The 72,089-nt window shown below is 38.7% G+C and overlaps 1 protein-coding gene across 2 annotated transcripts; it reads left to right on the top strand.

Moving 5' to 3' along the window:
* Window positions 1-36,067: 36,067 nt before the first annotated feature.
* On the top strand, window positions 36,068-65,007 carry KRT23 (keratin 23). Of its 2 annotated transcripts, XM_020997716.2 has the most exons (9): window positions 36,068-36,564; window positions 54,823-54,905; window positions 56,132-56,288; window positions 58,423-58,584; window positions 58,678-58,803; window positions 61,552-61,772; window positions 63,044-63,075; window positions 64,042-64,105; window positions 64,639-64,702. In XM_020997716.2, exons 1-8 carry the CDS (start codon window positions 36,151-36,153, stop codon window positions 64,071-64,073), a joined length of 1,227 nt encoding a protein of 408 aa, XP_020853375.1. In that variant the 5' UTR covers window positions 36,068-36,150; the 3' UTR covers window positions 64,074-64,105; window positions 64,639-64,702. The 2 variants fall into 2 exon arrangements, with proteins under 2 accessions (XP_020853375.1, XP_020853374.1); XM_020997715.2 differs by lacking the exon at window positions 64,042-64,105 and having other exon boundaries at window positions 36,069-36,564; window positions 64,639-65,007.
* The last annotated feature ends 7,082 nt before the right edge of the window (window positions 65,008-72,089 follow it).

Raw genomic sequence — 72,089 nt, 5'->3', positions numbered from 1 at the left:
CTTGGTAGTCCATGGCCAAAGGTTAAGAATGCCCACTCTGCACTGTGCCACCTGGAGCAGGAATCAGAATGTCTTTTGCTAACTTGGATCTCTCTTTAGGTAGCTTTCTGGAAACCTTTTGAGAGCCTACAAAATAGAAGCATACAGTACTTCTCTGCAGAAAGGAGAGCTCTTGGGACATGTTTTTCCTTACTCTTTTGTAATTCAGCTTGTTGCTGATTATGTAGGAAAGGGTCCAAAACCATTCATCCCTTTCTTTACATACTCAGAAATTGGACTGAGCTGTGCTCCTCTATTTTCCTATCCTACCACATTCAAAGTCCCCTAACATTCACCCCAGATCCATTTCCTCAAAATACCAGCCTCTTGGAGTACAGCTAATCCATGAAGAAGATTCAATTCAAATAAAACATCTGGAGTTTAAATTTGGATGCCTGGATTCTGAGGCCTCCAAAGTTTTGTGTGTACGTATGTGTATTTGTTTCCTCCTAGATTTAAATTATGTAAGATGATGTAATGAAAAGGCACATACCTTCTTCAAAGTTCCTTCTGACTCATGTGACAAAAAAGGGTAATGAGCCATATTATTTAGTTTTAAACACTTTGATCCCAACAGGTTGAAACTGTCACTTGATCTGTTGTAATTGTCTTCTAGAAGAAAGAGAATTGGCAAAAATAACAAATAGTGTCTCATCTTCTCAGAGCCCCATTATGTAAAGCACCTCTCCATAGGTTTTCCTGCAACTCCTTCTGATGAGAAAGGGCTAAGAAGTTTAGCATATCACTAACATCAGGCATCCTACTTGTCTAATTAGATCAGTGGCCAAGAGCGATTCACAAAATGATCCTTGGAAAGAACAAGGCACTTTAGAAGGTGGAATTTTAGATCACAGCAGAGGATTTTGAAGTCAGAAGGGACCTTGGAGATTATCTAACACAATTTGACTACAAAAATAAACAAACTGAGGCACAGAGATGTTGTGATTTGACCAAGAGTACACAGCTAGCTAGTGATTCTTGCCTTTCGATCCACACAGTGCAGTGTAGGTAGAAATGTCATTGTCACCTCTTCAGTATGCCCAACTGCCTCCACTTGTCAGAAGGGAATTCTACCATTACTAAAACCTACCAACTTCCTCATTCTTAGTGATTTCTTTTAAGGTTATTAGATGAGGACAGTAAAGTGCTTTGAGGTCCTTAGAATAAGGTATTAATTGATTAAGAATTGTTATTACTTTTTACATAAGTAGCCTTACTTAGACTAGCAGTAGATTCACTCCTGTGATGGTCAGGAATGATTTCATGACCCTGGAAGTTTCCTCTTATCTCTGCCCCTTTGGTCTATAATTCAAGTCTGAATAATCAGAAGTTAAACTTTTCAGAAAAGCATCCACATGGAGGGATATAAAAAGAGAGAAGGAGAGAGAGATTACGATTCAGGAGAGAAAGGAATATGCCAAAAGGAAGAGGAATAACTTTGTCTACTATAAAAACAGCAATAATAATGATAACATTTATATAATGCTATATAAGATTTTCAAAGAGATTTACAAATATTGCCTCATTTGAGATTCACAATGACCTTAAGAAGTAAGTGCTATTATCATTCCACTTTACTAATGAGGAAACTAAAGCAGGCAGCTGTTAAGTGATTTACTCAGGGTCACATAGCTAGCAAATGTTTGAAGCTAGATTTGAACTCAGATCTACCTGTCTCCAGGTCCAGAGCTCTATCTACCACTGCTTAGCTGCTAGAATTTATGAGCAAAGACAATCAAATAAATTCCAAAGTCTGAGGTTAGTAATGTTATAAGCAAGCTTGAAATATAAGGTTTTCACCCTGATATCAAACAATTTCAATCCAAAAAATAATTATTAAATAGTTATTGTATGCAGAGCACTGTGCTAAAATTTACAGAAGATATAAAATTTAGAGAAGATGCAGTCCTATTCTCTAGGAGTCTAAAAGCCATTATATGAGATACAAATGCAAATGAGTAGAATACAAAATGATACAGTATTAAGAACTTGAGAGGTACAAAGAACGGATTCTATTAGGGTGGAATGGAAAAGGACATTTTGAATGGGAAAAGGAGAAATCATGGAGGGCTTCCAGGAAGAGGAGGCATTTGCATTAGACTTCAAAGAATGAACAAAAATTCAACAGAGGGAGAGCAGTCTGGTTATAAGGAACAGCAAATGGATTTATTGTTATTCAATCATTCAATCTTGTCTGACTCTTTGTGACCCCATGGAACGCAAGGGCACACCAGACCCTTCTATCCTTGACTATTTCTCAAAGTCTGTCCAAGTTCATGTTCCTTGTTTCCATGATACTATATATCCATCTCATCTTCTGATGTCCCCTTTTCCTTTTACCTTCCATCTTTCACAACTTTAAGATTTTTCTAATGAGTCCTGTTTTCTCATTGTTTGGACAAAATATTTAAGTTTCAGCTTCAGTATTTGACCTGAATTAATTTCTTTAAGTATTGACTTATTTGACCTCTTTGATGTCTAAGGGACTCTCAAAAGTCTTCTCCAGAACCACAGTTCAAAAGCACAGATTCTGTGGAGCTCACCTTTCCTTATAGTCCAAATCTCACAGCTATACATTGCCACTGGAAAAACCATAGCTTTGACTACATGACCTAAAAAAAACATGAGGAATGTATGGAGGAAAATTAGTAGCTTGGCTTTGCTGAAGTAAAGAAAATGACCTAAGTCTAGAAAGGTAGGATGGAGTGGATTATAGAGAACCTCGAATGTCAAACTACGTGATTTGAACTTCAGTTACAGCAGGTAATAGGGGGTCATAGAAGGGTTTTGAGCAGAGTAGGGACATGACCAGCAACCTCATTATTTTTATAGAAACTTAACACTTTGGCTTATGTGACTGATTGAAAATTCCTGCTCTGTCTATAGCACTATGAATCATAAGTTTTACAGGAACAGCCCACGCATCAAGTTGAAATGGGAGCAGTCCTGTTTAACAGCTCTGGGCAGGTTTCTTTGGATGTGACTTACACTTTCAAGTTGATTATCAATCATCAGGGGCTTATCATTTCCTGATTAATGGTTTTAGACCATAAGCCACCCACTTTGTATTGAATACACACTCAGAAAAATAGAACAAAATTTCTTTGCAACTTAATATGTGCAAGGAATGGTTAAAGTTGGGTTCCTGCTGCTGTTTACCTCCTGGTAGCTTTGATTACCTAATATTTGGTGCATATGATAAAGTTATTAATTCAATCACAAAGTTAAGTGAACAGCTGTCTGTCACTGAGTTTGACTGAAATCGTCAGTGATTGAAAGAAGGTAAGACAGCCTGTTAGCCCACCCAGAAAAAAACCCCGTCTTCTAGAAGAGAAGATGGTCTTAGGAGGCCATGGCCCAGAACTTCAAGGAAGAATCACAGAAAGCTCAGAGACTGTGTAGTCTCTCTAAAATAAACAGATGTCCTTAGTCTTTTGTGTGTGATAGACCCCTTCGGTTGCCTATGGACCCCTCCTCAGAATAATGTTTTAAAATGCATAAAATGAAATATATAGGACTACAAAGGAAACCAATTTTATTTAAATAAAATTATCAATTTTTTTAAAGTTCATGTATTCCTTGAAATTTATCCATTGACCTCTTGTGGGTCTGTGGACCCTAAGTTAAGGATCCCTGCTCTAGAGTGTCTGCAACAAATGATCATTAAAGCTTCATTCGAACCTGTCCATTGGGAGAAAACCCCTGACCTCCCCAGGCAGCCCATCCCACCTTTAGGTAGCTCTCCTTGTTAGGGTGTCTTCATTCCCACCCATTGCTCCTTGTTCATAGTTCTGATTTCTAGGACAATTGTGAAACTCTCTGGTAATGTCCCACCTTGGCAAAGCACTGGGGATACAAACAAAAGCAAAAGATAGTCCTTGCCCCTGAGGAACTCATAATCTAATGGAGGAGAACACATGCAAAAAAGAAGTGCAAACATGCCATGTACAAGATAAACAGGAAATAATTAACAGCAGAAACACTAGAATTGAGAAGGATTCTGAAAAGCTTCCTGTACAAGGTGGGGCTTTAACTGGAATTATTTTATTATGCCTACGTCAATGTGTTGGGGATGATAGTGTGTGTATATCAATAGTGGAAGGTCAGGTAGCTGGATGAAAGGTTAACATGGTCTGGTGTCTGGAATTAGCTAAATATAATGGGCTAGATAGATTTGCATTCAGTCTGTCACCAAGCAAAATGATAACCCTGGGGTGGGAATTTCAAAATCAAGCAGATTAAATTCCATAGGGACCAGGGGATGTGGGTGCTAGAAGTAAGAAGGGTGCTGGTCCATTTGGGGAGAAGCAGGACAGCACCACAACAATGATGATGGCTGCATGGGATGTGAAAATTAAATAATCTCTAGAGACACTTTCAACTCCACAATCAAATGGTTAGCTCTGGTTTTCCCTATTGCCACAGTGCAATCCCTCCCAGCTGCCTCTTCAAGAGAGATTTCAAGATTTCAAGACAGCCTCTTGTCTCAGGGATCACAAATGACTGCATTCTGGCCACAGAAAGGGACTCCAGGTCATGTTACTTCAAATAGGCAACACGGTGACCTAGAGGATAGAGTGCTGCATTTGGAATCAAGAAGATCAAAGTTTGAATCCTGCTTCAGACACTTACTAACTATGTGACCCTGGGCAAGTAAACTTTCTTGCCTCAGTTTCCTTGTCTGTAAAATAAAAGAACTGGGATGCATAGGTTCTAAGATCTCTTGCAGCTCTAAATATGCGAGCTTTTCTATGATCCACTGACTCTAGACAACACTCTTTCCATTAATTTCAAAACCTACATTGTGCTGACTAAAAATCATGCCTGGATCTCTCACATGGATGGCATAAATTCTGCTACTGAACCACCAACACTTCATCAGAAATATTTTAGTGCTGATTCCTCATTTATTAGATTAAAAATAACCTCTGAGGCCCCTTCCATCTCTGAGATTCTGTAATCCTAGAAGCCATTTAAGGTTATGTGTTTACTGCCAAGTAATTTGGGGATGAAAACATCTTCTGTAATCTTCTGTGATACTTTGGTGGATGTGATCATAACAATATAGGTAGTCCCCTCTTTGATGCAGATTGCCAATCACCTATGCCCTCACACCCTGTGCAAGTCTTGTCTATGCATGGACCTGCCCTTACTACCAAAATACTTGGCATAATTAGCAAAAACGAAAGCACTTCTTAGATTATTAGCAAAGGGTGTACTACAGCTCCTACAAGCTAGCAGGAGGAACAGATCAAGGCTGGACTCATTGTTTGGTTGATTGTCCAGATTAAAGACAGTGATGGAGAAAGTCTTAATAACACATATTAAACTTAAAAGTGTGTCCTATGTAGAGCATTTCGAGCTCATATTGGTCTGATCGGCCATGGGGGGGCACACTGAAACTTGACTCTAGCATAGTGATGTCATTTTGGTCCTCTTCAAGAACAAAGGACAACAACTAACCATTTTTTCATTGAGCCGGTTGCTAAATGTTTACAAGACAGTTGTTAGCTTCTTCATTTGATGTTGGGAAACAAGGAACTCTATCTCTCTCCAAATAACCCTGACCAGCTGTCTCTTCCCCCCAGTTCCCTCTAGACTTCTAGAAGAGGAACACAGAAGTAAAAGAAAGGGGCAAAAGGAGGGAAATAGAGGGAAAAGGAGGAAAGGTGAAGAAGAGAGTGGAGAAGAAAGGGAAGAATTAATACAGTTATGAAAAAGCATAGATTTCCAGCTAGAAGATATTTTAGGTGCCAGCTAACCCAAACCCTTCTCATTTAGCAAATGAGGAAATTGAGTACCAGAGAAGTAAGATGGGCTAAGGTCACACAGTTAATGAATGACAGAGCTGGGATTTGAATCCAATTCTTATGATTCAGAATCCAGTATCCCTTCTTGTGAAGCCAGGGATGATACCTGGGATCAGGGGTAATGAAATGGTGGCCTCAGGGCCACATGTGGTCCTCTAGGTCGTTTTGCAGTACTTTGACTGAATCTAAACTTGTTCTGTGAAGTTTGTATTCAATCAAAGGACTGCACTTGGGTACCTAGAGGGCCACGTGTGGCCTCAAGGCCGTAGGTTCCTCACCCCTGTGATCTGGACTGATTCCCATGCAATCCAAGGAAGTGGAGTTATATTAAACAATGCCAAACCAAAAACAGGAAAATTTTTACACACAAACTCCACACAATCTGAAGTCCTAGTTATGGTATAACTGGGTTCTCATAGTGACCAACATTATCTTTGGGATGATAGCAGCACTGGGATCGTGCTGAATTATTAATATATTTCTTGGATCAGTCCCAGGTAATTTGAATAACCCTACCTAGCTTTAAGGGAAAAGTGTAGGGGGTAGAGGGGCAATGTGAAAGGTAGTGGTGGAGGAAGAATCCCTTTCTCAAGGCTCTAGTCAAAGCAGGAAATGCTGACCCAAGTAGAAGATATACCTCCAGGTTTTAGGAAGACACCATGAACCTACATGGAAAAGGCAAGTCAGAAAACAGATGGTCAAAAAAAAAAAGGAAACTAAGGAAAATACATGCATGGCAGTATAAAAAGACATGAAGACATTGCCAATGTGATGATGAAATGTACATCCAGTCATTAATGGATGAGGCCAAGCTCCAAGCCTGATAGAAATGAAGGACCAAGGACAACGAAAGCATCTGGAGCATGATTTGGAGGCAGAAAGAGATTCCAAAACAGAAATCCCTGTGGGAATAATTCTAAGTTTTATTGGCTTAAAATAGTTTAATGACCCCAAACTCCTTTGAACAAAGACTCGACTGTTAAACATCAATACTCTTCAATTCTTATTATATGGCTGTGAGACATGCCTCTCAAGTCTATAAAGAAGTGAAAATGAGTCTCACCCAGAGAGCAATGGAAGGACATTTGGTGGGTTTAAATAAGTCATTGTAGTGGATAGAAGACAGATCTAGGAGTCCAGACAACCTGGGTTTGAGTTCAACCTTTGATATATAGAGGATATGTGACCTTGGGGAAGTCACTTAACTTTTTAAGGCTCCAAATAACTTTTAATGCTATAAATGTAGAACAGTCACTGAGCTGCTTTGGTAAAGGGAATGTCCTCATTTGAAAGCTTCCTTAACAGATGAGATCACAGGTCCAGAAGAAAGGGAAGAAAAAAACTTATAGCCTGTTTGTTTTTCTGGTCAATATTTCTAGTTCTTTAAAAAATAATAAATTAAAATTTTTATTTTACATCACCTACATATCCCAATATATCCTCCCCCTTCCTTCTCTCAGAGTCATCTCTTAAAGCAAAGAAAATTTTTAAACAAGATTGTTTTAATCCTGAGGTATCACCTCACACCCATCAGACTGACTAATATGAGAAAAAAAGAGAAATGATAAATATTGGAGGGGATGTAGGAAAATTGGGACACTAATGCACTGTTAGTGGAGTCGTGAACTGATCCAACCATTCTGGAAAGCAATTTGGAATTGTGCCCAAAAAATTATAAAACTCTTAATACCCATTGATCCAGCAATAATACCTCTACTAGCTCTGTATCCCAAAGAGATTTTCTCTTACAAAAGGGAAAAGAACCTATTTGTATAAAAGATTTTATAACAGTTCTTTTTGTGGTGACTAAGAATTGAAAACTGAGGGGATGCCCGCCAATTGGGGAATGACTAAGCAAGTTGTGGTATATGATTGTAATGGAATATTATTGTGCTAAGAGAAATGATAAGCAGGCAGACTTCAGAAAAACCTGGAAAGATTTACATGAACTGATATAAAGTGAAATGAACAAAACCAAGAGAACACTGTTCACTGTAACAGCAATACCATATGATGATCAATTGTGAATGACTTAGTTTTTCACAGCAATATAATAATCCAAAACAACTTCAAGGACTCAGGATGAAAAACACCACGCATCTCCAGAGAAAGAACTGATGGCATCGGAATACAGTCCAAAGCATACTATTTTTCTCTTCCTTCCTTCATTCCTTCCTTTCTTTCTTTTTCTTTCTTCTTTTTTGAATTTTCCTGAACAAAATGACATATGGAAATGTTTTACATGACTACACATGTATAACCTATATCAGATTGCTTACCTTTTCAGGGAGGAAGGAGGGAGGGAAGAAGGGATAGAACTTGAAACTCAAAATTTTAAAAAATTGAATGTTAAATTTCATTTTTACATGTGATTAAGGGAAAAATAAAATATAATTTAAACAAATTTTAAAACAAAAAGAAAAACCAAAGGACGTGCAAAAAATAAGCTTTGTAAAGAAATGATATTTGTATTTTTAAAGGGTTATTTTAAGGTTCAGGAAAACTAAACAACACATTGAAGAAGTCTGCTATTACATGCAATGTTTCACATCAACCCTGGCAAAGAGGAAGAGCGATGCCTTCTTCTGTCTCTTCATTGAGGCCAAGCTTGGTCATTGTCATTTCACAGCATTCAGTTTCAATTGTTTTGTTATTGCTGTTCTTTCTATTTCCACTGTTGTAATCTCTGTGTATAGTGCTCTACTGGTTCTGCTTATGTCACTTCAGTTTACAACACTTCCAGGTTTTGCATGTCTGGGACTCAAGACACAATGATGCCACCTGCCAGGAGGCCAAGTTTCCTTATGCCCCCAGAACAGACAGAGACATTGAACTACTTATCACCTGTTTTCATCAATGGAGCTCCTCCCATCCACTGATACACTTCCTGGACTCGTACCCCAGCGGTTGGCATACTCTCATCTGCTCTTATTCTCTCCAACCCAGTGATACTGAACTCCTAATTAGCCCTTGCTGTCTGTGTTCCCTCATTCCGATACATCTAAACCCTGCCCTCTCAACGAAGTTCTACTCCACTGTACCCTATGAAACTACTTCGCATTAATCAACAAACTTCCTTTCATTTTAGACCTCTTTCTGCCTTGCTCCTTTCATCTCCTGGCACTTACTGAAACCTGGCTCTCCCTAAAATGACATTGCAACCCTGGCCATTCTTTCTAATACTAACTACACCTTTTTTATACCCTCTTATTGGTCCCCATGGGGAAGTTAAGAATACCCATTGCTCCCCATTGCCAATTCCAGTCTATCCCTTTACTGTCATCACTCAGCAACCTCTCCTCCTTTGAGGTTCACTCTAACAAAGTTTAGCACCTCACAGAGATCCTTCTGTCCATTATATACTGACCCCAAGAACACTTTTCCTCCTTTCTTAATGAATTTAATGCCTGACTTACTGTCTCCTTCTCCATCCCAATTCCTGCCCTCATACTAAGGGACTTCAACATAAATGTTAATGTGTAATTCTCATTTCCTCCCTCACTCAATTCCCATGACCTACTCCTACAATCAGCTACTCACAGGGATGGAACTAGTCTTGCTGGTATCCATAATAGTTCCAACTTCTGCATTCAAGAACCATGAAATTCCACTAATGATCATAATCTTTTTTATCATTCACTCTCTCCCTAAGCTTTATTGTTCTTCATCCCCATTGTGACCCCTAATTTTTTCAGTTTTTAGTACTTTTCCAGTCCATCACCCCTGCACTGTTTATACTATCCTCCCTTCCTACTCTTGATCCATTTGAGGGTGAAGTTTGACTCTACACTCTTCTTCTATCCCTTGGTCGTTAGCTTTATCAGCAGTGGAACCTTTCTAACCCCTAGCTTTGAACTACTCCTACCAGCAACTTCCTTCTCTCCAACTCACATGTGATTTCTACACACATGTTATTGAACAGAGATGAAATCTCAGAGCTAAGCTGATTGAGTCATCACAAATGTATGTAGTCTAATATCAACTGGGCCTTTATTGCTACAAAGCAATCTTTCTACTCTTGCCTAATTGATCTTCTGTCCCACTCACTGCAGCTGCTTTACCAAACCTCTTCGGTCCTCAAGCCTCCCACAGTATCATTTCCCCCCAAACCTCTCAGATGAAGACCTTATATCATACCCCCAAAATTGAGCAGAGGTCCATCTTCTCCCTTCCTCCTTATCTCATGTTCCTATTATATCATCCCCCATTTCCTCCTTTAATTCAGTTGCTGATGAAAAGGTGGCCCTCCACCTTCCATCCTCTCCTGTCTTCTCCAGCAGTGCCCACTGTTACTTCTCCTCCTTCTAATATTCAATATCTCTTGATCGACCAGCTTTCCTCTTATACCTAGAAATGTGCCAATGTTTCCTCCATCTTTTAAAAACAAAAACAACCTGCACTAGAACCTACTACTCTTAATAGCTTTATTGTTCCATATCTCTCCTGCCCTTCTCAAACTCTTTGAGAAAGCCATCTACACAATGTGCCTCCCCTTGTCCTATCCCTACTAGCTTCTTGTTTTCTTTATTTTCTTTTTTTAAACTATTATTGTGATAGACATTAATTCAAATGATCATTTCCATTTGCAAACGACAGAAAGAATTATATTTAAATCCTTGAATCTCAATTATGTATACTTTGAGATTATTAGAAAGTATATTATAAAATTATAATAATTCCAATTCCAAGGCAGCTAGGTGGAACAGTGGCTAGAGCCCTGAGCCTGGAGTCAGGAAGACTCATCTTCCTGAGTTCAAATCCAGCTTCAGACACTTGCTACCTGTGTGACCGTAGGCAAGTCACTTTACCCCATTTGCCTCAGTTTCCTCATCTGTAAAATGAGTTGGAGAAGAAAGGGGCAAATCACTCTAGTATTTTTGCCAAGAAAACCCCAAATAAAGTCACAAAGAGTCAGACAAAACTGAAACCACTGATCAACAACAATTCCAATACTGTCCTGTTTGTCATTTTCTAATTTTCCTTCTGCCCTATTCTGTTTTATAAATATTTTGTTAAAGCCCTTTTGTTTCTTCTTTTATTATATTACTATTACTCCTTCCTCCCTCTATAACTACCTCCCAAACAAAAAACAAATTTATTTGAAAATAACCCTCCCTTGTGAAAAATAAGTATAGTCAAGCAAAATAAATCCATATATTGTTCATGTCTGAAAAAAGCGTGCCTCATTCTGCATCCCCGGCCAACAGTTCTCAAACTCTCTGGTCTCAGAACCACTTTACACTCTAAAAATTATTAAGAACCTCAAACCTAACCCCAAAATCCAAAATTATTAAGGACCCCTAACTCTAAGCCAAAGAAATTTTGTTCATGTGGGTCATATCTTTTGATCTTTACAGTATTAGAAATTAAAATATACTTTTAAAGTATTTATTAATTCATTTAAAAATAATAATAAACCCATGTTTATGAAAGGGTCTCAGGACCCCGAGAGGTCTGCAGATCACATTTTGAGAACTCTAGACCATTACTTTGTCAAGACATGGGAAACATGATTTATCAGCATTCTTTTGGAGTCATAGGTGTGTTCATTTCATTGGTCAGAGTTCATAAGCCTTCCAAAGAACGTTTAAGTGAAGCCAGCTGGCACAACAACTGAATCCAAAAGTGCATTTAAAATCCATAGTCTCCCATCACTCTCCTGAAGGGACAAGGATGTATTATTGCCCTATCAGTTCTCTGCTACCTGGGTTGCTCATTACAATTAGTTCTTCAGGGTTGCTTGGCCTTCATAATATGAAATCATCTGGTGTATTGCTCTCCTCTCATACAAGTCTTCTAAAATCCTCATTTTCATTGCTTCTTTTCATTTAGACTTTCCCCCTTTTTTGGCTATGAACTTGACAAACATGAATATTTCTGTATACAAAGAATAGAAAAGTTGGTATATGGTATATGGAACCATGAATTTCTATTACATACCACTTGTTCTTTTTTAAAGAATGTACTCAATATAATACAGTAGTCTCAAAATTGCCTTGCTTGTCTGTATCATCTTCTTAACTTATTTCTTCCCTCTGCTGTATATATTTTCTTTTTTTTTTGTCTTTTTTTTTTTGAGGCAATTGGCGTTAAGTGACTTACCCAGGATCACACAGCTAGTAAGTGTCTAAGGTCGTATTTGAACTCAGGTCCTCCTGACTCCAGAGTCAGTTCTCTATCCACTACACCACCTAGCTACCCCTGTATTATTTTCAAAATGTTTCAACAATACCCTTTTTTTTCTGTTTTTGGTATCACTACAAATACCTCTTCAATCATTCCACAACTCTTAATCCCCTCCCCCCAAAAGACTTCCCTATAGCAAATAAGTGCAGTCCAGCTTTATGCACCCACCCATTGGTCACACATGTTTGAAAATGTATGCCTTGTCCTGTGCCACTAGACCATCACTTTTCTGCCAAAAAGAAGAAAGCGTGATTCATCATAAGTCTTCTTGGCATCATTACAAAGTCCTTAAGCCTTTCACAGATATTTTACTTACATGTTTACTTTATAGGTAGTCATTGTATAAATTGTGCTTCTGGCTCTGCTCACCTTGTCATTGCATTAGCTCATATGTGTCTTCCTAAGTTTGCCTGAATTTACCCCTTTTGTCACTTTGTTCAGTAAAACAATATTACATTACATTCATATGCTATAATTTGTTCACCCATGTCCTAGTGAATACTCACCATGTTTCCAGTTCTTTGCTAAACACAAATGCTGGTGTAAGTATTTTTTTTGTTCATATGGAAACTTTCACTCTTTCTTTGATCTCTATAAGGTATATGCCTAATAATAGTGTTACTGGATTTAGTGCTTTGGGGAGTAAAGTTCTGGATTGCTTTCCAGAATAATGGGACTAATTCACAGCTCCACCAAGCATGCATTAGAGTGCTTGTCCTCCAACAACCCCTCCAACAATTGTCATTTTTTTTAATTTCTGCTTTGCCAAACAAGTGGAGTTAAAAAGGAACCTCAGAGATGCTTTAATTTGCATTTCTCTTCTTATTAGTGATTCAGAGTATTTTGATGGGATTATTGATTGCATTTCTTCCATGGATACTTCTGTCCATATCTTTTTGTTGTTATTGTTTGGGCATTCTCAGTCATATTTATTCTTTGTGACCCCATTTGGGGTTTTCTTGACAAAGATACTGGAGCTGTTTGCTATTTCCTTCTCCAGCTCATTTTACAGGTGAGGAAACTGAGGCCAACAGGGTTAAGTGACTTGCCCAGGATCACACAGTTAATAAGCATCTGAGGCCATATTTGAACTCAGGAAAATAAGTCTTCCTGACTCCAGGACCAGCACTCTATCCACTGTACCACCTAGCTGTCTCTACATTTTTATCTACTGGAGAATGGTTCTTGTTTACATATGTGTATAATACACATACACACACACACACACACACACATGTATGTATCACTTCTCTGCATAAATCGGATATGGGAACTTTATCAGAGAAATATGTTATAAAGAGTATTTCCAAATTTACTGATTCCTTTAATTCTAATTGTATTGATTTTGCAAAGCAAGTTTCCATTTATGTAATCAGAATTGCTCATTTTATCTTCTATAAGCATCTCTGTCCCTTGTTTTGTCAAAAATTCTTCCCCATCTATGTCCATGAAAGAAAAATCCTTCCCTTTTCTCTCTGATTTGTTTGTATCACATTTATATCTGATCATCTATCCATTCGGATTTATTGGGGTTATAGTGTTAGACACCAGCATATAATTAACTTCTTCCATACTACTTTAAAGTATTCTCAGCACTTTTTTGTCAACTAGTGAATCCTTTTTTTCCGATGTTTGGTCCACCTCTTTTTTAAAAATTAAATTTGTTACTGGTTTGACCATTTTATTACCTTTTTGAAGTAACCAATTTCTAGTCCTACCAATTCAATTTTTTTTAGTTTTCAATTTCATCTCTTTATTTTCAAATTTTTAATTTTTAACTGTAGTTGGATACTTATGATTTGTTGCTTATGTAGTGTTTTTTTTTCCAAGAAATAATTTGTTTTCCTAAGGACTATTTTGACTGTGCAGATTTCCAATTTCTAATATTTCTATATGTGTTATCTTATTGTTGTAATTTTTATGACTATTGTTTTTATTTGTTCTTTGGTTTACATATTATTTAAAATTAAATTAGTCTCCATTGAATTTTGAATCCTTTCCTTTAGTGCTTCTTATTGATTATAATTTTATTATATATAATAAATATAATGTAATGAATATATAAATGCAATAAACAAATATATATAATATAATAAATGTCAATAAAGAATGTGCTTAATATACGTGCCTTTCCCCATTATTCTATCAGTTTATTGTGCATAAAAAATTTTTTCTAAAAGTGCCATGGATAACTGAGAAATATATATACTCCTTTCTAGTAACATTTAGTAATGGCCAGAGTTTTATCATATCTAAGATTCCTAAAATAATATTCTGGTTCTTAACTTATTTTTTCTTCTTTTTGTTAGTTCTCTAAGTCTGAAAGGGGCATGTTGAGGTCCCCTTAGTTTTTTATTTTAATCTATTTCTCCCTGCTGGAAATAGTTTTGCTATATTTCTCCCTGTAATTGGATTTGCTTTAAAGTACTTAGATGTCATGTCATTCATATATATTAAGCATTGATATTATGTCATTAGCTATATTGCCTTTGAGTATAATATAATTTTCCTTATTATCTCCTTCAACCTGTATATTTTTACTGCTGCTTCATCTAATATCGTAACTGCCTACTCTGCTTCTTTGCATTCTCCTGAGTCATAATAAATTCTGCTCTAGCCCCTCATTCTAACTCTTTTTGGACCTTAAATTTCATATCTACTTCTTGTAGTCAAATCAAGTCTACAAAAATTTATTAAGCCTCTACTATGTACTGGGCACTGTCCTAAGTACTGGGGATACAAGGAAAGGCAAAAGACAGTTCCTTCCTCAAGAACTCATTTTGTAATGGGGGAGAAAACATGCAAACAAAAATGTACCATACATATAGTACATGCATGTATGTGCGTGTGCATGTGCGTGCGTGTGTGTGTGTGTGTGTGTGTGTGTGTGTGTGTGTAGTATATTAGAGGTCATTTTAAAGGATGTCACTAGTATTAAAAAAGATCAAGATTGGTTTCTAGAAGGTAAAATTTTACTGCGACTTGAAGGAAGCCAGAGAATCCAGGAAGCAGAGATGAGGAGGCAGAACATTTCAAAAATGGGAGAATAGCCAGTGGAATTCCCAGTCAAGAAATGGAATATTCTGCATGAGGAACAAGAAGTAAGCCAATGTCACTTTCATAGAATACCTGCAGAGAATATTGTTTAAATATTCTTTCTAACCTATTCAGTTGCCCTCTTCCATTTTCTGAATGAATCCATCTTATTCACATCCATGGTTATGATTATTGGCTATGTGTTTCCCCCCGTCTTATCTTTCTTTAACTTTATTCCTCATTTTGTCTATCTCCTTCTTTACAAAGAAGATGATGGTGAAAGAAAGAAATATGGTGGTAATCGACACTAGTAATCTGTCATTGAAGTGATCTAATCCCATTTCTCTGCTCTTCTTCTACTCAAGTGAAGGACCTACTCACTAGTTCTGGCACTCTCTTTTTTTAATTGTCTTCTCCCTTTATGATTTACCTTCAAAAGCTGAAGTTCATTTTATTTGTAACTATTCTCTCCCTGACTCTCCCTTCTTTCTTAAGTATTTTTCTCCCATTTCTCTGTACCTATTTATTTTTCTATTAAATTTAATGTATTTCTACTTTTCCCCGCTGTTCCCTATGTAGGTCACCATTCAGAATGTACACATTTCAGGTCACCTTCTTGTACAGTTCTAGATTAGGTGGAAGAGCTTCCTACTTTCTCTTTGATCATCTAAATCATTGTTGTGTCCAGTATCCTTTTAAACTCTTTGCTGGGAAAGACTGGCTCTTCTCTGATGTTTTACATCTTATGAAAAGTAATATCCATTGTTGCTTACAGGACAACAATGTTTTATTGCATTTAAATACAGTGATTTAGTCAGCCATTCCTTAATCAATTGGCATATTTTGCTTTGCTTTTTCCCAGTTTTTATTTTTCCTTCCTCAAAAAGTAATAATGCCTACAAATGTTTTCTTATATATAGAAATAATTTTTCTTTTTGTTTGACCTCTTTTTGTAATTTAGGGGAAGGGGGAAGGGAGGGAGGTAGTATCTGTTAAGCCAAAAGAACGTCTTCTTTCTTTATTTTTGTTGCATTTTAAGTTCCACATTGTCTCTGTCCCTCTGTCTCCACCCCATAATAGAGAAGGCCACCATCTGAAGCAGATTTATAAATATATGTGAAATCATGCTAGGCATATTTTTATTTCAGTTTTTTTCTCTGGAGGTGGATACCGTCTTCCTTAGTGGGTCCTTTATAGTTGATCTAAGTATTTATAGTACTCAGAATAAGTTGGTTGTTCACAATTATTCTTCAAACAATATTGCCGTTACTGCATACAGTGTTCTCTTGGTTCTGCTCACTTCACTTTTCATTATTTCGTATGTCTTTCCATGTTTTTCTAAAATCAACCTACTCATCATTTCTTACAGTGCAGTAGTATTCCATCACAATCACATACCACAGCTTGTTTAGTCATTACCCAATTGACAGATATTCCCTCAATTTCTAGTTCTTTGCTACCACAGAGAGTTGTTATAAATATTTATTTTTAAAAAATTATATAATTTAAATGAATTATATCAATATAAAATATTATAAATAAATATTTTAGAGCATATAGGTTCTTTTCCTTTTTCCCTGACCACCTTGGGTATTGGTATTGGTATTTCTGGGTCAAAGGATATACACAGTTTTATAACTCTTTGGGGATAATTTCAGATTGCTTTCCAAAATGGTTAAATCAATTCACAATTCCATCAATGTATTCCAGTGTATTAATGTCCCAACTTTTCCACATCTCCTCCAACATTTGTCATTTTCCCCTTCTATCATTTTAGCCAATCTAAAAGGTGTGAGATAATATCTCAAAAGGGTTTTAATGTGCATTTTGCTAATCAATAATGATTTAAAGCATTTTTATATATAATTTTGATTTCGTAATTGAAAAACTGTCTGTTCATACTCCTTGACCATTTATCAATCAGGGAATGACTCATTCTTTTTTTTTTCTTTTTTAAATTTTTTCTGTTTTATTTATTCATGTTATTCTTTTTTATTTTAAAATTAATTTATTTATTTTTAGTTTTCAACATTCACTTCCACAAGATTTTGAGTTCCAAAATTTCTCCCCATCTCATCCCTCCCCCTGCCCCAAGTTGGCATGCATTCTGAATGCCCTTTCTCCTAATCTGCCCTCCCTTCTATCTCCCCCCACCTTCTTTTATTCCCTTCCCCTTCTATTTTCCTATATGGCAAGATAGATTTCTATACGCCATTGCCTGTATATCTTATTTCCCAGTTGCATGTGAAAACAATTTTTAACATTTGTTTTTAAAACTTTGGGTTTCAAATTTTCTCCCTCCCTCTCTCCCCACTCACCCTCATTGAGAAGACAAGCAACGCAATACAGGTTATACATGTAGTTATGCAAAACACTTCCATAGTTGTCATGTTGTGAAAAACATATTTCCCTTCATCCTATCCTGCCCCCCCATTTTGAATGACTCATTCTTATAAATTTGACAATGTTCTCTCTATATATTTGCTATATGAGACCTTTATCTGAAAAACTGTCTATAAATTTTCCCTCAATTTCCTACTTTCCTTCTAATCTTGGCCATATTGATTTTATTTATATAAACCCTTTTTAATTTAATTTAATCAAAATTAGCCATTTTACATCTCACAATGGTCTCTATCTCTTATTTATTCATAAATTTGTCTCCTAGCCATAAGACTAACAGGTAATGTGTTCCATGTTCTAGTTTTCTTATGATGTCACCCCTCATATCTAAGTCATGTATCCATTTTGACCTTATCTTGATAAATGGTGTAAGATAGATAGATGGATAGATAGATACCCAGTTTCTGCCAGACTGCTTTTCCCAATAATTTTTACCAAATAGTATATTCTTATCCCAAAAGCTTAAATCTTTACTTTTATCAAACACAAGGTTATTATAATCATTTGCTACTGTGCACTGTAGCTCTGCTCTGTTCCACTGATCTACCTTTCTATTTTTAGCCATTAATCAGATAGTTTTGATAATTGCTGTCTCATAAATACAGTTTAAGATGTATACTGCTAAACTTCCTTCCTTTACATGTTTTCATTAATTTCTTTTATATTCTTGACCTTTTGTTTTTCCAAACGAATTTTATTATTATTTTTTCTAGCTCAGTAAAAAAGTTTTTTGGTGGTTTAATTGGGATGGCACTGAATAAGTAGATTAGTTTAGGTAGAATTGTCATTTTTATTATATTGGCTCTGCCCATCCATAAACATTTAATATTTCACCAATTATTTATATATGACTTTATTTGTATAAAAAGTGATTATAATTGTGTTAATATAGTTCCTACGTTTGTCTTGGCAGGTATATTCCCAGGTATTTCATACAGTTTACAGGTATTTTAAATGGTGTATCTCTTATTATCTCTTCTTACAAGATTTTGTTGCTGATATAAATGATGATGATTTATGTAGGCTTATTTTTTATCCTGCTACTTTGCTAAAATTATGCATCGTTTCCACTGTATTTAAATTGTTTTTATTTTCTATCTGCATGTAGTATTTTCTCCTTGACCTGGGAGCTAGAATAAATCTTTAATAGTAAAATTTCAGACACCAGGTAGAAGAGGAAGTGTTTTTAAAAAAACTATTGAAAGTTTTCTCATACTCTTCATGAGACATGGCCTACTTACTATGAAAAAAATCCCATGCAAGAGATCAGTCTGATGGACAAAATCTCCACAGATTGACATGAGAAGGTAAGTCTGCAAAATGATACTGCTGAAAATATCTGAAATATTTTCTTATAAGATAAAAGAGAGCTAAACCCAATAAATACTAAAGATCACAGAGATGTATAGTGCCACACCTTACATAAATTCTGGGATTATTGAATTAATAATTTTAAAAATCTTTTTATAAAGTGATTCCTAAACCTATTAATTAGAATGAGGTCATACATACATGGGTAGCTCTTTCCCTGGTCACATTTCTTATACAGCCATAAAAAGCAAAGACTGTTGGACAAGACTGGCGTCAGGCTAAACCAAGGTGAAAGAACTTAAGTCTATTTTCAAAGCTTCCTCAGTGCCAATTTTCCTTGGCACTGCATTCAAAAGAGGGTTATCTGGATGAAATCTCTCTTGCCTTCTGAGAGGCTCAGTGTCAGCACAAACAGAAATCTGGCAAGAGGAAGGCAATGGATATACCTCATGGAGTAGATACTAGCATGAGAATGTACTTTCAGGTTAAAAGGATTAGATAATCCATTCTTCCAGTGACTTATACCTAAGATCTTAAGGCATCAAAGATCAGCCTTTTCACTATATATTTGCAATGATGTCATACCCACGCATGCTGAAAAGACCTTAGCAATCTCTTTTCATTCATTTGTTTCTTCATTTATTTATCCAACAAACTCACTAAGTTTTTTCAGCATTGTACCAGGACCTGCAGATACAAAAATGAAATCCTACCCTCAAGGAATTTGACTTCTTTTGGGGGAAAAAAAAAAAACCATGAACATACATCCAAAGATTTTATCCACCTCTGGTCTTTTCATCAGGAATACTTAAAAGCTTTTTATTCTATTTTATAAGCTCCATTTTCCCCCTAAGAATTATATTTGGTTTTCCAGTATGTTATTCTTAGCTGTAATCCTTTCTCTTTTGCCTTTTGGAATATCACATTAAGACAACTGGGTAACATAGTAGATAAAGCATTGAACTTGAAGTCAAGAAGGCCTGAGTTCAACTCTTACCTCACACACTTATTAACTATGTGACCTAGGTAAGTCACTTAACCTCTCAGCCTCAGTTTCTTCATTTATAAAAAGGGAGGTAATGATAACATTTATCTCACAGGGTAGTACTGAGGATCAAATAAGACAAGATATGTAGTACACTTTACAAACCTTAAAGCATTATATAAATGTTAGCTATTATTACTATAAGAAAATACAAAGTAAAACAAAGTAGTAGTGGATTTCCCAGGGGAGAAAATGCTAACAAATGAAACCTCTTTATTACAAGATATCCCTCCCTGCATCGTCGCATGACACAGGGATAGTCCAACTTTTAATTCAGAGTTGGAAGAGTGGGAAGAAAAACAGAATAAGGGCCTTTCTATGACCTTAGCCACTGTCCCCCTCCCCATACACCCATGGGCTAGGTTGCCTTCTCCAGGATCATACGCTAGAGAACTGGGCTTGTCCTTAAATAAACAAGAGAGAATGTTACTTGAAATTACTCTTCTATAAAATATGACTCAGTCCTTTAGAGGAATTATAGTAACTTATTTTTCTCCAACACAAACGTTCATCTTATACTTTTCACGGGGCTGGGGTCATGGAAAGAACAAGGAGAAGAGATATAAAAGAGGGGAAGAAAAAGGTTCCAAATAGAATTTATATTGTTTAAAACAAGTTTCAGTACATAGGACCATATTTGTAGAGAAAGAATATAGAGAGAGCATTTAGCCCAATTTCTCATTTTACCAAGGAGGAAACTGAGGCCCAGAGAAGTTAATTGACTAGCCTAGGGGTGGGGAACCTTGAATGTGAAGTTTGGATTCAGTCAAAGGGCCACACTTGAGGACCTAGAAGGCCATATGTGGCCTTGAGGCTGCAGGTTTCCTACCCCTGGACTAGCCTAAGGTCATCCAGGTAGTAAGTAATGAACCAAGATTTGAACCCACTGATTCCAAATCTACTGCTCTTTCCTCTGCACCAAGCCATGCCTGAACTGTGTATGCACATATGCATTCACACAGTTACAAAGACAATTTTTTAAAACAAACCTTAAAAACTTCACTATGTGGCTCTGCAATGAAGCCTTGTTCACCCTGACATGTGAAGAAAATCAGAAGCTTTGGTGGGGCCCAATTGTGAAGAGAGGGAAGGGCTCCCCTGAACCATTAAGAAACTCCTCTTATTTAATTGGGAGGAACTGAATGCTATACATTTGCCAAGTTATTTGGAAGCTGAGGTCAAAAAGGTCAATTCCTTGACTTTAGGGAATGTGAGCTGCAGCACTGATGTTAAACTAAGGCTAAAGTTGGCCGACTTAGAAAGATTCTCTGGGTTATTGATAACTTTAGAAAAAAAAAAAGAGCAGACACACTGTGAATGATGTCAGCTGGGGGGGGGAAAGGGGGCAGGATCAGGGGCGGGGAGTGGCAATAATGCTGCTCAGTAGCCTGATAACAGAGATGAGCAACCCAGAGTTGCTGGCTCCCAGGACAGTGCAAAGGGGGCCCTGTTGTTTCAATTAGGCCAATGTTCTGGAGACATTTTTGAAATTGTAAAATGCTTACTATTTACAAAGTAGCTAGCTAGCATGGTATGGTGAAAAGAACATTGGCTCTGGAGTCAGATGTGGGTTGAAATCTCAGATCCCACGCTTATGGCCAATGTGACTTTGGGCAAGTCAACTTATCCTTTCTGGACCTCATTTACTTTGTCTGAAAAATGAGGGGGTATTATTAAGATGGTCCCTTCACACCTGGGATCTATAATCCTATGGATTTCATGGATTTATTTTTAGTTCTATATGTTATATTAAGTTTGAGATTTTGTTTAGTTAAGCAGTCAAAATGGTTCTGAAAAGCACTATGAAATTATACTGAGAAAATTACTAAAATGGTTGACTTGACATAAAATGTTCTTACCTTTTGCCCCAGAGAGCCTATTGTTAAACATATATCAGGAGATCAAAGATAGAAAGACTTCATACATACCAAAATATTTATTGTAGCATTATTTGTGGTAACAAAGAACTGGAAACAACTTACATGCCCAGTAATTAGGGAATACAGAAGTATTATGAGACATGAGATCATGGGTGTAAAGCACTTCGTAAACTTTAAAGCATTAATGCCAATAATCAATGCTTGTAGTAACATCCAGTCTGGTGATAATTTCATTCTCCAGGCCTTCTACTGCACTCCCACTGAGCTCAAGCGTTGTTTTTAGAGCTATACAGGAATGCGCTAGTAGATGTTTAACAAGGAAAACAATTGTTTGCACATATACTTGTAACTTTAATGTGTATTATTAATACTTTCTTTAGTCTAGATCATAGGTTCCCAAAATGGATAGTACTCATCCCTGGGGGGCACTGGAACAATCTAGTGGGGTGGTAGTAGCCTTGGGTACAATTGGGGGGCATTGAATAGAAAATGAGGGGGCAGTGGAAGCATAAGAAGAGAAGAAAATTTTGAAAAACCCTTCATACATGTTTCATCTGTTGTGTAACAGAGTTAAAGTCATAGTGATTATATTATTTTCCAAATAAACACACAAAATGCAAGTTATAACCAATCAGCAGTCAAATCCACTGACAGGCGAGCATGTCACACACTGCTGGGAAGTCCAGCATGCATTGGCAGGAATACACACATATAAAAACTTGTTTATAATATGATATTATGATGCAATATTGCATCATCAAAATTTCAAGGCAGGAAAAAACCCACAAATTTAAAATAAATTATTAAATTTAAAATGTGTTGTTTTAAAATATATACTTTTTTATTTTTTAAATGATGTTAAAGGGTTAAAGAAAATAGATTTCTAGGGGTGCATTGAGTAATTTTTTTAAAAGGGGGCAGTAGGTCAAACAAGTTTGGGAACCTCTGGTCTAGATAATCAATAAAATCACGCATCAAGCCCAGATTTGTAGCAACTGATATTTCTGAGGTGTAAATGCTCACACTGAAAATTTAACAATTTTTTTAAATTTTTATTTGTTTTTTTTTAATTTATGGAATAAAACAAGCATTTCTATGACATAGTATAATTAAAAGATGATTGCACATGAAACTGAAAGTCTATTATGTACAATTTGCTATTCCTTTTAAATACGTAATGAAGTTATCATGTGAATTTTTTTTTCTTCCCTCCTTCTCAATAATTTTTTCTTCAGCAGGCTCTGGCATATCCTGGGAGAACAGCTAAGCAACCTTTACTTCAGGAACATAATCTAATATTACTGTGCCTTAAGAAATAATGGACAGGAAGAATTCAGAAAAGCATGGGAAGACTTATGTGAACTGATACAACATGGAACATGATGACATGCTGAATAATAGCTGACTTCAAGGAAACAACTGGGTGATACAACAAGAACACAGATCAGATAAGGATAGAAAGAGGCCCTAGACCTGTGATTTCATTGGTATAGGGAAATCCTGCATCGGGAAATTCCTGTACCAGCACAGGTCAGTTCAGCACCTTCTCTGCAATTTAGAGTCAGAAAGAGTTACCTAGAGCCAAAGGAGGTTGACTTGTTCAAGGTCATAAAGCCAATATGTGATAGTCATAGACTCAGATTTAGAAGGACACTTAGGGGCCACAAATGATAAATGACTTGCCCAGGGTCACATAGCTAGTAGGTGTCTGAGATTAAATTCAAACTCAGGTCTTCCTGACTATACCACCTTGAGGTGAGTTCTGTACTCATATCTTCCCCACCTCTGCTTTCCATCTACTAGGCCACACAGTTTTTCAGATAAATACAAGATAACTGAGATGTAGGGAGTGGTTCACATAATCCAAAAGTTTACAGTAAAGCTGGAGAAAGAAAGCACAGCAACATTAAAATGCAAGATGATACATAATTTCTGGGTAATAATTGGGCATGTGTGTCCTTTGGAACACCACAGAAGCCCAGGTTACTGCTATTGCTTAGTTATTTTTCCGTCATGTCCAACTCTTCATGACCCCATTTGGGGTTTTCTTGGCAAAGATACCAGAGTGGTTCGCCATTTCATTTTCCAGCTCATTTTACAGAAGAGGAAACTGAGACAAACAGGGTTAAGTGAGAGTGACTTGTCCAGGATCACACAGCTAATAAGTGTCTGAGGTTGGATTTGAACTCAGTAAACTGAGTATTCCTGACTCCAGGGAGGGCACTTTAACTATATATCGGCCATAGTTAACGAAGGTAACAGTCAACAAAAAGAAAGTTTGAATAAGCAGAGGAAAAACATTCAGAGGGAAGGGATATTCAGATATTCAGAGGCACATGCAGCCCTGATTAAGTTAAATAAAGCTTCTCTGATAATGTGTTGCCCATGGCAATCCACTGTTCACGCCTCAAAGAGCTGCTGGAGTTCCATGTGATTTTTTTTGTACTTAGGTGACCAGAAAGGCATGTCAACAGCCTGGGCCTTATTCCCCTGAGCCATTCAAGTATCAAGGATAGTTTCAACAACTTTTTGCCTAGTTCACATACGATGAGAGTCGTTATGAGTAAATATTTATTCTACCATAAGAGGACTTCAAAGTCTTAATAAATGTTGAATTGAATTAAGTTGATATGAACTGAACTGTTTTTGAGATCAGTCAGAGGCAGCTGGGGGTACAGTGGATAGAGCACCAGGACTGGTGTCAGAAAGACATCTTCCTGAGTTCAAATCTACCCTCAGACACTTACAGACATAAATTACAAGAACTTTCAATGCTAGACTATATCATCTAGGTAAAGGGGAGTCGCAGAAGTTTTAGAGTAGGGAAGGAACATTGTTTCATGAATTTATTTGGTAAATATTCATTTGAAATTGAAGTGTAGATTGGACTGATGTAGGTAGACTGATGAGCCTCCTGTAGTTGCCTCAGCTAAAATTTCAATTTCTCATCCTAGTATTTGTAGTCTTCCATCACACTGATCTACCTGACCACTGACAAATCAAGGTGCCATTCACACCTCTCCCCTGAGATACTCTTTAACCATAAAGCTGCTTCTTCAGGTTCCCAAGAATCCCCACCCAACCTCCTTACAAAATCACTGATTGCTGTATAACTTTCTACTGCCACCACCCAGAGATTAAAAAGGGAGACATCTCTTCTCCAGAGTCAGAATTTCCTTATTCTTTGTATTTAATCTACCTCCCTTTGTCTGGAGATTAAACCTGATGCACTGGAAATGAGGGCTCTGCCCATAGGACATCTCTGACAATGGCTTTCTCCTGATGAAATATATTCAGGGTCCCTGAGTTGAGCCACCCACCTCTCTTCAATAAATCCTGTTTTCCTTTCTCTTCAACACCTTATGCTTCCTGTCTAACTCTTCTCCCTGCTACTCACTCTTATGGTTCTCCAGCAGGGTGTTTCTCCATCCTCACCACTCTAAATCAACTTATAATACTGATGCTAATTTCTTTCTCAACCCAGAGTTTTCACTGAAAAGTTCCCTCATGTTTCTCACTCCTGCCACAGCTTCTCACAAATTCATCCCCACATCATCACCAATCCAACTGGAATACTCTGGAGATCCCTTTCCCTCCCTACTTAGTAGGAGGTCACCATTCCCCTGCCTCAACATTCCATGAAGCTCAAACAAACATTAGCATGTTATGCACAGTCAGTACTTTGTTCTGGGAAATCCCTCATTACTCTCCTTTCTTTGGAATAAACATTTACATTTTATCACATCTACCTTTGCCCTTAACCGATCTCATTATCATGATCATCTCAGGAAGTATTTTTCCACATACCTTTCCTACTCCTCTCTGTCAATTCAAACCTTGCACTTTCTCCAAAGTTCAGCCTAAGAAGCCTCCTTCACTACCCTTAGCTACAATCATCTTTCTCATCTCTGAATTCCTATAGCGCTTACCTGAAAAACACTTCATTATGTATCGTCTTATGCTCACAGGATCACAGGATTTCAGAGTGGACAAAGACCTCAAGGATCATCCAATCCAATTGTTCTCAAAAAGCGGTATGAGCACTCCTCAGGATCCCTATGGCCCTTTCAGGGACCTGTGGAGTCAAAACCATATTCACAATAATGCTAAGATGTTTTAATTTCTAATATGGTAAATATCAATAGATGTAAGCCACATAAGTGAAAACTCTTGGGGGAGAGATCCTCAATAATCTTTAAGAGTGTAAAGAGGTCTGGAGACCACAAAATCCAAAAAACCTCTGCTCTAACAGATCTAATAAAAAAAAAATCTCTTCTACAGTATTACTTAGAAGAGCATAACTAGCCCCTGTTAGAAAAAGGGTATGGATGGTTTTATAGCCCTTTGGGCATAATTCCAAATTGCTCTACAGAATGGTTGAATCAGTTCACAGCTCCACCAACAGTGTATTAATGCTCCATTGTTCCCATATCCCCTCCACCATTTGTCATTTTCCTTTTCTGTCTTATTAGCCAATCTAATAGAGTGTACCTCAGAATTGTTTTAATTTGCATTTCTCCAATCAATAGTGAGTTAGAGTATTTTTTTTCATATGGCTATAGATAGCTTTCATCATTTCATCTGAAAATTGTTCATATCTTTTGATCATTTATCAGCTGAGGAATGGCTCTTATTTTTACAAACTTGAATCAGTTTCTCTATATGTTTGAGAAATGAGGCCTTTATCAGAGAAACTTGATTCAAAATTTTTTTCACAGTTACTATTGCTAATTGTATTTCCCTCCATCCTATTTCCTCCCCCACACCATTTATTCTATTCTCTCTCTCCTTTCACTCTGTACCTCTTCAAAAGTTTTGCTTCTGACTACCCCCTCCCCCAATCTGCCCTCCCTTCTATCACACCCCCTTCTCTTATCCCCTTCTCCTCTTACTTTCCTGGAGGGTAAGATGGATTTTTATACTCAACTGGGTGTGTATATATTCCCTCTCTGAGCCAGTTCTGATGAGAGAAAGGTTCACTCACTCCCCTTACCTCCACCGTGTTCCCCTTCACTGTAAAAACCTTTTCTTGTCTCTTTTATGTGAGATAATTTATGCCATTCTACCCCTCCCTCTCCCTTTCTCCCAGTACTTTTCTCTCTTACACCTGAATTTAATTTTTTAAGATATCATCCGTTCATATTCAACTCACACATGTGTCCTCTGTCTATATGTACTGCTTCTATCTTCCCTAATAATGAGAAAGTTCTTATGAGTTACAATTATCATCTTCCCATGAAGGTATGGAAACAGTTTAAATTTATTAAGTCCCTTATGGTTTCCCTTTTCTGTTTACCTTTCTGTGTTTCTTTTAAGTCTTATATTTGGAAGTCAAATTTTCTATTCAGCTCTAGTCTTTTCATCAAGAATGCTTGAAAGCCCTTTATTTCATTGAATACCCATTTTTTTTCCCCTGAAGGATTATACTCAGTTTTGTTGGGCAGGTGATTCTTTGTTGTAATCCTAACTCGTTTGCTCTCTGGAATATCATATTCTAAGCCCTCCAATCCTTTAATGTAGAAGCTGCTAAATCTTGTGTTATCCTTACTGTCGCTCTACCGTACTTGAATTGTTTCTTTCTGACTACTTGCAATATTATCTCCTTGACCTGGGAGCTCTGGAATTTGGCTATAATATTCCTTGGAGTTTTCATTTTGGGATCTCTTTCAAGGGGTGATAGGTGGATTCTTTCAATTTTTATTTTACCTTCTGGTTCTAGAATATCAGAGCAGTTTTCCTTGATAATTTCTTGAAAGATGATATCTGGGCTCTTTTCTTTGTCATGACTTTCAGGCAGTCCAATAATTTTAAAATCGTCTCCCCTGGATCTATTTTCCAGGTCAGTTGTTTTTCCAATGAGATATTTCACATTGTCTTCTTTTTTTTTCATTCTTTTGCTTTTGTTTTATTGTTTCTTAATTTCTCATAAAGTCATTACCTTCCATTTGCTTGATTCTAATTTTTAAGGAATTATTTTCTTCAGTGAGCTTTTGAACCTCCTTTTTCATTTGGCCAATTCTACTTTTTAAGAATTTTTTTTTCATCTATGAACTTTTGTGCCTCTTTTTCCATTTGGCCAATTCTGCTTTTTAAGGCATTCTTCTCCTCATTGGCCTATTGTACCTCTTTTTCCATGCAGCATAGTCTGTTTTTTAAGGCATTATTTTCTTCAATATTTTTTGTGTCTCCTTTACCAAGCTGCTGACTCATTTTTCATGATTTTCTTGCATCACTCTGATTTTTCTTCCCAATTTTTCCTCTACCTCTCTTGCTTTATTTTCAAATATTTTTGAGCTATTCCATGGCCTAAGACCAATTCATATTTTTCTTGGAGCCTTTGGATATAGGAGCTTTGACTTTGTTATCTTCTGAGTGTGTGTTCTGATCTTCCTTGTTACCATAGCAACTTTCTATGGTCTGAATTTTTTCTGTTATTTGCTCATTTTCCCAGCCTATTACTTGACTTTTAACTCTGTGTTAAAGTAGGGCCTTACTTCTAGGGTGTAAGGTGGTCTGTAAACCTTCAGTTCTTCCACCCAAGGTGGTATGATCTAGGGAGAGGTATTTTTACTACTCTCTTGGCCTATACTACGGTCTGTGAGTGACCAGTTGTTCAACCCCCTTACTGTCTATGGGCTAAGAGCTCCAAAAACAGCTGCTTCCACTGCTGATTCAATGGCTCCCAAGGCCTCCTCCTAGTTTCTGGGGCCAAGGGCTATGCTGGCGCAGCCTGCACTAGACTCTACTCAACTCTTACACTCTGCAACAGACCTTTCCTGCCGACCTTCTAAGTTGTCTTTACCATCTGCGAGCTGAGAAGTCTGAAAACTGCCCCTGCTGCCACTGATTCCCTCACCCTGAGTGAAAAATGCTCCTGGTTTGCTGGGGCCAGGTCTGCTGGCACACCCTGGGCTGGACTACATGCTTCTTCCACCATGGTTCAACAGACCTTTCCTGCCAACCTTCTAAGTTGTCTTGGGCTGGAAAATTGTTTCACTCCATCTTTTTGTGGGTTCTGCCACTCTAGAACTTGTTTAGAGTCATTATTTAAAGGTATTTGAAGAGGTTAAGGGAGAGCTCAGGTGAGTCCCTGCCTTTACTCTGCCATCTTGGCTCCAGCTCCTCCCCATCCCATTTTCGAATAATTCTAATTGTTGAGAAGATTTTCCTAACAATCTTACTGTTATTAAACCTAAATTAACCTCTCTGAAGTTTCCACCCCTCACTCTAAATTCTGTCTTTTGGGATCAAACAGAGCCAGACCAATCCTTCTTCCTTTAAATATTTGAAAGCAGTATGCTTTGTACTTTCTTTAAATACTTTAAGTACTAGAAGCAGCTAAGAGACTGGGTGGATAGAGTGCCGGACCTGGAGACAAGAGAACTAAGTTCACATGCAGCCTCAGACATATGCTAGCTTTATCTGGGCAAATCACTTAACCTCTGCTGCCTCAGTTTCCTCATCTGTAAAAAGGAAATAATAATAATATCTACCTCTCAGAATGGTGAGGATCAAATGAGATAACATTTGTAAAGCACTTTCCTATTTGGGATGTTAGATGATCCTTTTACGTGGCATTTTTTTCTTATTGAGAGTACGTATCCTGATAATTGACAACAGAAAAATTTGTTGATCTGATCCTTACACTTCCCCCAAAGCTCAGCCTAAGAAGCCTCTCTCTCCGCCCTAAGTTAAAATGGTCCTTCTTATCTCTAACTTCCTATAGCCCTATCTAAAAAGCACTTCATTATGTATTATTTTATGTTCACAGAATCAAAGGATTTCAGAATGGACAGAGACCATAGGGATCATCTAATCCAGTGGTTCTCAAAGTGTGGTCTGTATATCCATCTGGCTGCCCGGGACAACATAAGGAAGGAACCCATGTCTCCACATTGGCCTAGGAATCGTTGCATGTGCCAGAGACAGAGCTAAAATGAAATCAGCATGAGAGGCTGCTGCTCAGGATAGGAGCCCCTTGGAAACTGAGCAGTCATTACTGCCCCCAAGTGATATAAACTAGCTGATGGTGCTCCTTTGGATACTATAATAGGAAAACAAAGAAAAATGGACCAGCTCAGTGCTGAGATAATGATCTGCTTGCCACACATTAGATATTAGTGGGATAAATGAATGAATGAATCATTTATTGAGCACTCACTATGTGCAAAAGCACTGTGCTAAATACTGGGGACATAAATAGAAAATTAAAACAGTTCCTACTCTCAAGGAGCTCACATTTCAGTGGGAGACACAACCCTATGGATGGTTTCAGCAGCAAACCAGACAGAAACAAATGTCCCATGGTCCTTAGGGTACACGGACACAATAGATGGTAATGACTCTTCTTTACTGTTATTTCCACTCATAAAATCATGTCAATTTCTGATATTGAGCCATCTGACAATGCCAAGAATTTTGGTGGCAAGAATTTTCTTTTCTAGATCTTCAGTAGCTGTGGCCATAGCCCTTACAGAAGTAGCTACCATGCTTGGTCTCCACAGGGATTGTTTCCTAGGATGATTTTTATGGGTCCCAGCCTGGAATCAGTTTCCAAGGCTCTTGGGTTCAGCGTCCTGGGCTGCCTCCATCAGGGTTTGAGGGGAAATGGGGGTCAAAGTGGTGGTGATCATACTACTTGCCCGGCACATGCTCCCTTCCATCTTTGCCCCCCATTGCTCCCTCAGGATACCTTGCTACTTCAGCAAGACAAGGATGCCTGCTATGAGTGGAAATTAGTTGACAGTTGGTGGGATGACTGGCCCCCTCTACACAGGAGCTGCTTCCCCTGCAGTGAAGGAGGACGGGTCTGAAAGCAGGACCTTTAGTCTGGGGTGGTGGGGAGCTGGGATGAAGGGATTCATAGCTGACTTCAGAATCCAAGAAGCTAACGCCTAGAGCCTTCTAGGCCAAACAAGACTAGTTAGTAAAAATGGACCACGGGGCTACTGATTTCAACTTGATTTAATGGATCTTCCTATAAACATCTCTAACCTTACAAATCTCTCTCTTGTAGGCATTTCCAGCACTTGTGATTTAGATCTCAGCACTTTTCACACACCAACACAAATCCAGATTCTGATTAGATGTCATTTTGCTACATTATCTGAAGAAGACTCATGTTGTTTTCTCCTCCTACTTTGAAAAACTATAACAAATGCCTTCTTAATTCACCTTAATCTAGATCTTTAATCCGTTGACTTCTTTCTAAAAGAACTGAAAATATAGGAAGGAATCTTTGCTGGACTTCTTGGGTCTCTATGCAGCTAGGTGGATAAAGTGGCAGCCCTGCAGTCAGGAGGACCTGAGTTCAAATCCAGCCTCAGATACTTACTAGCTGTGTGTTCCTCAGCAAGTCATTTAACCCTGACTGCCTCAGTTTCCTCATCTGTAAATGAGCTGGAGAAGGAAATAGCAAACTACTCCAGCATCTTTGCCAAGAAAACCCCAAATGGGGTCACAAAGAGTCAGACACAACTGCTTAACTAAACAACAACAAATGACCATGCTATCTTGCAAAATCTCTAACCCAGTGTCACTGCAGGAGCTAGGTTTGCTTCTGTAAGTATCTCATCTTTTCATTGTAATCCCAAGAATCACAGAATAGTAATAGAGCAATAACACCCAACGATCCATTAATCATCTGTCCTGAAATGTCATTTGCTGCAAAAGTCCTTCTGTCATCTGCAGCAATCCTGTCTAGGGAAACATTCGGTGATAGAATGATTGCTTTTTTAAAATGCAGACAAGCTCTGGTACCAATTAATGATTGTTGACAAGGTATCCTTCTGATTCCTGATACACCCACACAACCCCAGCTTACTCATTCCTCACCTCTCCCATAAGATTCACCAGATACTGACCTCTTTTAATGATGACATTGAAATGGGTGGAAGAGGGAATGCAGGCTCCAGGTCAGTTTTTAATCTAACAAACACTTATTAAAGAAGCAGCGTATGGAAGATGTCATGCCATACATACACACACACACACACAAAATCTATGTTGTTAAGTAGCCTATGTTGTCCTAGATATTCAAAATGATAACCCAAACTATGATTTTTTTCCGTGTTAATCCATCCAAAGAGTATCACTTATGCATTCAGATTTGTTCCACACAAAGTATTCAATTCATGAATCTATAAAAGTCAAGGATTTCTTGGCTGAAAGGATATGTAAATGCTAGAAGTTTGCCATTCCTGGAGACTTTTGAAAACAGGATGCAGAAATAATTCCTGACCTGGCAGGCATCAGGAAGCTGCACTAGATGACTTATTGAACTTCCTCTCAATTTTAGGAGTCCTTGAAATAAGACAGGTTTCAAGTCAATTCATGGGCCATTTGACTTTCCTTGAAAATGAAAAGTTTCAGAGTCTGAAACTTCTGATATATCTTTTGACAGAACTGCACAAGTTTAGAGTTCTGAGAAAACTACCCTCCCACTTCTTCAAAACCTGGCAGAAGTAGGTACATTCTTGGGGGCAAAACAATTTTTTTCTTTTACCAACATTTGATTTATTACTGGACATGATAGAATAACATTAAGTCTGCCAGCTAGAATTGTCTGAGGGTAATTTTCCCAATAGTTATGGTTCTAAATTACTGCCACTCAAGCAGACCATAAAGGTGCAGGGAATTAATCCTTTCCATGATGGACTTTGATTAAAGGGTCTAGGGCACATGAGTGCAACTTGGGATGTAGCCTACCAATACGAAAGGTCCCTGTTCATTTCCTTTTAAGGCTGGCTTTATGTACCAGAGCAAAAATTGTCCTGCCTGTCATTTTCCATCATAACAGTCTCCCAAGAAATGTTCAAAGCAGCAAAACCAGTTCTTGCCCCCACATGTCAGATGAAGTCTTGGCATTTCCTTTGTTTGCTTTTCTCTCTATCATCTCTCTCTTTTCTCATATTCTTGGTTTCAGATGCAAGAAAGAGGAGGATATTTGTTTACCCTCCTTTCCTTTGTGGCCACCTTTAATATTTATTGTATCTTTCAGTCTGTTCAGAAGAAGAGCCCCCTAAATCAGAAATGACACTCTCCAAACAGCTTCCAACCAAATAAAGACCTGGGTGGAAGGCTGCATTTTTAGACCTTTTGACATCTAACTGGCAAATGTATTTCTACATTTACCTGATGTGTTTCTACTAGCTTGCCCTATTCTCTACTTCTCATAGTTCACATTCAGCAGCAGTAGCACTTATTAAGTGCTTACTGTATGCCTGGAAACTGTGCTAAGCTCTAGAAAGAAAAGGCAAAGTGCCTGCCCTCAAGGGGCTCACAAACAAATATGTACATATAAGGTATATACAGAGCAGATGGATCTCAGATGGAAGGCATTGACAATAGAGGGACTGTGAAGGGGAATCTGGCACTGGGACAAATCATGAAACACCTGAGAAAGATAGAGAAAGAATTAGGAAGAATAACATTCTAGAGGGAAAAGAGCTCTGGCTGTAGAGTCATAGGACCTGGTTTCAAATCTTGCCTCTGACACTACCTTTGTGACCTGGGGTAAGTCACTTTGAGGACATAATCCCTATGCCTTAATTTTGCCGTATGTAAAATGGGAGGGTGAAGAAAATTACCTCAGACAGCTGTATATTTATGGTTCTGTGCTCAGCAAAAGACTGATCTACATATTTAAATTCTTTGTGTTTATACGTGTGCTTTCCCTATTTAAGGCTCCTTCAAGTTCAAGTGTCAACAGCCTGGGAGTGGCTCCATCCCATTTTATCCATCTTATTCTCATCCTTAAAAATCTTCAACGTCTCCTCATCGACTATGAATAAAATACAAACTCCTTAAACTAGTGTTTAAGGTCCTCTGTGCTGTGGCTCCCAATCACCTTTGCAGCTTCTATGCCGTATTACATCCAAACTTGACTAGCTATTCCCCATTCCTGGAACACATCTCTTCCTCACGTCTTCCACCTCTCAGAATCTTCATCTTCCTTCAAAAATCTGCTCAGCTACCACTTCCTTCAGAAAGTCTTCCCTAATCTCTACCTGCTCCTATAATAGCCTGTCCTCCCTTTTCCTTCTTCTAAAGTTATGTGCATATATACTATATCCCCCAGTAGAATGGAAAGTCTTTGAGGAAAACCACTACTCCTTTTTGTCTTTGTATCCCCAGCTCCTAATATGGTCTCTTATATATAGTACGTATTTGATACACATTTGTTGACTTGGATTTAATTTAATTGTCTAACCTTAAACTGGGTGGCCCAATGGATAGAGTTCCAGGCCTGGAGTCAGGAAGATTCATTTCCCTGAATTCAAATGCTGCCTCAGACACTTACTAGCTGTATGACCCTGGACAAGTCATTTAACCCTGTTTGCCTCAGTGTCCTCATCTGTAAAATGAACTAACGAAGGAAATGGCAAACCATTTCAGTATCTTTGTCAAGAAGACTCTAAATGGGGTCACGAAGAGTCAGCCATGACGAAAATGACTGAGCAACAACTACCTTAAACTAAGCAGAAGAAAAGTTGTTATGGCTGTTGTGTCATTTCAGTCATGATGCCATTTGAGGTTTTCTTGGTAAAGGCACTAGAGTGGTTTGCCATTTCCTTCTCCAGGTTATTTCATAAATGAGGAAGTGAGGCAAACAGGATTAAGTGACTTGCCCAAGGTCACATAGCTAGGAAGTATCTGAGGCCAGATTTGAACTCAGAAAGATAAGTTTTCCTGATTCCAAGCCCAGTGCTTTATCCACTGTGGCACCTAAATACAATAAATGATATTAAAAATTTTGTGCCAAAGAATTGGGAATGAAGTAAATGTCTAATGATTGGAGAATGGCTGAATGAGTTGTAGTACATGAGTATAATGTGATATAAGAATATGATGACAATAGAGAAGCATGTGAAGAATTATATGAACTGATCCAAAGTAAAATAAGCAGAATTTAGAAAATAATGGCAGCAACAGTGTTAATGAAAAGACAGATAACAACAAACCAAGAGAAACTGGATGCTAGGAAATTAAAATGACTAGGCTTGGTCCTAAAGATGAGATATGAAAAGGTACTTCTCTCACCTTCCCTTCTTGGCAGAGGCAATCAGTCAACTGGCATTTATTCAATACCTGTCCTGTGCTAGGTTCTGTGCTAAACTCAAGATTTTGGGTATAGAATCATGCTTATAATGTCAGACTTTTTTATATGTTGGTTAGTTTTGCTAAACTATTTTTTCAGTTTTCCTATATTTTTGTTAGAAGGTATGGCTCTCCGAGAAGGGGTAAGAAGTATATTAGGTGATACAAAATATCTATATAAATGTATGAAATGTCATATCTATAATTGATATATAAAATATTTGCTACATGTAACATGTAAACATGATATAAAATATCAATTTCTTTCCATATATAATATATTATAAGTATAGATGTAATAAATAATAATAAAGTAATGATACATGATATGATAAAAATGGAAAAATAATATGGGTGTTAAAAAACAAAAGATTAATAAAATTTATTTTTTCAAAGAAAATGCTGCAGAGCATTCCCCAAGCAAATATTTCCTCCAATTCCCCAAATTGTCTGTTGGCTTCAGACAATGAGACATCTTTCCCACTTTCTGACCTCAACTGCTTTGCCAAGTTGTCAAGAGATCGTTAAGTAACTGCAGCATTCCTCCCAGGGGCTATGTACAGCACTCAGCTAGGAGTTTGTTTAGTTTTGAGGTATCCTGGGATGAAAGGCACACTGGAAATGAGGGATACAATTATTCATTAATTAATCCTAATTTAGGGTTTGCACGTTAAAAGCTATCCCTTTGAAACTACTTTCCATTAATGTTCTTTACTCCATGCTGACCAAGTTCAGGACGGTGAGTGGTGGACCAGTGTTACTATTTCCTTGACATAAAAAGATATCCTTAAAAGTTTTTGAGCCAGTTCTGAACTGGTTGAGTTTAACTGTTTAGAAATTTTTTGTTCCCCTTTTAAAATGTGGGTGGCTTGTTTTTGTTTTTGATTTTGTTTTAATTCTGTAACTTTTACAAGGAAATTCCCACCACCACACCCAGTCAACTTTTCTGGATTTTAATCTGTTCTTTTGTCAGATTCTTTTAATCTCAAAGGGAAACATATAAAGCATCTACTCAAAGATTAACAACCTACTTGAACCTAACACACACCCAGGGCCCTGGGACACACCTCATGGTCAAGAAAGGAGGACAGGAAAAAAAAAAGTATGTTGTTGTTTCAAATGACAATGACAACAGCCTGTAAAGGCTCCAGAATTGACCAAGAGGAAACACAGATTGCACAAGATGAGATCTTATTGCTCCCGTGGCCCAGGGAGGGAAGGGAACTCCCACAGAGAAGGAAGGGCATAAAAGAATGAGGGCCCAGGCAGCTGGAGGCAGTTCAGTTAAGCAGGTGCCAGTGGGAAGCAAGAGCCCAGCACTGCATCCCTGACTGATGGGATCATGAGCTTCAGCCAAAGTCCCTTCCAGTCCCCTTCGGGTGCCTTCAAGGGCTCAGGCTATGGCTGGGCCAGGCCTGGGATCTTCCCCAGGGCACCCAGTGTCCATGGAGGAGCAGGAGGTGTTCAACTCTCTATTTCCTCCACAACATCATTCTGTTTATCCCCCAAACCTGGGGGCTATGGAGCTGGCTTTGGTGGAAACCAAGGAGGCAGAATCCTCACTGGTGGGAATGGGAAGCAGATGATGCAGAATCTGAATGACCGCCTGGCCTCTTACTTGGAGAAGGTACGCTCCCTGGAGGCAGCCAATATAAAACTTGAAAGCTGCATTCTGGAGTGGCATAAGAAGAGGGACCTGGACAAGATGCAAGATTACTCTCAGTATGAGGAAAGTATCAGCCACTTGCAAGAACAGGTAAGTGGTAGCTGCCCTAAGGCGAACGCACTGTTCCCTCTTTTCTGGGGAGCAATCATCCTAGATAATTATGGGAATGTTAAATCAATACAAATCAGGAAACAGAGAACATACATTTAAACCTCAGCTCTGTTACTATTTGTGTGTGTCCTTGGACAAGTCATTCAACTTCTCTGAATGTGTCCCAATTTCCTCCTGTGTAAAATGAAGAGGTTGGATTAAATGGCCCTTTAAGCTTTAAATCTATGATCCTACCAAAATGAGAGCCTTATCTGAGTCCACTGTAAATGTTTCCAAGTATTTTTTTTCCTTCCTTCCTCTCTTTCTCTTTTTTTGAAAGTAATTAGGGTCAAGTGACTTGCCCAGGGTCACATAGCTACTAAGGGTCTGAGACCACATTTGAATGCAGATCTTCCTGCCTCCAGGGCTGGCACTCCATGTACTGCACCACCTAGCTGCCCCTCAAATATTTCCTTAAGAACATGGATCTGGAATTAGAAAGGACCTTAGTGATCATTTACCCCCAGCTCCTGTCACTGTACAAATGAGAGGACTGAAATCCAGCGAGGTTAAGTGACCTGCCCCAAGACATTCAGGTGCTAAGAATCTAATTGAACATAAGTTGTTGGGTTGGCCCATCACTTTTTGTATGAAATAATCTTTTTAAATAACTTATCTGACAAATAAGGGAGGCTCAATTTATAAAAATGATACATAATAAGCAAGCTGTTCCTGGCTCTAGGCAAGGGTGTCATAACATAATGAACATAGACCTTGGATATCATCCAGTGAAACCCTCTCAACTTAGAAAGGAGGTAACCAAGGACCAGAGAGGCTGAATCAGTCTGTCAGTCAGTCAACTAACATTTATTAAGCACCTACTATGAGCCAGGCACTGTACCAAGCACTGGGGATACTAAAAAAGGCAAAAAACACAACCTCAAGAGGTTCACAAGGTCAAGTAGATAATAAAGAGCAGAGCCAAGTTTTAAACCCAGGTCCTCTGATGACAGATCCATCCACATTGCCTCTCCCAGCACCAGCGGGGTACCTCCATACCTTTCTCAAAATGCTACTGCAAAAAACTAAGAGAAACTGCTTCCCCCTCAAGACCACTTTCCCTAATATGGTTCCACCTTCTCTTCAAGTCAGGCTGGGCTACGTCATCTTTGGGACTGTATGCAAAAACTGTCACTCCTTTGAAAACTATTACCAGGGACATCCCTTGATATTCTATTTTGGGGAATTGTTTGAAAGGAGGTTTGGCCCAGGACAGTGTTAGATTGCTAGACTTGGAATCAAGAAGACATGGGTTCAGATTCCACCACAGGAACTTAAAATCTGTGCAACCTTAAGCCAGACACTTAATTGCTATGTGCCTCAGTTTCCTCATCTGCAAAATGGGCATAATAAGACTTCCCAGTGCTCTTCAAAGGCTCAAATAAGATGATACAAGGTATCCCAGAAATCACAGTATAATTTTAAGCTTTAATCATTTAAAACTGCCCTAAGACTTTTTAATAGAATACAACAAAAATATTATCATTGTTATTTTCCTGAGAACAAGATAGTTCAGGGGTATATTATGAGATGAACTACTGACAAATGCCTATCCCAGCACTGAAAAGTTAGATCATGTACTTTTCTGAGTTTTGTCCAGTTGATCATAACTTAAAGACAAGCATAGTGTGAGGGGAAAAAATATTTAATAACTTTTGGGGTTTTTTTTTACTTTGTAATTTTAACAAACATAAAGTATTCTCACCTAATATTCTGAGAGATCATAGGCTCAGAGATAGAAAGGACCTTAGTTTTCATCTAGTCTAGCCTCTATATTTTTGCAGATGCACAGAAATGATAGGCGAGAGAGAAGGGTGAGACCTGCCCAAGGTCACACAGGTAGAAAATAGCAAGTCTGGATTTGAACCCAGACCCTGTGGCTCTGAATTGGGCACTCTCATCACTGTACCTACCACAGTTTAACCAAACCATAAAGAAGATCACAGGTTTTAGAGAGTCTACTTTGTATTACTATTATAACACCCCATACTCCCAAGTTGAGTATTATGATAATATAAATCTGTCCTTGTAATGAACCCTAATTACTGAATAATCAACCTAATAATTCACTGTGTAATTATCTTAACTATAGACTGCATGGTTGGTGTTAGGAAAAAAAACAAGGTGACTCAACAATCCTTCACTGTGTTTATGGTTAATGATGATGTTTTGGTTTGAGAAGAGGAAAACTTGGAGAGAGTAGGAAATTGGCAGTTGCAAGCTCTGATCTACTGCTTGCAACCTGTTCGACCTTGGACAACTCACTTCACTTCTCTAGACCTCAGTTTCCTAATCTGTAAAATGGGGATGTTTAGTAGAGGATCTCTAAGGTCCCTTCTAGAGCTGTAGCTATGATTGTACGCATTAAGGACATGACTTGGCGTGGTGGGGGCGGGGGAAAGAAATTGGAAATTGGTGCTAATCAGATCATTATCAAATCAATATAATTGGGAACCCTCAGTTGCAAGTTGCTGTGCACAGCTAACTCAGCTCACCACTAGAGCCAGGATCTTAACTTTGAAGAAATAAGACCAGCTTAACCTTCTATCTCCAATGCGTATTGATGAGGAGGGAGACAAGATGGAAGCAACTCTGTTTATTTTTAGCAAAGCACTTACTTTTATAGTAAAATAACAGGAACTCTTTCTCAAGTTACAATGACTATAGCCCATGCTGTTCTCAAGGATAGTGCATGCCCGTCCTGTGCACTTATCGGACTCCAATCCCAGAACAGACTGCTAATGACCATACTATAACTAGGGGAGTTAGATTGTTAAAGGTCCATACAATGGAGCACAGAACCAGGCAACCTTTACTCAAAGATCAGCACCGGAGAGGGGCCTTCACCCATCAGTGAGAGTCTTGAACAGCCTGTGGCCCTCTACATCCTTACAGATCCCCAACAACTCCCCCTATTTGTTTTTGATGGAGACAGAGCATATGAAGCTCAGTTCCAAAGTCCTTTATCTGATTAGCTATGCACCTAAGCAAACATGGTCCAAAACACAGCATGGCCAGCAATAGCGAACATATTGGCAACAAAGAAGACAATAGAGACGTAAGCCAATGTCCAAGGTTATCAAAAGGGTTACAGAGTTTATCTAGCCAATCAAGTATATGTTGGGCAGTTTTATCTGGCATCAAATCTTTATCAGCCGCCCTTGCAATATCTTTAGCAATTTCGTATAAGTCATCAATATCCACTGCAATAGTAGAATTTCCAAACAGCCCATTTAGATGCCTATGTATTCTTTGCCAATCCTATTGGGATTTATTGTATTTAACATTGGTAAGGCAAATGAATTTATACCTATAATCACATTTCAAATGTGTTCTATATTCTAAAATATCCAATTCATCACCTATTGCGATAATGGTTTCCTTCATTCCCTCACGTATATGGTAAAATTCATCATCTATCCTTTTGTGTTTGAAAACCCTTTGATACATTGCGAGCTAATTGATTCATAAAAACAGCTTGAACCATTTCATTTCTTGCGATAGATACAGACTGAGATAAAGATACAAAGGCAGTATGATAGCTATAAGTGAAACAATTCCTAATACTACACATGAAATACATCTCTTTTTCCTAGCAACTGTTAATTGATTACTTCAGTCTATTATTCCAAAAATGTGATCAGAACATGACTCATACCAATCTTTGCTTTTTACAGGCACAAAGGCAAACTTTTGTTGTGTAATAACAAAAACAATTTGGTCTCTAATCTTGGTTCCTATACATTCAGACACCCTGCAATTAATACAAGTGACATTATATTCCCTTAAATCCACGGCCGTTATATCAACATTCTGTGCTCTTCCCCACATAAATGCATGATTACCAGTCATATTATCATGGAAGGTCCCTTGCAAATTCGTGATGTTTATGAGGCCTAAGGCTGCCCACACCTTCCACAACTGATTTTCAACCCCTCTGTCATGAAGGGAAATCCACTGAGGAAATGGAAACCCGCCAAAAGCCCAAGTATATTTGTTTTTCTCCCTAGTATAATTGTGCCAGGATTGTAACATAAAATTCTTTTGTAACACAACACAATGACGTTCTGAAGTATGATAAGGTAACCAAGGAGGATACCCTAAGCTCTTGCTAATCGGTGTCACATGATAGCATGGCTTTGAATTACTTGGACGTCTGATAGGTATGTCATTAACACACTGTGACCCCAAGATGCCCGTGTAAGTAACCTTATAAAATTGAGAAAAGACAACAGTATAAGGAGGGGGTGCCGTGTTATTAAACACATACCCATCAAAATCGGTGGTGACATTAAATAATTGTAAACACATGGAGTCTTTGGTGTCATTGCCTTTTGTAACACAAATAGGTGGCACCAAAGCCACACCAGTAAAGTTCATTTTTACAGTGTGTTGAGACCAGTTCTTAGGTGATATGAAATGAAATTCCTTGCCAAAACCTGTGGAGGCATTTCCTTGCAGAATGACCTCAGGTATTGTCTCTCCCCATGTAACTAGTCTGGGCCATGGTGGTTTTGTCACAAAGGCCCATCGTGTTGTATTTCCTGTCTCTGCTGCTGCTGTATTCTGTATCCCTGCTGACGATAACGACAAGAGGCACAGCTTGGTTAAAAGTTCTTGTAGTGCCTTCTTCTTATTCTTTCGGCTCCTTCAATTTCCTGGCCGGCCTGTGTTTTCTCTTCTGCTTCCCTTGTCCCTTCTGAATGGATAATGCGGACATCCTTTGTTCTGACCCAAAGTTCTCCATCACTTGTGAAAATAAGAACAAACCCTTGCCCCAAGGTTAGCACTTGCCCTGGACCCTGCCAGACACCGTCAACGTCTCTCCACATAACTTTCGTATTATGTTTAGGAGAAAGGAATCTGTTTGATTTAGTGGTGTCACTAGTACTGTTGTCATTTCCTGCCAGATATTTCATTGCAGGGAGAGGTTACAACTATCGAATTTTAAATAATTTATAGTGTAGAGTGCAGTGTTCAATTGATGCCAAGGGGATCCCTTAGCTCCCTTTTTGTTTTTGGAGCACCATTTTCAAGGTACGATTGGCACGTTCAACTATGGCCTGACCACAAGGATTATAGGGAAGGCCAGTAGTGTGACTAATAGAGAACTCAGTACAAAACTTTTTAAAACCTTGCGAAATATATGCAGGACCATTATCAGTCTTTAAGCATTGAGGTGGGCCAGTGAAGGAAAAACAATGAAGCAAATGATTAACAACATTGCAAACTGCCTCACCCGCTTGAGCAGTATCAAAAATAAAGCCTGAATAAGTATCAGTAGAAACATGAACATATTTTTGTCTTCCAAAAGGAGAATAATGAGTAACATCCATTTGCCATAAGGTGTTAGGTGTAAGTCCCTTGGGGTTATGGACATCAACATGGAAAGGGGGTTGAAAAGTTACACAAGTAGCACTGCGCTTAACAATTTCATGTGCTTGTGATTTTGTTATGCCATATAAAGTTCTTAAATACCTAGCAGAAATATGTAACTTATTATGACTATTCCTTGCTATTTCCACATTCATTGTTAAAGACTTGTCAACAATATCATTACCTTCAAAAATTGGTCCTGGGGCAAGAGTGTGGGAACGAACATGGAAAACATAAAATTCTTCTGTCCTATTCTGTATCGTAAGTTGTATAGCATTAAGCAGCTGACATACATTGTTACTAGTATTTTTTATTACAGCAGTCTCTAGACGTTTTAGAATTCCTTCAACATATTTACTATCTGAGGAGGTGATATTCACTGGCTCCTCATATTTTTGAAATACACAATAGACAGCATATAATTCACTCTGTTGTGTGGATATAAAGGGTGTTTCAATCACATGTAACTCCTTTCTTTTAGGGCACCAGATAGAGGCTTTATTCATCTTAGTGGCATCAGTAAAGACATTAAGCCCGTGTACGGGTTCACCTGCTGTAAGTGTGGGTTGTATCCAAGGCCAATTCTCAAAGGTTGTGTGATATTTAAGGGATTTTCCATGCACAATTTTCAAATTGATATTCACTTGCCAGTTAGGCATTGTTTGTATTGCTGTTTTCAATCATTTGTTGAGAAAATGGAAGGTGTATGACTTCTGGATGTGTGCCACATAACGTTAAACACCTGTTGTCAATTTTATGTATTAAGTCCCCTATTAGACCATATAATTACTTAAAGTATTTTTTGGCTGAGATGGTAAATATACCCATACTAAAAGCCTTTGTTTCTGATGTATCACTGCTGTTGGAGAATTTGGAGTGTTAAATATAGAAGCCTCCACACTTTCATGCCTATCAATCTTGTTTGTGTGTGCTCCAACTACTTGTTCCTGAATATACAGCAATGTGTGTTTCGCCTCAGGGATCAGTATTCGGGGTGAATCTAATTGAGGATCACCTCTAAGGCAATCAAATAAAGGTATCAATTCATAATTTGGAATGCCTGTCTGTGACCGAAGCCACTGTATATCTCCTATAAGTTTCTGAAAATCATTAAGTGTTTTCAACTTTCGTAGGTCTATTTTTGGAGGATGTGGAACTATTTTTTCATGAAGTATCTGGTGACCTAAATATTGATATGGAGGAAGTTTTTGAATTTTTTCTGGGGCTTTGCAACAAATTTTGTATTTTTAACAAGATTTCTTCCAACACTTCAGGATTGGGATGAGAACATAAAATGTCACCCATGTAATGTATCATTTTTAGCTTTTTGTAATGGAATAGTAAAAAAGCAATCTTTTAAATTAATAGCTATCAAAGGCTAGGAAGTCATAAAGCATCATTAATTTTCCTGACTTCTTTGCAATAATAAAAGCAGGTGAATTTTAAGGAGCCCAAACAAGTTCACTGGATTTCATTTTGTATTTTGTCAGTTTTATGGATAGAAAAAGCACAAACAGTGGGCGGGAGAAAATAACAGCTCTCAGTAAATGTAAAATATCGCACCCACAAATTAGGGGGAAATGAATTGAGTTTTAGCTATCTGTTATCCTAGTAGTTTAATTTTATCTTAAAATAATTGATTAGTGGTGATTTATTAGGCAAGCTAAAAGTAATTAATATCCATAAAAGTCATGTGAAAAATTATTTAAAATTATCAAGGAATCTTGATTAATTTGTAACATTTTGGTGGTATACCTGCAGACTGCAGAACAATACACCCAAAGTAAGCAAAGGGTACCCTTTCAGGAGTAATTATAAATCTATGAGATTGAAAGTCTTGTTGACTGAAAAGCTTGTTAAAACTTAGGCTTTAATAAGGAAAGTTTGGTGGTAGTAGGACAAACTGCAAAGTTTATCATCCATACAACAAATTATTTTTGTCTGGGAACATTTCTGACTAACAAGTTTAATAGTGTGACGAACAAAATTTCGGCACATGGTAAGAAACGTTCCTCCTTAAAGGATCATAATAGGGAAAATGGGAAATACTGATTTAATGAGACAACCATATCCAAATTCAAACTCAAAACAAAGTTAATTATAGTTCTAAGAGTCTTTTACCTCAAGCAGTAAGTTTCACTGATTATGGCTTAAAGTCAGATACAGTTAATTATTTTCATAGAAGTGCAATAATCAATAAAGATTTACTAGGACTTACATATATAAGAAATTTTACTTAACATCCTTTCTTTCCCACATTTAAACTTGTCTTGGCACACACAAACAAGATTGATAGGCATGAAAGTGTGGAGGCTTCTATATTTAACACTCCAAATTCTCCAACAGCAGTGATACATCAGAAACAAAGGCTTTTAGTTATAAAACATCATAGAACAAGATTAACTGGACTTGATAAAATAATTTAGCTGGATTTACAGTTATCTCACTACCTTTCAGTTTCTTTTAGTTCACGTTTTAATAACATCAAAATTATTAAAAATTGCTTGACATGATACATAAAAGTGTACCAATTTATAATGAGACTAGATTTTTAAAACTTGAAACATGCATATTACTAATGTGAATGAACTAAATTATCTTTAGATTGTGTTCCAATATTTAGAAACTTTTCTTTTTGATTTGAAGAGGAAAACTCCTCCTTCTCCTTTTCTCCCCCACCCCAACCTGGCCAGGGTTGGAATTCGAGAGAAAGGAAGGGAATATTTTTCAACATAATCTTTCAATCTTACACCCAAAGCTTTGGCCAGAGCTTTAGAATGCAAAAAAGAAAGAGAATTTTTTCTCCAAAAGTTTCCAAATCTTTTACTCTCAAATCATCTATTCCTGCTATTCATGCAAACAGATTATATTATTCTTTCTACCCATACTTTTCTTATTCCTGTATGCTTAAACTTTCTTGCCTTTTATCAAATTATATAACCTAAATAATGAAGTACTTTTTCTCCCATTCTCTCCCCCATCCACCCGCTCCCAGGAAATGCAGCTGGTACTACGAAGGGGGAAGGGAAGAAAGTCACTAACAGCATTTCAGCACAGACCATCATTCACACAGACACAGGCAAACGTAGAACAAAATGATAGGGAGAATCCAAAGGTGAGAAACTTGTCAGAAATTCCCTACACAAATGAAATAATACTATTTTTTTAATCTTTTCTTTTCATGGTATTCTAAAACCAGGCAAAATCTTTCTTAAGGTTTTAGTTTTTACAAAAGGAAACTTTTTCACTTTGTAATGCTCCACAATGTCCACAATATAGTGCTGTGACTACACGTTTCTTTTCTACTTACCCTTGGGGATTTTTGAAATTCCTCATGGCACATGGCGGGAGCTTCCTTTGTTCTCACAGCTCCTACAAGCCCATTTTTATAAGATTATAGTTAGTGAAAGTACCCAGAGGAACTGATTTGGGGCCTTTGGTGTTATAAAATTCTGTCAGTTGTTCTCCCACTATCTTCCATTGTTCTAAATCTAAGTTCCCTTCTCTGGGGTGCCATGGAGATTTTATATCAATAACATCTAGAAACTCTCTTATTTTCTTAGGAGTTACCAAGCACCCCTGTTCCCTAATCACTTTATATATTACTCTAACATTCTGTTCCTTATCTGAGAGTTTACCTAGATTTTGCCTCATGATAAGACTTTACCTTACCTCTCCGTAGTTTTGTGCCACTGGAATACGATTTGGAGACCTCTCACAAGGAGGCTGCCTGGCTTCCCAAAGACCTCGGTGTCCTGACTGTGGGGTGGTTTCTCTGCCTTTTCTCCGGCCCGGCCCTTCACTTTTCAACCTAAAAGCTGTCCCACGTTGTGGATGGTGGGTTGTTTTCTCAGCTTCCTCCGCTGCCTGCCCTTCAGTCTTCAGACTACCAAAGGGGGCCCCACGTTGGGCGCCAGATTGCTGTGCACAGCTAACTCAGCTCGCCACTAGAGCCAGGATCTTAACTTTGAAGAAATAAGACCAGCTTAACCTTCTATCTCCAATGCGCATTGATGAGGAGGGAGACAAGATGGAAGCAACTCCGTTTATTTTTAGCAAAGCACTTACTTTTATAGTAAAATAACAGGAACTCTTTCTCAAGTTACAATGACTATAGCCCATGCTGTTCTCAAGGATAGTGCATGCCCGTCCTGTGCACTTATCGGACTCCAATCCCAGAATAGACTGCTAATGACCATACTATAACTAGGGGAGTTAGATTGTTAAAGATCCATACAATGGAGCACAGAACCAGGCAACCTTTACTCAAAGATCAGCACCGGAGAGGGGCCTTCACCCATCAGTGAGAGTCTTGAACAGCCTGTGGCCCTCTATATCCTTACAGATCCCCAACAGCAAGTGGTAGAAGAAAAGCATTGTAATAGATGAGCTAAAGCTTTTGGGGACCCAGATTCCAGTGCTGCCTTCTCTCACTGGCTAACCCTGTGATCATGAGCAAATCACTTCCTCTGCCTGAGTTGTCTTCCCCCAAGTAAAATGAGTAGCACCATCGTGTCCTGCCAGTCTCACAGAGATGTTTTGAGGAGCTGATGAGATGAAAGGAGTGAAAGCACTTTAATATACTGTACTATTATAAAAAGGTCTTAATTAGCTATGACTGGCAGAGGTAGCAGGAATGCAGACAAACAAAAAAGACCGAGCAGGCTTGTTGAAAATGGAATAGGGCCAACAGAATGATGAAGGAAATCGACAGCAGCTTGCAAAAATCAAAAGAAGGCTAAATTTCCAAATGTGTCCTAGTCTAGGGAGTTTGATGGCACAGCGGATAGAGAACAGAACCTGCAGTCAGGAAGACCTGAATTCAAATCCCACCTCAGATATTTATTAGCCATGTGACCTGGACAAATCAGTTATCCTATCTCAGCCTCAGTTTCCCCATCTGTAAGGACATGAAATATGTATGTAGGGATAGCTAAATGGCACAGTGAATAGAGTGCCAGGCCTAGAGTCAAGAAGAGCTGAGTTCAAATCCAGCCTTACACATTTACTAACTATGTGACCCAGGGCAAGTGCCTTAACTTCTGTCTGTCTCAGACTCTTGGTCACACAGCTAGTAAATGTCTAAGGCCGGATTTGAACTCTGACATTCCTGATTCTAGACCTAGTGGTCTATCTACTGTGCCAGATATCTGCCTCATGGTCAGACCTGTGTTTCAGGAATATCAGTTTGGCAGTGGTGTGGAAAATGGATCAAAGAGAGGAGAAATAAGAGACAGGAAATAAATTAGCATGCTACTACTATACTTCAGGTGTCTTAGGCCAGATGTATACTGACCCCAAATGTAATTTCACCATTTGGTGTGATTGAATTAATGAGAGATATTTTTAAATAAATCTTTTGCTAACTACTTTCAAGAAGGAGATATAAAGAAACACTTAGTAAAGTGTAGCTCTCCGGGATCCAGTCTTCCAGGAATGAACCTAGGTCAACAGCCACAATAGCACACAAGGAATTGTTGTTCTTCAGTCATTTTCCATCATTTCTGACTCTTCATGACCCCATTTGAGGTTTTCTTGGCAAAGATATTGGAGTGGCTTGCCATTTCCTTCTCCAGCTCATTTTACAGAGGAGGAAACTGAGGCAAACAGGATTAAATGACTTGCCCAGGGTCACACAGCTAATAAGAGTCTGAGGCCAGATTTGAACTCAAGAAGATGAGTCTTCCTGATTTCAGGCCTGGTGCTGTGTGCACTATGACACCACCTAGCTGCCTCCCATGCAGGGAATAATACTTAAATCAGAAGACCCACCCTCCCTTCTTACTATGATTTATGTAAGATTCTCCCAAAAGACATTTAGCCTATTCTCAATCTGAGTCTCCATCACTAAGGTCTATAGGCATGTATTTTTTGTTTTTTGTTATTAAGGTCATTAAATATTCAACAATCAGCACTTAAGGCACAGGCCTGGGCAAATCAAAGAACATGGAAGACACCAAGTGAAAGTTGATAAAGGACTGAACTAGGGTGATGACTGTGCCAGTGGACATGTGAGAGATTTCACAAGTACAGTTGACAAGATTTGGCAACTGATTGGAAGCGGGAATGGATGAGAGAGAGCAGGAAGAGTTGGGGATGATTGAGGTTGAAAGCTTGGGTGACTAGAAGGGTTACAGGGCTTTCAGTAGAACTAGGGAAGGCAAAAAGAAGGGAGAAGTCAGGGAGAAGAGAAAGTTCTGGGGAAAAAAATAATGAGGATTGCTTGGGGCTATTAAGTGTGAAAGGCTTAGGGGATATCTAATTAGATATGTTCAAGAGGTAGTCAGTTACGTGGACCTGGAGCTCGGGAGAGAGACTAGAGTTGGATCTATAAATCTGGGAGTCAGTTCCTTAGCTGATAAATGACCTTACTGAAGTTGATGAGATTGCCAAAGAGGGTGTAGAGAGAAAAGAAGAGGCTCCAAGACATGGACTTGGGGCAACACCCATGTGGAGATGTTTTCTCCTAAAGATATGAAGAGAAGTGAGGTTGAGGGAGAGAGAAGAGAAGAGGAGGGGATAGGTGAGGAGATGGCAGGAGAGAACAGAATAGGACAGGATAAGACAGAAGAGGAGAGGAGAGAACAGGAGAGGAGAGAGAGAGAGAAGAAGAGAGAGAGAGAAAGAGAGGAGGAGGAAGGTAAGTACAAGAGGATAGAGAGAGAACCGGCAACAAAAGAGAATGTAATGAGAAGTTAGTGGTGCCTAGCTGAATCCAGAAGGAGGCCAGGAATGCTAAGTGGCAGAAGTAAAGGAGAACATTCTTGATCTTTTCAAGCCCCCCGGTCTTCCTTTAGTGCAATGGAGCATTAAGCAAAATCTTTGTGCAGGGTATTCTAGATAAAATTGAAAAATCTAGGGGTTCAACCTTTCTTCATGAAAGATTTGTCATTAGGAAGGACATTACCAAAATAATTATCTATTCACTATACTAAATGCCACACATGGTCCATTAATCATGTCATTCTTTAATGATGTATTGTGGAAAGGCATCTCAAGTATGTGCCCATGGAGCCCAAGCAGGAAGAAGCAGAACCAAGTAATATGGCCCAGGATGGTAGCAAGTCATTTAACCTTGCCATCAATCAGGTAATTCTGTAGGACTATAGGTTGCAGAGAGATGCTGGCCTGCATCAGGAGGAAAGGTTTCTTCTCCTCTAACTTGAGAGTTCCTTGTGCCACTGAAACCACAGGAAGAAAACAAATGTTTATTAAGTGCCTACTACTAGTGCTAAACATTTCATGAATATTTTATCATTTGATCATTACAACAACCTTGAGGTGTAGGTGATATCATTGTCCCCATTATAGTTGAGAAAAGTGAGAGAGAGGTCAAGTGATTTGTCTAGCCAGGAAGCATCTGGGACTGGATTTGACTCCAGGTCTTTCTAAGTTCAGGAGCCTACTCAACTAAGGTTCTATTTTCTATGCCGCTGTGCCTCATACATACAGGTATACACACACACACACACACACACACACACACACACACACACACACATCCACTGAATTAGGTATTTTTGTTCAATCGTTTTAATTTTGTCCAACTGTTCATCACCTCGTTTAGGGTTGTCTTGGTAAAGTATTGTAGTGGGTTGCCATTTTCTTCTCCAGCTCATTCTACAGATAAGGAAAGTGAGGCAAACAGGGTTAAGTGACTTGCCCAGGGTCACACAGCTAATGAATATCTGAGCCCAGATTTGAACTCAGGAAAATGAGTCTTCCAGACTCCAGGCCTGGCACTCTATCCATTGCACCACCTAGCTATCATAAACTATTTACAAATTTATGTTTCTTTAAAATGCCATAAAAGTAAATCTCCTAAGCGTTCTGACAGATCGTCTCACTTGTATCTCCAGAACCTGGCATGTGTTAGACATTTAATAAATACTGGTTGATTGCTTAAAGATTGATTGATTAGTTGGAAGGAAAAGGTTTGCATTAAAATATTATTAAGTTACATATATGGATATGGAAAATTACATTTGGTTCAGTAAATAGACTATTTCAATCAACCAATCAATAAACATTTTGTTTATTTATTTAGTCAATGGGGGTAAGTGACTTGCCTAGGGTCACACAGCTAGTAAGTGTCTGAGGCCAGATTTTAACTCAGGTCCTCCTAACTCTAGGACTGGTGATTTATCCACTGTACCACCTAGGTGCCAAAATAAACATTTTTAATTGCCTACTATGTGCCAGACATTGTTCTATCTGGGGATACAAAAAGAGACAAAAGGCAGCCTCTGTCCTCAAGGAGCTCACAATATAACGGGAGAGAGAACATACAAACAAACATATGCAAAGCAAGCTATATGCAGGAGAAATAGGAAATATTTAACTGAGGGGAAAACCCTGGAATTAAGAGGGGATGGGGAAGGCTTCCTTTGATGGTGGAAGCCAGAGAGGTCAGTAGATGGAGTGAAGGCGTGGGAGACAGCCAGAGAATACCCAAGAGATGGAGTATGTTGCTCATGGAACAGCGAGGAGGCCAGTGTCACTGGCTCAGACTGTGTGTCAGGGAGGAAGGTGTGGGAAGACTGGAAAGGTACGGGCAGGCTAGGCTATGAGGGGACTTTGAATGACAGTGTATTTTGTATTTGATCATTGATGTCAAACCCTTCTTGTCACATATACTAGTTGTGAGAGCAACAACAGATGATAGAACCATTTTCAAGTTGGAAGAGACTTTAGGGTTCATCTAGTCCAGGGGTGGGGAACCTGCAGCCTCGAGGCCACATGTGGCCTTCTAGGTCCTTGGGTGCCACCTTTTGACTGAGTCCAAGTTTTACAGAACAGATCCTTTTATTAAGGGGATTTGTTCTGTGACATTTGGATTCAGTCAAAGGGCCACCCTTGAGGACCTAGAGCACAACATGTGGCCTGGAGGCTGCAGGTTCCCCACCCCGATCTTGTCCAACACCCTGATTTTACAGATAAAGGAAACCGAGGCTCATGGAGATTCAGTGACTTGACCTAGGTCACATAGGTAGTTCTCCCAGAGCCAGGATTCAAATCCAAGTCCACTGACTCCCAGGCTATTTTCTTTTCACTGTGCTGTGCTGACTAACTCTTTACCTTCAAAGCTTCATTTTCCTCATCTCTAAAATGAGGGTACCTGGAATTACCTGCCCTGGAACCATAAGTAAGATGACCAGGGTTTTACCCTAAGAAACTGAAAATTAGAGGGTGCAGAGAATATTTTTGCTCCCTCCAAAGTTAAAAACAATAACTGCCTCCCCAGATGCATCAGAGGAGTAGCCTCGCAGTGTCCCTCCTATGCAGCCTTTTCTCCTGCCAGGGGAAAGTTCCCTTTGGTCTCTCCCTTGAGACACTACGTGGACTTTGTTTCTGGCATTTAAGGCCTCACTCCAAGGTCTATCCACGTATATCTCCATGTGCTTAGCTGGTCTGTGCTGCTTGATTCCAGGTCAGCAATGACTTGTTAAAGCACTGCCCACTTCAGTGTGGTCGTGAGACTCAAATGAGCTATAGCCTGTAAAACTTTGCAAACCTTAAAGGATATGGAAATTAAATGATTATAAAAGGAGACTGAGGCCCAGAAAACTTAAATGACTGGTCTAAGGTCATATAGGAAGTAAAGCAGTTGCTGTTCAGTCATTTCAGACTCTCCATGACCCCATTTGGGGTTTTCTTGGCAAAGATTCTGGAGTAGTTTGCCATTTCTTTCTCCAGCTCATTTTACAGATGAGAAAACTGAGGCAAATAGGGTTAAATGACTTAACTAGAGTCACCCAGCTAGTAAATGTCTGAGGTCAGATTTGAATTCAGGAAGATGAGTCTTCCTGACTCCAAGCCTGGTGCTCTATCTGCTGCACCTCCTAGCTGTCCTTGGTAAAGCATTAGCAGTGGGTTATCAGCTTCATCATCACTGGTTACTTCTATAGATTCAGAAAGGAACATTCTGACTCTAAGGTGAATGTCCAAGCAATGTTACTGAATATGTGTGTGTGTGTGTGTGTGTGTGTGTGTGTGTGTGTGTGTGTGTAACTACAACCACCAGAGAATGAAAAAATATTATTATATGTTAGCTGGTTATTTAATATATGTGTAAAATTAATCAGAGGCAGCAAGGTGGCACAGGGAATAATGAGCCCACAGCTTAGAGTCAGGAAGACTCTAGAGTTCAAATCTGGCTTCAAACATTCACTAGTTGTATGATCTGGGGCAAGCGACTTTATCCTGTTTGCTTCAGTTTCCTCAACTATAAAACAGAAATAATAATAGCACCCATCTTGCAGGATTGTTGTGAGGATCAAAAGAGACGACATCTCCAAAGTGCTTAGTTAGTACAGTGCTTGCACATAGTAGGTGCTATATAAATGCTAGCTATTATTATTTATTATTAGTCAGTTGCCTTTGCTTAGGTAGATCCAGTAAAAATCACCTAATACCCTAAGAAAATGCAATAACTATGGTAGGATTGATTAATAGACACTAAAAAGGCCCATCATGAACAGACCTTGGAACCAGAGCCCCATTTCATTCTTTTTGTTTGTTTGTCTGTTTGACTCAGCTGTTCAGCTGTAAAATGGGGAAAACAACAGCTCCTACCTCCTAGGCTTGGTGTGAGAATTGAATGAGGTAATTAGAAAGCATTTAGCAAAGTGCCTGGCTCATAGTAGGTGTTTAATAAGTGCTTATGCCCTTCCTTTCTCTTTCTTCTCTGCACTCCTCCCCACAAACAAAAACAGAAACACATCTCATAGATCACAATAGAATAGGCTAACTTAACTGCTGTTCCATCTGAGCTGTACTGGAGCCAGCTCATACCAGCCCACGAGAACTGGTGGTTAAATTTTCAGTGTGAGCCTTTACACCATAGAAATTGGCCAAGGCTATGATGGAAAAAATGTTAATAAGTCAGATTAAATTTAAAACTATGTTGTGGGTATGCTTTTTCCCTAGAGAGCTGATTTTTAAACACTTACCAGTTTACTACTGTCTCCCACCCTGTTTTGGCATTGCATTTAGTGGGTTATGTGTAGCCTGTAAAAGAATAAAATGAGGGCAGCTAGGTGGCACACAGCTACCAAGTATCTAAAGGTGAATTTGAACTCAGCTCTTCTTGTCTCAAGACCCAGTGCTCTACTTACTGCATCATCAACTCTTTCATAGATCTGCTAGTATAGGGCATTTCCAGTGTGAAAACTCATTTTACTGATGCAGACTTGTTGCCTGGGGTCCTGAAAGGTTGGGGTCACACAAGCCAGTATGTATCAGAGGCAAGATTTGAATTCAGGTCTTCTTGACTATAGGGCCAATTCTTTGTCTACTACATCCTGGTGCCATGTCATTTGGCAAGAGACAAAACAAAGCTTTCTGGTTGCATCCCTACCGACTTTGTGTGCTGAATGCACATGCCCAAGGGCATACACACACACACACACACACACACACACACACACACACACACACACACAGAGATGCAGGAATTGACCTTTCTTCAGTCCCTAAACTTCATGTAACTATCAAGTCATTCTTGTGCCTTGTACATACTGCACCTTCAATTTGTTGATTAGCATGATACAGTAGAATAAGTACAGGCTCTGGAGTTAGAAGGCCTGGGTTCAAAGCCTATAACTAATGCTTGTAAGGTCACCTGTATGCCCTTAGACCAATCACTTAAGATCCCTCGGCCTCAGTTTCCTTATCTCTAAAATAAGTAGGTTGGATTAGGTGGCCTCTGAGATCTTTTCCAGATCTATACTGATGATCCTGTTGATGGGGTGCTTGGGTGGTTGTACTGGGACCCCAATTCCATGACCATGTTTCTCCCTAGCTTCAGAAACACTATCCCTGGCAGTTTCTCCCCAGACCAAGGACACTGTGCCTAACAATTACTCACAAGTGGGCCCCAGCAAGACCCTTATCTCTCTCCCTAGTGCAGTTACAAACAGCGCCCGAAGGAATTATTGGTTTGAATTGGCTTTGCACTGGGTCATAAAGATATTCTTGCCCACTGGACTATCTATACTACCGCCCTACCTCATTGTCTGTGTCTTGGACTCCTCATTATCTGTATTCTACACCTAAGACATATGTATACTCCCTACATCTATCTTGTCAAACAAGACATTGACTGGTGGCAGACTGGACAACTCTCAGTTACCCCTGACTGCAAGCTAATTTAGTGACATAGCAGGCCTAAAACCACACCTCCGTATGGCCCCCCCTTGTGGGCTTTTCCCAGTGAACTCTGGGTAAAACGCCTGCGTAGTACATACAAAAAGTACATGTTCCTTTAAGAACTGACTACTCCTTAACCACTCCCTAATCCCACCTTGAATCATCTAGTTAGCATATTTGGTACAAGTTTTATTGTATTTTATCCTATATAAACTTTAACTGTACCCCTCTAAGGTCACAGGTTCCTTAAGAATCCTTGCCAACTGAAAAGCATAATAATAAGCTTTTTGCCAACTTGTCTTAAAGAATGCTTGAGGCAGTGAACTCATTCCAGGTGACCCCATCCTGTACTCCAGTCTTTGAGGGATCTCAACCTCTCAGACCCTAACACTAGACCTGGATTCAAATTCCACCTATGGTACTTACTTACATTGGATAATTCTCTTTATGTCCTTTAGTGCAAGATGGAGTAGGTGGAATGAACAGATGATCTCTGAGGTGTCTTTCAGCTCTAAGTGTGTGCTCCATGATATCTTATTCAATTTCCCCAAAAAGAAAGATCCACTCAGAGAGAAAACAATAGTCACCCTCAGCTGGGAAAGTTCCTCTCCCCACTTCCAGGGCACTAGGACAATTGACAATCAATCAGACTGACTCTTGTGTGTTTTACAGATTATGGATGGAAAACTGTCAAATGCTAAGATTCTCCTCCATATTGACAATGCCAGGATGGCGATGGATGACTTCTGCCTCAAGTGAGTTCCTTCTCACCACCATTTTCCATTTTTTCAAAGAATAATTCCAGGAAAACATCATGTAGCCAATGTCAGCCTAAGGGGACAACATGGGGTTGTAGAAACATGATGGATTTGGGTTTAAGTCTTGGGAGTTAGAGGCCTTGGGTGGGACCCCCCCAACTCTGCTCAGTTCTACCTATATGACTTCAGTAGCCTTATGTGTAAATGATAATAATAATAATAGATAACATTTACATAATGCTTACTATATGCCAGACAATTTACAGTTATTATCTCATTTGATCCTCACTACAAATCTGGGAGGCAGATATTACTGTCCTCATTTTACAGATGAGGAAACTGAGGCAAACAGTCAAGTGACTTGCCCAGAGTCACAGAGCAAGTAAGCACCTGAGGCCAGATTTGAAGTGAGATCTTCCTGACCCAGGCCTGGTGCCTTACCCGCTGCACCATCAAGCTGCCAATAAAATGAGGGCAGTTGGACTAACTGATCTCTGGGGTCCCTTCTAGCTTTGAATCTATAATCCTATGCTCTCTCTGACCATAAAGAAATTAGGTTGATGGCCTCTAAGGTTGGTTCAGTTATGATTATAGCCCGCGGCAAATCTACTGAAATGGTTTCTTTGGTCAGATTTACAATGATTCAATCAACTAATCTTATCTTCTGTTTGCCTCAGTTTCTTCAACTCTAAAATGGGGATAATAATAGTACCTACCTTGCAGGGTTTTGTGAGGATCAAATGAGATAATATTTGTACAAAATGCTTAGTTCAGTGATTGGCACACTGTAAGCATTATATAAATGCTTAATTCCTTCTCTTTGCCTTTCCCTTGTTTTTATATCACCCTCACTTTTGTATTTGTTTCTTTCCTTTTTTACTCAATTAAACATCTCTTATAACAAAGATTAAAAAGGAAAGAGACAAATGGTTCAACAAAGCCAAACAACCACGTTTGCCAATCTAGATGTAATATATTTCCTAAACCCTTCTTTAGGGCTAAGCTAATTCATTATAATTTCAGAGTCCAATCTTGTTTTATTATATTTCTTCCCATTTTTATCAGTATAGTCATTGTGTATATTGTTTTCCTAGTTCTACTGACTTCCCTATTCAAAAATGATTTATTTAAAAGAAAAAAAAACTTTAATTCTGGCCCAGGGTGAGTTCTTACAGATTCCCTTAAATCAATAAAGGTCTATTCCCTTTCATGTTAACCCTAAGGTATGAAAATGAACTGTCCTTCAAGAAGGACCTGGAAACAGAAGTAGAGGCACTTCGGAAGATCCTGGATGACCTGACGATTGTCAGAACTGACCTGGAACTGGAGGTGGAGGGCATGAGGAAAGAGCTTATTCTCATGAAGAAGCACCACGAGGAGGTGGGGGAAACCAGTGGTCTCAAGGTCTCTTCACCCAGAAATTCTTTAAAAACTGTCAAGTCTTGGGTCAAATCAATGGCTTAGAAGAAGGAAGTACCAATAACAGAATGCCAATCAAGTCTCTTAATAATGCATTAAACTACAGAATGTGGGAAAAAATCTTCCCTGGGTCGTAGAAGGAAATATATCTGTCCAAAACTCTTCATTTTAAGACCTCCATGATGGATCTTTAGCATAGGTAGTGTTGCCTAATGGATGGAAAGCTGGCCTCAGAGCCAGGAAAAACTGATTTCTCCATAAGATGTATAAATGGCATTCTCTATAAAATGTAAAACTGAACCTTAGTTTTCTTGTCTGTAAAATGGGACTAATAATAGCACCTGCCTCATAGGGTAATTGTAAGGATCAAATGAAGGAATGTATGCGAAGTGTTTTGCAAACTTAAAGCTTATGTCAATGTTGGCTGCTGATTTTTTTTCCCCCTAGATCTTGTAATTTCACTGGTTTTAGGAATTCCTGGTAAGGAAATTCCTACTACTCCAGATGGGCACCTGTCCTGCTATTTACAGTCTTATAGAGTTGCCTGTTATAAAACTGACTAACCCAGGGTCACATAGTCAGGACCTATTAGAAGCAGGACCTGAACCCAGGTCTCCCTGAGTTTAAGGCTGGCTCTCTCTCCACCAATAGCTACTATTGTTTTATCATAATTATTATCATTATCATCTAAATTATAGATGGGTTATAATCTATGTTGATGGAAAGAATTCCCATACCTACAAGTTTCCAGATCATTGATGAAAATATAGCATTAACAGCACAATAGTAATTATTGATTGGTGAAGATTAGGAGACAGTTTGGCTTGGAAATACACTATTGTGAGAACAAACATCTTATGAATGCTGAGCTTCTCTAACTAAACCAATATGGAAATGTGCTAGTGGACATTTTTAAACCAATCCAGGAATGTTCGTTCCAATAGCACCAAATAGACTTTAGGGAGAAAAATTATCCAAAGAAAAATTAAAAAAAAAAAAAGAAAGCCATTAATCTGAATTAATTCACTGTGCCCAATGACACTACAGAGAAGTTTTCTCCTTATTCCAGTCCAACAAGGCTCAGGTATACTGACTTTGACGAATCTGTTCAGAGACAATGGCCATTAAAAATAAACCCTTCCTTTGGCTGCATGATGAGCTGATGGGTATTGGTTACATTCAATCAACACAGCGAGAGGATTTTAAAAGCTAATACACCTTTTTGCTCTAGGTTATTGAACTGATTCCCAAATCCTGTAGCTTGTGACCTAAAAATGCTCAATTTGTCAATTTCATAGTCACTACACAAGTAAATGCTATTTGTTAGATATAAATGAGACTCCTGGTTATGAAGAAGAACTTGAGTTATTGAATTCTTCCTGAAGCACTTTGCAATTAGGATTAAAAGGGTTGCCACACAGGTCTTTTGATTGACAGCCTAATGCTATTTGTTTTATAAAATAATAAGGAAGAAGGCATGGAGAGCTTACTTATTTTGGTTTGTTTGTTTTTGCACTTGATAGGCAAGTAATATCTGAGAGTCTGATCCTAGTCAGACTGAGAACAGCCCCTGCAGACCACCCTGGCTTCCCCTACCTAAAAGCAAATGGTTTTAAAAAAGCAGCAACTCACAATTTTGACACCTGAGGCAAGCAGCACAAATGCTTAACCTCCTCATTTGTAAAATGCTTGCGTTGGGCTAGACAACCTGGGGGGGGGGGCAAGCATTGAAGTATCTTTTTAATTCCTGATAGAAAATAAATACAGGACGTAATTAAGACATTCACAATTAAATTGGAAGAGCTGTTGGTATTATTACCTAGTCTTCATATAGACTTTAAGGTTTGCAAACCACCTTATGTCCTTTTTCTCATTAATTAATTAATTAATTGATTTCTTATTTATTACTTGCTATCGTGGCTTCTAAGTTGCTGAAAGAGTATCTGGTTAAATTTTTCTACTTTCTAAATGTCACACCCTGGACAAAGCCCAAGCCACTCCACCCTAGTTATGATTCTGCTACAAAAGATAAGTGAAGAAGCCTGGGAACCTTATTGTAATTATGAATTCTTCTTTCCACTTCCAAAATAAACAGGAAATAAGCAAACAGCACATGACAGATGACATCAAGGTTAACGTGAGGGTGAACTCCACTCCAGGAGAAGATCTGATGAAGATCCTTGAGGACATGAGGCAAGAATACGAGCTGATAATTAAGAAGAAACATCAAGACTTGGACACATGGTACAAAGAGCAGGTAAAAGAAAGTCAGAGATGATATGGGGAAGCTGGTTTTCCTGGGACATTTGCTGATGCTAACGTGCCCTGTCCTTTCCTTCTGCCCTTACAGTCAGAATCAGTGTCCCAGGAGTTGGAAAGCAGGACAGCCTCTGTGCAGAGCAGCAAGGACAATATCCATGAACTGAGACGTACCTTCCAGGCCCTAGAGATTGACCTTCAAACCCAGAAGAATAAAGTGAGTCTGTGCTCAGGAAACCCATGGCTCTCAATTCTGCCCTATAGTTTCTGATTATCCTTTAGTATAACTGAGCACCAGCTTCTCCTTGTTAACAATATGGAAGACATGGGTGCATTGTGAGCTGGAACCACCAATTCAATTCAGTTCCATTCAACTCAACATTTAGAAAATTCCTACCACCTGTAAGGCAAAATGTTAGGCACTGGGGATAGAGTGTCCTTCCCTTCAAGGAGCTTTTATTCTTTTTTTTTTTTTTGCTAGGCAATGGGGTTAAGTGACTTGCCCAGGGTCACACAGCTAGTAAGTGTCAAGTGTTTGGTCTGAGACTGGTTTTGAACTCAGGTCCTCCTGAATCCAGGGCTGGTGCTTTATCCAGTGAGCCACCTAGCTGCCCCCAAGGGGCTTTTATTCTACTAGAATAGTCCTGATGTCAGGGATGAACAGCATTCTAGCCTACAGAGATCTTCATCACCTAACCTAGATGTTGAGGAAGCTAGGTGGCAGAGTGCATAGAACACTGGGCCTAGAATCAGCAAGACTCATCTTCCTGAGTTCAAATATGGCCTCAGACACGTATTAGCTGTGTGGCCCTGGGCAAGTCATTTAACTCTATTTGCCTCAGTTTCCTCATCTGTCAAATGAGCCAGAGAAGGAAATGGCAAACCACTGCGGTATTTTTGCCAAAAAAAAAAAAACCCTCATATAGGGTCACGAAGAGTTGGATGAGAATGAACAAGAACAAAAGCTGTATACTACACTTCTGGAATGAACTAGCCTTGGGGCTGTTCTGAGGAGTGATAATTAATGTAAAATTAAGTAATTGTTGTTACACTGTGCTAGTCACCTAGTCGGGATAAATACACATTCATATGAACACATATGCTTACACAAAAGAATAATGGGAATTGCTAATGATGTTTCAGCACAAGGAAGTATTTGAACATAACTGTTTCCACGTTACTCCGATCCATTAGAATATTGAACATGGAGCTGATCCATATCCAATGTTGACAACAACAACAAAAAAAAACATTTATTAAGTTCTTTCTATTCGCTAGGCAGTTGGGGAGGGAGGGGCAGGAGGGGCAAAGGAGTATAATTCGGGGGGCAGCTAGGTGGCACAGTGAATAGAGCTCTGGCCTTGGAGTGAGAAGGACCTGAGTTCAAAACCAGTCTCAGACCAAACACTTAACACTTACTAGCTGTGTGACCCTGGGCAAGTCACTTAACCCCAACTGCCTCACCAGAAAAAAAAAAAGGCAAAAAAAAAGGAGTATAATTCAATCACTATTTATTAAGTACCTACTGTGTGCAGGGTCTTATTATGGATGATGGGAATTTAAAGTGTCTTACTCTAAAGGAGTTTACAATCTATCAAGCAATTACTAAGTGTTTATTAAGCAATTAAAATGCACCAGTCTTATAAGAAACTGGAGAAAAGAAGGAAATAGTGAGGGATGATATCAAGGGGATGTGAGATAAGAAAAAAGTGAGATGAGGGAGTTTGAGGTGAATGACCTTGGTTTTCTCACTAAAGCATGAGGCAAAGTCTTTCAATGGAGACAATGGGTTTGGGAGAGAAAGGGAAAGGGTTGCCATGGGAGTTTGAGGAGAGAAGAGAAAGATTTCAAAAATCCATTGCACTAAGTAGGATAGAGAATCAATTAGGGAAGAGTTAAAGAATTGACTTGCCTAAGATTGTATAACATCAATTTCTATCTCCAAGGGGGAAAAAATGGGTAACCAAATAATTGTGATGCAAGGGAGAATGAGATAAGGAGCAATACTAGCAAAGTGCCATGAGAAATTTGAGAAGGGTCATTAGGAAAAGGGTTTCAACTGAAAGGAAAAAGGAGTATTTCAGGAAATGACTTTGATGGAAGAACAAAACAAATGGTATCAATATTTAAATTAGTGAAAAATAAATAAATTTGAGGAGGGAGATTTCCACCCAGAGAGGTGATCCAGGAAGACTTCCTAGAAATGATGACATTTAAGTTGGAGGATGATGAAAAGGAAGAACTTAGACAGACATGAAGACATAAAGTCATGGTCCTTGCCCTCAAGTTTACCATCCAGCTGGAGACCCCAGAAGTGAGAGACCAGACATAGGCAAGGTAGAGAGCCAACCATGTCAGGCAAAATACGAAAGAGAAAGCTAAAGGGGATGCTCCCTTTTATAAAGGCACAGAATGTTAATCCCAGGACATTCTCTTTGCTGTGTCATTGAGGAAGTTACTGACCCCCAGTCTGCATGAGTGAAGGTGAGGAATGTTGCCTCCCACTGTCATACAAGTAGGATTCTACAGGTAAATGTTTAATGATTGGCTCCAAAAGACACACTTTTGAGTTTAATCTGTATTAACACTTTTCCCATCACTTTCTAACATCTAGATAATCAATAAAATAACAAATAAAGCCCTGCTTTGTAGAATTTGCTGATCTTCAAGACACTAGAAGTTGAACAATTGTCATTTGCTAACCAATGTGAGCTGGCTCCAGCATGCCCCTATTTTCTGACCTCTTCTAGGGCATATAGATACTTTGTTGTGGCCCTGGACAAGGCACATACACACAATGCACATGAGTAGATGACCAACCCAGTGGACAGATTGTATATGGTCACTGGCAAATGAGTGCCACACACACAGGAAGCACTGAATGCCAGGAGGGACCCCTGGGACAAAGGTTCTGTGTAATGCAAGCATGGCTGTGACCACCCCAATGTATTTGTTTCGGTTTTAGAAATGTGCCCTGGAGGGCATGTTGGCAGACACCCAGTCCCGCTACTCCTGCCAGCTCCAGGACATACAGCAAATCATCTCCCATTACGAGGAGGAGTTGATGCAACTGCGCCATGACCTGGAGCGCCAGAACAATGAATACAAGATCCTGCTGGACATCAAGAACCACCTGGAGAATGAGATTGCCACCTACCGCCACCTCATGGAGGGCAAGGACAAAAGGTATGTCAGGGACAGCATTGACAAAGGACCCACACAGTGCAATGGAGAGAACACTGACTCTGGAGTTAGAAGAGCTGGGTTCAAATCCTGCCTCTGCTGTTTTCTACCTGATACCTTGGGCAAGTTACTTAAATTCCCTGAGACTCAGTTTCTTCTTCTGCAAAATGAACTAAATGGCTTATGAGATCCCCTCAGCTCTAAAACTGTGGTCCTAAATCACGTGAAAACAGTATCTGCTTAAGTGTTCCATTTGGGGCTTTGTCTGTGGAGGCTTAATTAGGGAGTTAGGGTTAGCATCACAGCTCTAGAGTTGGAAGGGATCTCAGAGGCAAATCTTTGACCTGGGCAGGAAGGGAGAGGGGGCAGTGGCTGAGAGGATGGAGTAGCATTGGTGACTAGGGGACAGTCCAACCATGGGTGCAGTTGCTCCCAGAGAGCAATGGCCCATTCCTTAAGATGACTCCCCTGGAACTCCACGGGAGTAGAATCCCAGGAATTGTGATTATTAACAATAATAATATCAATTCACATTTATATAGCACTTGAAAGTTTCACAAAATGCATTCCTATCAGCTTCCATGTAAGGCAGGTAGTATAAGAATTATCACCATTTTACAGATGAGTAAACTGAGACCTAATAAGGTAAACTTGCTTGCCCAAGACCGTACAACTAGTAAATGTCACAGTAAGATTTAAAACCTAGTTCCGTGATGACTCCAAGTTTTTTCATCTAAATTCAGACGTTGATTATTTTTAAATGTTTTCTCTTTTCAAAACTGTATTTCTGACCTCACCAGCCCCTGACCAGAAATGTCCAGAGTTAACTCACAGAGAACATTCCATGAGCTCCTCAGCCTAGTTTCAAGATAAAGAAAGGGATCAGAGATAAGTTTACTGAACCAAACCTTTGCACCTTCTGAGAGTTGTGATTTGAACACACAAAATGTAGTACACCTATATCCTAGGCATCATGCTGGCTCTCCAAAGCTGGTTGTCTATATCCAAGCTTGGAAACTCATGAGAGGTAGCATCGCTTAGTGGTGAAGTCGCCAACTCTGAGTCAGAGAGACTTGCACGCTCTGGTGATTTCTAACTGTTGGCCCTGAGGTAAGTCTCTTGAATTTTTGTAGTCTCAGTTTCTCCACCTCTAAAATGAGTATAATAACACGTATAATAACATAGTACCATCATTCCAATATAATTAAAATGATATCAATTTTTATTATTCATGATGGGGTTTTTTTTCCTCTACGCTCTTTTATCTTTTACAGAAAAACAGAAGACTACAAAACAGAGTTGAAAGGTAAAGAAGTTCATTGTTTCAAACTATTTTTTCTAATTAACTGCCCCATTTTGCACACGTCAAAAGTTCATGTGTTTTGGGTGTGTTCTTAGGCCTGATAAAGAATGACCAGGAGTCTATGCTAACTTTATGGACTAATAGCAAAGTGTGCAGGAACCTATGAAAAGGAACAGGTTGCCCTCTATATCTTTATTACATAAGTTAGGATCCCTTTGCTTATATCCTCGTTACAGACTGGAACTCTGCTTTTCAGAGTCCTAAGAAATGAAAAGAAAATTACTCTCATCATCTGTCAGTAGGAAATCTCTTCCCAGAGATCAAAGAAGCATAGACTCAGAATTAAAAGGCATCTTTGAGATCATATAGTCTGACATCCTACCCAATGAACCAATCCCCTCTCCCTTCTATGATATCACTTCATGAATAGTCATTCAATCTCTGTTGAACACTTTCAGTGACAGGTGTCTCACTCTTCTGAAAAGCAACCCACTCCATCCTATATCACCTTTACTGGAAAGTCCTTCTGCCTATAGAGTCTATATCCTAAGCAACAGAGAATAGTTTTACCTTGTCCAGACTCTTCATTCATTCATTCATTCATGCATTCATTCATTTGTTGAACATCCACCAATACTTTGCCAAGATCTCTCTAGCTGATATTTAACATATTCTCCTCTGTTTTGCAGTTATTTGTTTTCCATGTGTTTTGCCCTAGGAGCAAAGTATATATCATCTTTATCTGTGCATCCCCCAACATTTAAGACAGTATCTTGTACATAGTATACATTGAATAAATGCTTATTGAAAAGAATTGTGAAATACTGACACTTCCTTCAATATTTCAAAATTGAGGAACAGCTTTCATGTTCTTTCTCACCAAACCTAAATTTTCTCTTCTTAAGACTGACTATGTTGAGTTCCTAAAATAACATGTTTCCAGATCCCTCCCTGTCTTGGTCATTCTAGGAACACATCCCAGAGCATCAATTTCTCCTTAAAATATGGTGCCCAGAACCAAACATACCATTCTGTAAGTACAGAGAACATATGATATGAAAAACCACCCCATCCCTTCCCAAACACATACATGCAAAGGATCCTTGGATGTTTGTTCATAGCCAGTGACTGAGGTTTGGCACCAATCAAGAAGCTAACCTGAATTAATCTTACAAATTGAAGTTTAAGAATGCTGTAGCAGAATTTTTTTTACATCTAATTTTGCATCCACATTTCACTGTGTCCAGTTATTATAGTTGTTACCCATCCCCATTAGAATCAAATGTGAGTTAATAATACGAGAACCAAGGTGTCATCCACAGAATGCCTCTCTTAAAATACATTTGCACCCTAGAAACTAGGGAAAAGAAGAGAAGCCTTGGTTGGGGGTTTTCCCCCCTAACAAGCTTACATGGAGCCAGGTTTGCTGAGTATTTTTGCTCCTTGTTATATCAGAAAGCACAAAGCATGCAAGCTTCAGAGAAGGTCATTTTTAGTGGGGAAACACCATGGAAGGAACATGCTCATCGTGTGTTTTCTGATTATTTTTTCTTTCTGTCTCTGCAGCTCCAAAGATCAAGGCCATAATGCAGGAAACTGTGAATGGAAGAGTCATCCTTTCGAAAGTCAATGAGATTCAGAAGCCTGAATGAAGCATATAAAAATTCTTGCCAGTTGTAAATACTTTTCTCATGAAAATGCTAGCAGGCCTAAACCACTTATGAAAGTGTTGTACATGTCGCATTCAGAGTTATTAGTGTATCAAATTTCAGAACTCACCTTTTTCTCCATAACATGACTACTTTCTCACTGTGCTTGCCAAATTAATAAAAGTTTAAATAGTTCCCCTCTTATTATCAGCTCCAATTCTTTTCATTTTTGGATCTCAGTTTCCAATAAAGCTCTGTGTCAATTGTGACATATATTTCTTATTGATTAATTTTAATGATTTGTGATTTTTTTTAATGATAAAGTAAGAGAGAACCTTAAGAGATCGTCTAATTCAGGGGTTTTCAGAATTGTACTTCATGAACTGGTGGTTGAAAATGGTCCTTCATAAGATTTATAGAGAGTGGAGCTGGAGAGGACCCTGGGTCCTCTTAGGACCTAAGGTCATCTTAGATTAAGAAATTGAAACCCAAAGTGGTTGCACAGATCTCCTCCCCTTTATTCCTCCTCCCTTCTTGGCTCTTTTCCCAGCACTACGTGCTTGGTGCTTTCTGTCATGGGTCTCTGCCACATGCTATTTTGGAAAAGTGAGTGTTGCTGTTGTTACTGTGTTTTTCTTTCTCTGCTTGGTAGCTTTCTGCTATGGGCCTTTGGCTCACAGCATTCTAGGAAATGGCATCTTTTCCTCTCAGTGCCATGCCTGCTAGAGCCCTCCTGCATCTCTCCCCTGCCCTTTGTAAAGGGGGTTAGGAAGAGGAAGAGACTTTATTGCTGACTCCCAGGCATGTCCTCCTACACAGTTATTTCTATATGCATTCTAACTGCCTCCTCTCTCCAATAAGGTCCTCTTTCAATACCTTATCTGGGTATAAAGGTAACCTTGGGTTCTGAAAGACTGGGCAGAACATGAACTCTAGGAAATGCTGCCAAGCTTGGGGTATATGGTCCCGTGAAATCCTCTTGCAATCAAAAGGGTTTGGCCCATCTTTTGACCTCTTGGCATGGTGATGGCCAAACCATCTTAAATATCCAACACAGCCTGGACACTGTCCTGTTTTTAAAGCTCTTCAGAGATGATGTCACAGTTTCACTCTGGCTCATCCTACACTCTCACATTCCTTATATTCAGGAAGTTTCTCTAACCTAAATCCTCCTTGTAATCTGAGCCCTTAAGAATGAAGAAGGAATGGGACCATAGAATTTAAAACTATGAGAGCCCCTCATTATACAGGTGCAAAAGCTAAAACCTTGAGACATTAAATGTTTGACTTTGGGTAGATGTCACTGAAAACTCAGTGCAGTGTAGAACTCTATGCCATTGTGAAGTGTTTTCAGGTTGAGCCAAGTACTTCTATCAATAAAGCCACTTAGCAGCAAGATTTCAGTCTAATCTCAAATCCCATTAAATGCCTTCATGCAACAAGGTACTGTATTTTCCAGGTGGCCATGAGATTAATCTCTAGAAGCTTGACTCACAGGTACAGGACTAAAATAGTTGTGTGTTTTTTTATCTTGCTAATGTCTGTACTAATCAAGAATTATTTAATAGAAATAATAATAGCTAACATTTATATGGTGCTTATTATACGAGGCACTTTGTCAAAGCTAAGCACTTTAACAATTATTATTTCATGTGAGCCTCACAGTCACCCTGAGAGGTAAGTCCAATTATTATACAAATTTTATAATAAGGAACCTGAGGGAGATAGAGGTTAATGCTTTGCCAAAGGTCACACAGCTAGTGTCTAAGGCTTGATTTGAACTCAGGTTTTCCTGAGTCCAGTCCCAGCACTCAATCCATTGTGCCACCTAGCTTCCTGAAATGATGAAGATGACCCAGCACTCTCTGTAATGCTGTACACTGAACAGCAATTGAAGGAGAAATGCGGAGTGAAGCAAAAATTTTAGAGGCAAGACAGTGGAGCCTTGGTCCTTCATGACAAAATGGTATCAGATATTGTACTTGCATGCTCCAATTCAGCATTTCCCATTCTAACAAAATCTTTTGGACAGACCAGTTCAGTGTTAGGATGATTAAAACAGTAATAGGAAACAGCATGGTACAGTCAAAATGGGCATTGGTTCTAGAGTCAGAGGAACTGAGTTTGACTCTCACCTCTTATGTGTGTGTACTGTGTATGTATTTGTATGCCATTGGTCAAGTCCCTTAACCTCCTAGGTCTCACTTTCCTCATCTGCAAAATGACAGGGCTTAGATTAGATGGCCCCAAAGGTGCCTTCTCAGATCTAGGATCCTGTATGTATAACAAGAGGGGCATTCATGTTCCACTCTACCACAACAGAAAGAATCTGTCTAATTTTTACAATAGGGAATCAATCAGCCAGCAAGCATTTATAAAGTGCCTGCTCTATGCTGGACTTGTGTTAAGTGCTGAGGATACAATCACAAAAAATGAAACAGTCCCTGTTCTCAAGAAGCTTACATTCTATTTGGTGGGAGAGAGGCACTAACAACTGGGTGGAAGAAGTCCCAGGAAAGGTCTGTAGGAGGCCACATTTGAGTTGTTCTGGGGAACAATGTATATAATTTTTCACCCAAAAATCTAAAAGACATTCATTATTTCTATAAACAATTACCCACCTTTGTTACCCTGATAGTCTTCTGCCTCCAGTCATCCCTGGCTTCTTTCAAGCTTTCTGGAAGCCTTTCCCATCCCCATCTCCCTTCCCTCTGTTGAGTATCTCCAATTTATACTGTATATTTCTTCTATGTTCCTAGTTATTTACAGATCATTTCCCCCTGTGAATTCCTTAAAAATAGGGACTTTTTTATTGGTTTGTTTGTTTTGCATAGTGCCTAGCACATAGTAGGTGCTTAATAGGAAAAAAAACACACTAGTTGACCAATTGATTTCATCCCCGGTAGACACTTCCTCTGCCTATGCACATTTTCATTTCTTCTTTATAAGAAAATTTTCCTGTGTTGCTACATCTAAAAAAAATAATTCACCTGATGGCTTATCTTCCAGGAAGACTGCCAGTGATGAGCCTCTACAACCATATTTCTCTTTGGAGGACACAGAGTCCTGAGCCTAAACCAAAATTTTTCCATCTTGGTACAAACTTAATAAGGGTAAACTATAGGCTTCAAGAGTGGAACCAAGGACCAGAGAACACTCTCTTTGTGAAAATTTTACAGAAACACTAATTGATTTTCAACGGATTAGATTTAGATTTGGAAAGAAGATTAAGAGGGGAGGAGAAGGTAAGGCAAGGCCACTCCCAGAGCAGGCCATGCTGGGACTTGACTGGAGGAAATAGAATCCTGCAAAGAGAAATTAACCAATTTGCCAAAGGTGGGAAGTCAGTGAAAGTCCTTAGGTAGACTTCACCTCCAAATCCAAAACACCTGAACTCTTTTTTAAAGGACTCATAGATAGTCAATTAGTGCATGTAGTTAGGTGTGGTTTCCACTTTGAGTGTTTACTACATGCAGCAGGCTCTGAAGGTGGGCACCCACTTCCTAAGAACTATTCTGGTCACTTTTGATAAGTCTTGTTGATCTATTACAGAAAGCCATTGAAATACACAAAACACTCATTTAGATAGTAATTGGCTGATCTGCAGGTGTACACAGCATTGGTTGTAAGTAAATATTTATTTGGGATGTCTTTAAAATGCTGCGTGGATGATTCCTTACCTAATTGTAAACCCAGATGATGGACTTGACTTCAATGTTATTACAGTAAGATTGATTGCCTCCCTATCTTGTTAATGAGAGGATCAATGAGAACTTTCCTTTTAAAGAATCTCCCCAGATTTAAGCAGCTAAGGTCAATCAGTAAACATTAGTGGTTTTTAAATTTATCATTTATTTATTTTTAACATATTTTGATTTTAAGTTCCAAATCCTCTCTTCTTCACTCCTCCCCATCCACTGAGAAGGCAAGAAATGTGATATCAATTATGCATGTGAAATCATGTAAAACGTATTTCCATGTTAGCCACATAAAAAAAAAAGGGAAGAAAAATAAAGTGAAAAAAATATCCTTCAATCTGCATTTAGTTCTTTAGTGCTTCGTTCTCTTACTTCTCTCTCTGGAAGTGCATAGCATTATAAATTCTTCAGAGTTGTCTCAGATTATTGTAATCAATAAACATTTATTAAACACCCACGTATGTCCCAGGTACCATGCTAAGTGCCAGGGATACAAAGAAAGGTAAAAAGTAGTCCTTGCTCTTGAGGAGCTAGCATTCTAATGGGAATGACAACTCACAAATAACTATATACCGACAAGTTACAGGATTGTTGGAAAATATAGAGGGTATGTTGAAAATTTATACAGAATATATTGGAAATAATCAGAGGTCCCATAAAAGGTAGAATTTTAACTGGAACTTGAAGTAAGCCAGAGAAGACAGGAGGTGGAGATGAGGAAGGAGAGCATTCTCCACCCTGTTAGATGGGGGACAGTCCATGAAAATGCGGACTAGGGAGATGGAGTGTATTGATTGAGGAACCACAAAGAAGCCAGTGTCATGATCATAGAGTATATGGAGAATGGAAAAAAATGGCAGGAGGTAGGAGGAAAGGAGGAGGGGAAAGGGGAGAGAATAGAAAAGGCAAAAAAGGATGGATAAGATGAGCTACAAAAAGGTGTTTAGAGAGCAAATGAAGGAAAAGTTGCTTTCTTTTAACATGTTTCCCATGACTATAGTGATTCTTCTTCCTTAGTGCTATGGCATTCAACAAAATTCAATTCAATGTTTATTAAACATCTATGTGTGTAGAAGCATGAGAATGGATAGAGTACAAGATCTGGAGTCCAGAAGATCTGGATTCAAATCCTATCTCTGATGCTTAATCATGTGATCATGGGCAAGTCCCACAACCTTCGAGCAACATTTGGTTCTCTAAGTTCAATAGGTGCATTTGCAATAGCATAAGCACTCACCAAAACTGAGGAATGAGCAAGGTACTTGTCCTGAGAATACAAAGCTGGAAAGCACCAGAATTACTGCCTTCTGGGAGTTCACAATCTACTGGGGGAATACACTTAGACACTAAGTCTACAAGCTAGACACCCTAAGGAAAACAGAGAGATGTTGACAAAATGTAAAATTCTCAACAAAAATATAAGAAGGAAGAGAGAAAAAAGTGCTGGATTTGCAGAGAGGAACTGAATATAAAACTCCAACATTGACTACCTGTCTGATATGGCCAAGTCACAAGAGAGGTCAATCTCTATACTTCAGTTTCTTCATCTATAAAATGATGAGCTGTCTAGATGACCAGTATTGTTTGGAACACTGAGCGTATGTATTATATGCTAGGTATAAGATCCTTAACCTATAAATAGTTGTAGTAGGATGACCAAAGCTAGAGAGGTCAAGTTGAGGCCAAGTTGTCCAATTTTACGTTTGGACTCTCTCCCTTTCTGCTAGTTGATGAATGGTTATCAACATTTTAATGATCTAATTAAAACAAAGTAATGGAATATTGGATTATATACCTGAGTGGATAGATTATATTGATATACTCACATGCAGCATGGGGACGTGAGTCAAAACACTGAAGTCTGGAAAGCTTTGAAATGAGTATATCCTAAAGGGCAATGAGACTTGGGCATGAGCAGGTTCCAACACATTGCAAATAAAGGATTGTAAAAATAAAGTGGAGATTTTTACTCCTATGAGTGAAAAAAGAAGATGGACTGGTCAAATTGTGAGAGTGAGCTACAGGCAATGGAATAGGCCAGCTCTTCATGATATAAAGAGAATTAGAATTAGAGGAAAGCCCTCTGTGATGGGTGGGCCCTCCAGTGTCATACTTATAGGAGGACACAGACAAGAATCACATAGGATGGGCAAGAAAGAAGGGTTTGTGACCTGCTCTATGTCACTGGAGGTGGTACCCAGTGAGATCATAGGTTCCTTGGACTATTTGATGCTTGTTTGACAAGAGTCTTTCATCTAATTTAGAATAATTGAATGTTAGTGCTGAAAGAGACCTTAATTAAGTTCATCTAATTCAACTCTCCTTTACAGATGAGGACACTAAAGCCCAGAGAGCTGAAGGGATTTGCCCACAGTCAAACAGGTAGTAAATGACATAGTCAGGCCTAGAATCTAGGTTTCTTGACTCCTAGTTAAATGTAATAACATACACATACATAATACATATTAAATATAATATATAAAGTGTATTTTAAAGAGGAGGTTCATAACCTGGGGTCTATAAACTTGTTTGTTTTTTAATGACTTTGTAACTTCATTTCATGTAATTGCTTTCCTTTGTTATCCTATGTGTTTTATTTTATTTAAGAATGTTATTACTCTCACCTGTGACTCCAAGAAGCTGTAGCATGTACAGAGGCCACACACCCCAGTAAAATCATCTCAGCAGATGGGGCAAATCAGATTGAGAGTAACCATCAGGTCTCAAACCCATCGTTGAGTTAGGGGAATGTCTACCCCAACCATGTGAAGACTTTCCCTGGTAGAATGGAAACAACTTGTTTCCACAGCCATGAAAACAGCCAAAGCAGGTGCTGTGGAGAGCTTAAAGCTTGATCAGACCGAGGTCATCCACTGCATCCCAGGCCCTCACTAGTCATCTTGACTTTTGTCCTGTCACTGGACTCCAACAACTCTGGAAGAGAGAGTGAGGCTGGGGACTTTGTACAACTCTGCCTCACTTAAATCCAATTCCAATGCAAGTCGAGATATCAGTGATGTCACTGGTCTTCTTTGAAAATGAAGGAAGAACAACAATAATCTATTTTATTTTATGTATTTAAAACTGTTATTCTAAGAAGGATTTCATAGGCTTTGGCAGATTACCATGAGACATAAAAAGTTAAAACCCCACTTTAAAATAAAACCAAAAAAATAGGTATAAAAAGGAACCCTTAGAAATATTAAGAATATGGGAGAAATAAAAGTTTTCGATTCAAATAATGAAAAATGTTCAATAAAGAAAGACACTAAAAAAACTGGCAGTCACATATCAGAAAGAAAACTAAGATGTCACATTTTTAAATATTGAAAACAGGTTAAGAATAATAGTCATCATTTTATGACATGGTTAAAGACAGAAGCTGTAATGTCCCCCAAAAAACAATAAAAGTTAAGCCCTGGGTGGAGACTTCACCACTGATTTCTGACTTGTTATTTTCTTAGTAAACATTTAAGTACATGAAGATAATTGCAGGGCTTATAGAGATTACTTAGCAAAGATTATAGAACTAGAGATTAAAATTGATTTCATATGAACTAGTATAGAATGTAGTTTACTTTCAAGCAAAGGTATATTATTAATACATATCCTTTATGTACATTTGTGAATTAAAAAAGCAAACCAGCTGTTATGTTTGCTAATACTGACA

This window comes from Phascolarctos cinereus, unplaced genomic scaffold (genome assembly GCF_003287225.1).
Source record: "Phascolarctos cinereus isolate Bilbo 61053 unplaced genomic scaffold, phaCin_HiC Scaffold_5;HRSCAF=322, whole genome shotgun sequence".
NCBI classification, from domain to species: domain Eukaryota; kingdom Metazoa; phylum Chordata; class Mammalia; order Diprotodontia; family Phascolarctidae; genus Phascolarctos; species Phascolarctos cinereus.
Note: the sequence above shows the minus strand (reverse complement) of the source record. Positions and strands in the feature narration are given on the sequence as shown.

What these genes read in the sequence shown, in the direction of transcription:
- KRT23 (XM_020997715.2), top strand. Translation starts at nt 36,151, where the DNA reads ATGAGCTTCAGCCAAAGTCCCTTCCAGTCCCCTTCGGGTGCCTTCAAG. An exon ending in ATGGATGACTTCTGCCTCAA is followed by an intron (nt 54,906 to 56,131) that starts GTGAGTTCCTTC and finishes GTTAACCCTAAG; the next exon opens with GTATGAAAATGAACTGTCCT. An exon ending in ACACATGGTACAAAGAGCAG is followed by an intron (nt 58,585 to 58,677) that starts GTAAAAGAAAGT and finishes CTGCCCTTACAG; the next exon opens with TCAGAATCAGTGTCCCAGGA.